The sequence below is a fragment of the Stegodyphus dumicola genome, chromosome 4 (assembly GCF_044657685.1).
Source record: "Stegodyphus dumicola isolate Sdum_Otavi_A_Nest chromosome 4, ASM4465768v1".
Lineage (NCBI taxonomy): Eukaryota > Metazoa > Arthropoda > Arachnida > Araneae > Eresidae > Stegodyphus > Stegodyphus dumicola.
Window position 1 is genome coordinate 94,874,435 of NC_140771.1, and position 66,688 is coordinate 94,941,122.

A 66,688-nucleotide genomic window follows, 5' to 3' on the forward strand; every position below is an offset into this window, starting at 1 on the left:
CATTTTTTTCTTGGATCGAGCTCCACTTGTATTGGAATATACTGAAAACCGACTCAAACACCCGTTTTCAGCATATTCCAATACAAAATTGGCATTCCACAAAATAAAAAAAAGACATAATTTTTTTCTTGGATCGAGCTCCACTTGTATTGGAATATACTGAAAACCGACTCAAACACCCGTTTTCAGTATATTCCAATACAAAATTGGCAGTCCACAAAATAAAAAAAAGACATCATTTTTTCCTTGGATCGAGCTCTATTTGTATTGGAATATACTGAAAACCAACGTGAACACCCGTTTTCAGTATATTCCAATACAAAATTGGCAGTCCACAAAATAAAAAAAAAGACATCATTTTTTTCTTGGATCGAGCTCCACTTGTATTGAAATATACTGAAAACCGACTCAAACACCCGTTTTCAGTATATTCCAATACAAATTGGCAGTCCACAAAATAAAAAAAAGACATCATTTCTTTCTTGGATCGAGGTCTATTTGTATTGAAATATACTGAAAACCGACTTAAACACCCGTTTTCAGTATATTCCAATACAAAATTGGCAGTCCACAAAATAAAAAAAAAAGATATCATTTCTTTCTTGGATCGAGCTCTATTTGTATTGAAATATACTGAAAACCGACTCAAACACCCGTTTTCAGTATATTCCAATACAAAATTGGCAGTCCACAAAATAAAAAAAAGACATCATTTCTTTCTTGGATCGAGCTCTATTTGTATTGAAATATACTGAAAACCGACTCAAACACCCGTTTTCAGTATATTCCAATACAAAATTGGCAGTCCACAAAATAAAAAAAAAGACATCATTTCTTTCTTGGATCGAGCTCTATTTGTATTCAAATATACTGAAAACCGACTCAAACACCCGTTTTCAGTATATTCCAATACAAATTGGCAGTCCACAAAATAAAAAAAAAGACATCATTTCTTTCTTGGATCGAGCTCCATTTGTATAGAAATAGCCTAGAAATCAGTTCGAACGCCCGTTTTCAGTATATTGTAATACAAATGAAATGACATGAAAAATGCAAAAAGAGGAAAAGTAGCCTACCTTGACGGAAATTCTATTCCAAAAGGGCAAAACTTGTATCCAGGTGGGCCCCTAGCACGGCCGGAACTCAAGCGAAACTCGATAGGTTGAAATTGATCCATTAAATAACATTCGTAAAAAACAGTAAGGTTTTATTCACATCTAAAACTCAAGCGAAACTCGATAGGTTGAAATCGATCCATTAAATAACATTCTTAAAAAACAGTAAAGTTTTATTCTATTCCAAAAGGGGAAAACTTGTATCCAGGTGGGCCCACAGCACGGCCGGAACTCAATCGAAACTCGATAGGTTGAAATCGATCCATTAAATAACATTCTTAAAAAAAAAGTAAAGTTTTATTCACATCGAGTCGGCTGGGAAAAGTTTCTGAAAAATAAATTACCCCCCTTTTTAGTCTGAAAATTTGAAAATTGATGTCTTCAGTTTTTGAAAAATTGACGACATCAATTTTCAGACTAAAAGGGGGGGTATATTTTTTTTTTCTGCCAGAGAAATTTTTCTCCGGCTCTCAGAAATTTTTCCGCACTCGACTGGATGAATAAAACATCCCCGTTTCTTTAAGAATGGGCTCACTGTTAACTATTTCAGCATTCGACGTTTCGCGTCCAATAATAACTGCCGGGTGTTCGAGAATGCAGATGCACCTACTAGATTTTCTACAGAGAAGCTTGACTGGATGGAGAGAGTGGATAACGTTTTCCAAGATTCTCGACTTTGGACCGTCAAGAGGTAATGGATCTTTTTGTTTTTTTTCTTTTAAGAAAATTTATGGATAGATTCATTTCTTTTTGAATGGACCTAGAAAAATAGGACAAAGTTCTTTTCCAAGATTGGATGAGAGAGGGACCCAAAAAAAATGGGTCTCGGAAGGAATCGAATGCATTTGCACTCATTCCTTCCAAGACCCATTTTTTTTTTTGGTCTCCTGATTCGTCTCTCTCTCTCTTCTCAGTCCATTTCCATAAATATAGGGAAAGCGGAGAACCTTTCCCTACTTATTTCTAAAAATCTTTTCTTTATTTTTTTTCTCCTGAGTTTATGTATATATCAATTCAAATACTTTTGAGAACGGTCATCCCAATTCTCTGTCGTCTTTTCGGTTTCATCGTCCCAACACTTAGTGGACATAGTCAGTCGATTTTGGAGCATGGGTCGTCCGTTCATTGTCCCAACATTCAGTGGACATAGTCTCAATAGATTTTGGAGCATGAGTCGTCTGTTCATTGTCCCAACACTCAGTGGACATAGTCTTAGTGGATTTTGGATCATGAGTCGTCCGTTCATTGTCCCTACACTCAGTGGATATTGTCTTTGGATACTCTGAAGATATTTTGGGGGTCTCACGAGATTCTTTGGAAGGTTCGTCCCAACAGGCTGCTGGATCGTAATGGGGAATATTTTCAGGTATGTCTCCCCAACCCTCCGTCTTCCTCGAGTAATTGGAGGAAGTTGACGAAGTAGAAGAGCCCATCAAGTTTAAAGGCGTATGCTCATCCGGATGTTCCATCACTTGGAAACAGGACAGATTATCCCATTTCTGGATGAGGTTATCGTACGCTTTTGGGGACGGATCCTTCTCTAACTGATCGTAGGCCTTATCAAAAGCTTGCAGAGGATTGTCTGCTTCCTCCTGAATCCTCTCCTCTTTCTCCGTTCTGTCTGGATAGACGTGATTGATATGAAAATCTCCTTCCGTAATATGCCATCGATAGTTGCGCACTTTGTTTTCGGCACAATGGAAATGTTTCATCCTTTGATGATGTAGGGCACATTTTTCCCGATACTTCCAAATGATTCCATCTGGCACATAAATTTCCGTCACGGGTTTTTGATAATCCAAGGCTTTAGCAAAGAATTTAGCTTTCTGGCATCCCACCACATAAATCGTGGAGAAGCTATGAGTGAGCAATTGGAGAATGCGTCCTAAATGGTTGTAGGGAATATGACCCTCGTTCCAACGAAGTCCGTGCCGGTTTCTCGTCAGCCAGGCATTCGTCTTTTGGTTTTTTTCATTCAGTTGGTGGAAGGGGTGAGGAGGAGCAAACGTCAACGATCCCACGGTCAAAAAATCTTTTGTCGCATAGCCCAATTCTTTTAAAACGTAGGTAAATTCACCCTTCTTGTGGTTGTAAGACTGGAAACCCTCTAGATCGAGCACGATAAAGTTTTCTGAACACGCCATGGCGATGAATACGGTGATGTCTTCCACAAACAGGAGCAAAAAAGAGAATCGAAAAGGTATATATGTATAACAGGGAAGATCTAGAAAGGGAAAAAAAATAATAAAACGTTTTAGAGTCGTCGTCTTGAAAGAGACATTTTTCTTTTCAAAGGGTTAAGAAGTTTCAAAGTTTCAAAGGTCTTTTTAAATGAAGTTATGATTAAACCATATTCATAGGACCAAAGGGACTTACCAGCTCAGTTCACGTCTTCTTCTGTTCTCTGAAGAAATCTCGCTGAGGATACACACTTTTATGCTCGCGCGACATCTGTCGGGATCGAGACCCCATCTAAATGTCAGGGTCATTCCAACCTCTTAAAAGGATAGGAATGAAAGAAACACTTTGATAAAAAATATATTTATGAAAAGATATCTGAGGGTCGTGAGAACATTTTCTCTCCCCACCCCCGCCTATTTCAAAAAAAAAATAAAAAAAGTCTTTCTTGGATCGCGTCAAGATTACAAAACAACTCACAGGACTTGTTTATCTCGATCTTGTCAGGGTCACCGTTTCACATAAGAAGATGGATGGACCCTGAACTTTAGACATGATAAAAATTAACTCTACCCGCCTTTTGTCTGGGAATAGGGTCTCACCGTTTCTAAAAATAGACCAGATCCCATTCTTGGAATTCTATTCTTTAGGAAAGGAGGAGTGATGGTCTATTTTTAGAAAGTGTGAGACAACATTCCCAGACAAAAGGGGGGTAGAGTTAATTTTTATCATGTCTAAGACATGATAAAAATTAACAAAAAGTTTTTTTTTTTTTTTTTTTTTTTTTAAAGGCTGAAAAATTTTTCTGAGAGAGCTGAGAAAGATTTTTCGTCCCAATCTTTTTCGACGATGAAAAGGGAAAAACTACTGATCCGATCTTCCTACGCTTTAGGGAAAAAAATACTTATGAAATATTCATGTGTTGAAATTGACTATTCAAATAAGTGACATTTTGTTTCTCATTGGAACTGTTCAACGGCGAGTCCACTCGTGTCATTCTTTGGGGTAGGGGATGAAAGTACAGCGGTTTGTTGAAATCGATGATAGTTTCCTCTTTAGTCGGCGGAACTGTAAATCTATCCCGTCTTAACTCTTCTAATCTCTTTGAAAGTCTTTCCACTTGCTCTGCTAAGGTTTCCTCGGTACTCATGATCTCTCTTAGTTTAGGGAAGTCTTGACGTATTGGCTAGAGAACAGAGGGTCTTTTTCTCTCTATACATATATCATGTGGGAGCATGTGATTTATAAATCCTTGTGAAATCTTTCTACGTCTTGTGTAACTTGGAAGATTCGTCTTGTGTAACTTGGAAAATTCTTCTTCTTCTCGTCGATTGGGCTGGAGTTATGGAAAAGAAATGGGATTGGAAAGAAATCAACATATTACAAAAAAAAAGGAACTTTATTTTTTCTATTTTTTTTTCTCTAGGGATTTACATACCATTTCATTCATGAATATTCAAGGGTTCTCTCCAAGCCCAAATTTTAGAAGAGGACCACAAACAGTACACTTGAGGATCCTCTTTCAGGTCTAGGTGAGATAAGGGTTGAGACCAATATTCTTGGGTCTCTAAAGCATCCCAACTTAGACATTTATTATTATTATTAGAAAGTTCATCCTCCTCCTCCTCCTTCTCATCGTCGCACGAGTTCTACTGGGGAGATTCTTCCGCCTCCTCTTCGACAGCTTTGCTTTCGGAGGGGTAACAATGTAATTTCCGGAAAACGTAACTACCCTCCATCAAATGGTATCGAAAATTTCTCACCTTGTTCTCGGCACAATGAATCATCTTTTGGAAATATTGGTGTCGCGTGCATTTCGACTTGTTCCGCCACTCGGTTTTCCCTGGGATGTAAAACTCGTAAACTGATCGCTGGCAGAGCTTGCTGAAAAATTCGGCTTTATCGTATCCATTGACGTAGATCACCTCCACATTTTCGGTCAGTATTTTCAGGATCGTAGGAAGATGCTCGTAGGAAAGACGACCCTCGGTCCATTGAAGGCCGTGTCGGTTATTTGTAGTCTGGTTGACCACAGCTTGATTGCGGGACGATAAGTCATCGTAATAGACAGGAGGGAGAAAAATCATGGATCCGCATAAGGTTAAATCGCAAGTGATGTAGCCCAGTTCTTTCAAGATGAAACATATATCTCCCGTCTTTGGATCATAACAGTGAAAGTATTCCATGTCCAGAACAATGTAGGAATCTTTGAGAGGTTTGGCACTCAAAATGTCCATCTTCTTCAATTGAGGAAAAAAAGAAAACAAAATTCTCTCTCTCTCTCGCTGTGTGTCCTGAAGGAAAAAATGGATAGCGTTCTCTCGCCGTCTCCTCTTTTATATATATAGAGAGAGAAGGTTGCACGTGACAGGTCGTATGAATTCTGGGAAAGGTCACATTCGTATATATATTTGTTTTTTGAATAATATCGTGCGTATCTCAATACACATCCATCATAATAATAATAAAGGTCACCTTGGAAAGAAAAAGAAATAAAAAACGTGGAACTCGTGCTCGACTTTGAAGGTTTCTACGATTCTCAAGGAGCCTTTATTGTGAAAGAATTGGCTTACGTCACATTGGACGGTACTTCTCGAGGGGTATTTGTTTTTAAACCCCCGTTTCCATGGCAAATGCTCACCGAGAAAAAAAACGAACAGCTGTGTGGGCAAGTGATTATTATCACGGCTTGTCGTGGTACGAAGGAGAAATTCCGTACAGTTATTTTCCATGGGTGTTAACGATGTTGACGGAACCTTTTTCCATGATTTGGGTGCGAGGAGAAATGAAACGGCGGTTTTTAGAGAAATGGTTGCAAAGATCCATTTATTACATTTCGGGATCGACGCAAGAGATTCTCAAATACAATGGGATCGAACACATGAATTGTCCTAACCATACAAAAGGTTTTTTCCATTGCGCTCTACAAAAAGCAGTTCGGTATCATTATTATTTAAAGACACAGAGAAGAAATTCGCAAGGTCGATCCTGCACAATTCAATCTTGACAGAACTCATTAAAAAAATACATATATCACGTTACTTCTTCAACAGCACAGATGGTTCTGAAGCGAAACTTGGAATTTTGAAATAATAGATCAGGGAGAAATCATTCTTAAAAACAAATGGTAAAGTCTCGAATCGGCTGGGAGAAAAAAAAATTTCTCAGAGGTGAGATAAAAATTCTCTAATGAAAAAAAAAAAAAAAAAAAAAAAAAAACTTTTGGTTAATTTTTATCATGTCTTTAGACATGATAAAAATTAATGACCCTCCCTTTTTGTCTGGGAAGGATGTCTCACCCTTTCTAAAAATAGATCATGACTCATCCTTTCTCTAATGGCAATCATTCCATGAATGAATCACGATTTGTTTTTCAAAAGAGTGAGACAACATTCCCAGACGAAAAGGAAAGAGGGTCGTTAATTTTTATCATGCCTAAGACATGATAAAAATTAACAAAAAGTTTTTTTTTTTTTTTTTTTTTGAGTTGGAGAATTTTTCTCAGCTCTGAAAATTTTTTTCCAGCCGACTCGAAACTTTACCATTTATATTTACGAATAGTCTTTGGATTATTTATTTATTTTCTTTTAAAAGAAAAATTCTGAGCTAGACCTATCTATTGGCTTAACATTCTGGTCGTAGAATCAGTCTAGAATCTCATTTTTTTTCGAGGCTAATGCACGGGTTCTCCAATCAAAAGGGTTACTATAAAGGGATTGGTTTGAATGCATTTATCTGCAAATGTTGTAGGATTCTGTTGTTGAGAAGGGGGTATATTATTATTATTATTATTATGATGATGATGATGATTGTGGCAGATTCGTTTTCTACATGGAAGTCTAATTTCCTCCGAAGACCTTTTCTGGGGATCGTCGATAGATGGTTTTTCAATAGGAATCGTTTCCCTCGGATCCTCAAGAGATAGAGGGGGGTCCTGTCTTGAGACATGAAGCGGTCTCTCCTCCTCCTTCTCCTCGAGAAGTCTTGAGAAAGGGAGAGGATTTTCGGTTCCCTTATTCTCGAGGGGTCTTGACAAATTGAGAGGTCCCTCCTCTTCGAAAGAGAGAGAAGTTTTGGTTCCCTTATCCTCGAGGGGTTTTGACAAATCGAGAGGTCCCTCATTTTCGAGGGGTCTTGATAAATGGAGAGGTTTTTCATCTTCGATGGGTCTTGAGAAAGGGAGAGGTTTTTCATCTTCGAGGAGGTTTGACAATGGGAGAGATCTCTCCTTCTCGAGGGGTCTCTCTTCCTCAAGGGGTTTTGAGGAAGGGAGAGGTTTTTCATCCTCGACGGGTTTTGACAAACGGAGAGGAATCTGAACAGGCTTCTCCTCATCCCCATCATTATCGAGGAGGATGAGGATAGGCTTTTGGAAAGGTTTTTTCTTTTTCTTCTGAACAGGCTCCTCTTGATGCTCGGGGAGAGGGATGGGGTAGTTGTTCCACCATTCTATTTTTTCTTGCTCGAGGATTTTTTCAAAAGTCGTGGCCTCTCTATGATGAGACGAACGAGGAGAGTCCTCGATAAGAATATAATAGGTATTCTTCCCAGTCTTCTCGATCGAGAGAGGTTCGTGCAAACATTTGTGCAACCATTCACTAAAATGAACGAGAATTCCTTTTGTCTTCTCAAGACGATCCATAATCCTATTCATTTGCGAGACGGTTAGAAAGTGGGACGTGTAAAAATATTTGGCTCGTTTCATTAACAAAATTTGTGCATCCAAAGGTGGAATGTCACGAGCCATCAACACGTTTTCGTCGGATAAAAATTCGTCCCGCATCTTTTGATAACTCCCCACGGTATAATAACCCGCACATTTTGAAAAATCGGAGGCTTTCAGGTAAACGACTCCTTGGATGATATAAAAGGAAAGATCAACATATTTATATTTGAAAGGAATACACGTAGTGAGCTGGGGATGCCTCCTCATGATCCACTTGGACAAAAGTACGACTTTGGGGCTCTCCCCTTTTATTTATAGAGAGAAAGAGAGTGTGACCTTCCCTTCCCTCCTCCTGCTCCTCTCTCCCTGCTTCCTCTATCTCTGGACGTCCTTGGATTGGAAAGGGTGACTTTGAAAAAAAAAAGAAGGTCATGGTTGGATAATTTTTTGTTTATTAAATTATTACTTTCACTTCCTCATTCCCACACACATTCATCTTTTTAAGAAAAGAAAAAGAGGTCATGGAGATAAGATTTCTTGGAAAGAAGAGAGAGAGAAACAATAAAAAAAAACAAAAAACAAAAAAAAAACAAATAAAACGGACGTCATAGAGCCTCTATGTGTGTCTGTGTGTGTCTATATAGATATATAAAAAGACGAGAGTACTGGGCGAGATCATTTCTTTTCCATTGGGAGCCATGTCGCTATTAGACGTTTTTCCAACTCAACGGATTTCGAACGGGGAGGATTTGAAGACGCTAAAGCAAATCTCCAACTTGAAAATTTTTTTGGCGTGTCATTGTGCGACATTTATTCCGCATTTACCACCTCATCAAGCGATCGTTTCTTTCAACCAAGATGTCGAATCCTCCAACCTGCTCGTTCAGAATATATACAGAAATTTATTCGAATCGCAACAAACGAAAGAGGAATCTCCCTTCTCTTGGAATCGGATGGATCTAATTTTGAGACGGCCCATTCAAACAGACCGGCGATATACAGATCCGCGCACGAGTTTTCGGTGGAAGAATATTTTTATCACGAAACGATATTTTACGTTTGGAGTGAGAACGACGGCTGAGGACGAAGTTCATATTGTTCAAACCACAGCCGCTCCTCTCGCCTATTACGAATCATCGTCCCCCAATCTGAAGGAAAGAAGTTTTAAAGTCAGCGACAGGATGAAATATAAGAAATATATTCTAAGACCTTTTCAAAACTATGTCGTTCCCCCGAAAACGCAATATCTCATCGTCACAACCCAGAAGAGTCTCCTTCTCGTCGATCGGTGCTCGTACTCGCTTTGGAAACAATTGAAAGAGGGGATTTCTTTCCAATCGCCGATGATGTTTCAAGAAAAAGAAGAAGAAAACCCCCCGCCACCTTTACCCATCCCTTCCTTAGATGATAAGAGGAGCTGGACCAAACCGTCGTCATGGCCCGAAACAAAATCGACCCGGCAACGGAATGAAATTAAAGTCATCACAATTGAAGATGAGGAGGAAGAAAAAAAATTACCTCTTAAAAAACGGTCGACTTACCGGAACCTACCTGGCGTGCAAGATCCGCTTCAGAATCCAGAAGCTTCTTCTTCTTCTTCTTCCCCGACTTGTTCAAACAGGCAACCTCTTTCGGACTCTTCACAGACAGAACCTCTTCCAGTATCCTCTTCTTCTTCTTCTTCTCCTCCAACCTGTCCCGACATCGTAGAGGTAGAATGTCAGACGGGTCCACAAGCTTCAAAAAGTCCCGACATCGTAGAGGTAGAATGTCAGCCGGGTCCACAAGTTCCAACAGGTCCAGAAATCATGGAGGCAGTATCACAGCCGGGTTCACAAGTTCCAACGGGTCCAGAAATCATGGAGGTAGAATTTCAGCCGGGTAAACAAGTTCCAACGGGTCCAGAAATCATGGAGGTAGAATCGCAGCCGGGTCCAGACATCCTAGATCCCTCCACTCATCCCAAAGGGACTTCAAGTGTTTCAAGACAGCCTTGTGAGGATCCAGCCCTTCCCGTATGGAATGATTATATGGACTTACAAAATTTGGTGCAACAGGAAGGAGAAGAAAATAATCATACGGATGGGTGGGTCAAAGACTGTTTAGATCATTTAACCTCGAATGAAATTGAACTGTTATGGAATTGCATTTCTGAAATCACATCGGAAATGGGATAAAAACCAAAACAAAAAAAAAAAACAATTTTTTTAATAACAAATGGGAAAAGGGTCACGATGTCAATTAAAAAAATATTATATAGAGTCCAATCTTGGTGGTTCACTTCAGTTTTCCAGCATGAGGTGATCCACGTTTCACGAAATATGGATCCCATTCCAAGAGAGATTGTTTAGAACCTTCACTTCAGTTCTTTTTTTTTTCCTACCAAGAGGAGAGGGTCCCCAAAGGGCTACCCATGTCCAAAGAGAGAAAGTGTTGAGCGTTCATTTCAGATTTTTTTTTCAAGTTTAGGGGAGGGAGGTCTCAAAATGACACCCCCCATTTTCAAAGAGAGATGGTGTAGAGCGTTCATTTCTGTTTTTTCCAAAGTTAGGGAGTTTTCAAATGGCTACCCATTTCAGAGAGAGAGAGAGAAATGCGTAGAGCGTTCATTTCAGTTTTCCAACATTAGAAGGTCCCAAAATACCTTCTGAATTCAAAGAGAGATCGTGTAGAGCGTTCATTTCCAGTTCTTCAAGATCAGAAGAAGAGGGTCCGCTTTTCAGAGACAGCGAAGTGCAGACTTCAGTTTTCTCCCTCCCCAAGAATAGAGGGTCCCAAAATGGCTTTCCATTTCAAAGAGAGAGGGAGAGGCGTTCATTTCCATTCTCCAAGATAGGGTCGTCTGCTTTTTCCCAAAATGGCTTCCCAATTCAAAGAGAGAGAGAGAGAGAGAGAAAGGGTGTGTAGAGCGGTCATGTTCATTCTCCAAGATAGGGTCGTCAGCTTTTTCTCAAAATGGCATCTCCCCATTCAAAAAGAGATCGTAACCAATTTTTTCCAGTTTTTTCCAAGATGGGGGGGAGAAGAAAACCTAGGATGGAATAACACGACACACAGAGAGAAAGAGAAAAAAAAACGCCATCTTGTCATTTTCTGATAGGGTACCAGTGTTCGAATACTTTTGTGACCGACTGTACATCATTTTGCGCTACCTCTAAAGGATACAGAGTTCGAACTGCTCTAAGCAAAATTCCATTTCGGGTCTTTACTCTTGCAAGCCGATTTATTCCATCAGGTCCTGGAAGTAGTTCTATGACACGACCAAGTTGCCAAAAAAGTCTTTTATCACTACTACCGATCAAAACAATATCATCTAATTTAATAGTAACTTTCCTTTCAGCTCTTTTATGCGAAACCTTGAGAATTCCCAAATATTCTTTACGAAATCTATTTTTAAATGCTTCTCGTACAGTTTGAATATACTGAAATCTTTTTTGTAAATTACTTGATTTAATACCGTATTTTATATCCCGCAAACTACTAGTTCTAATTTCTTTTCAAAAGTCGGCAGGAGTTAAAGCTTTAAATTCCAGGATCGGAAGGAATTACTGTCAACGGTCGGTCATTAAGAATCGCTTCACAGTCACAGAGTATCGTGTACATATCTTCATAATTTAAACAAGCATGTTTAAGAACTTTTTTAAGGACTTGCTTCATCATTCCGATCAGACGTTCCCACCAACCACCCCACCATGGAGCACCAGGGGGAATAAATTTCCATGTTATCCGCTCATTGGCTGCCTGCCGATTAATTTGTTCAAAATCTATTAATTTAAATGCATTTGAAGCTCCTACAAAATTAGTTCAATTATCACTGTACACAGTTGTGGGTTTACGTCTTCGTGACACGAACCGATGAAAAGCCTGAAGAAACACTTCTGTAGATAGAGAAGTCAGCAACTCCATATGGACCGCTCTATAAACGGCGCATGTAGAAACACAGATCCATGCCTTTTCTTTATTTCTCAACAATAAAGGACCACAAAGGTCTTGCTTGAAATACTCCCGTTGCTTGAAATACTGCTGAATCATTTACTCGCTCTATTGGCGGTGGGGCTGATATGTGGTCAACAGGTGCAGCAGAATATCTCTTGCAAGTAATGCATTTACTCAAAACAGAACGCACCGTTCTTCTGCCAGATAACAACCAAAACCTTTCCCTTAAGTTATTCAGTATATATTGTACACCTGCATGTCCTTTTTTTTATGTTCTTCCATAATTAAATTCCTAACTAATGGATGTTCTCCTGGTAATATTATAGGTGTTCTAAACTCTAACGTGTCATCTCTTCGAAACGCACCAGTTTTAATTCTTAGAATTCCCGCATCATAAAATGGACTAAGAGTTCGTAAGCGTGCGTCTTCTATATCCTGAAACGATTCCGATTGAATCAAGCGAATAACAACCTTTTCTGCAAAATCAATTTCATCAACAGCGAGTTCACCTTTCCTTTTTTTCTTATTTCTGCAATTAAAGAAAAATCGTTGAATCCAACCAACAACTCTAACTGTTTTTCGATAGCTAGAAAATCGCTCACTCAAACTAAACCTTTCAGTAGACACTAGAGTTGAAACCACTGCCTTTTTTTTCTCGCTGGCTATTTCCGCTTCATCAGTTATAAATTCGGCACTCGACCAATTTTCTTGGGATTTTAAAAGCCAGCTCGGACCCTCCCACCATTTTGACCGGAAGAGTTGGCGAACTGAACACCCTCTACTTGGAAGATCTGCAGGTTTAAGGTGACCAGGTATATGCCTCCAATCCTCCACACGTGTCAAAAGCCTTATTTCCTGTACTCTATTTTCTACAAATGTCCCCCATTGTTCTTCCCTTTTTATCCATGCAAGGACAGTAGTTGAATCTGTCCAGAAAAATATACTTCTGGCCTCAAAGTCTTTTAGAACGTCTGCAGCAAGACGAGATGCAATAGTTGCTGCTAACAATTCTAATCTTACAATAGTAGTTTCCTTTTTACCACAAGGGGAAACTGTAGACCTAGCCTGAAGCAACTGGACTTTAACTGATTCAGGTTCTTCTACACGAATAAAAACTACTGCCGCATACGCTGCTTGACTGGCGTCACAAAAAACATGGATTGAACACTGTTTTGGCTGATATCGTATCCACCTTGGAATTTTAATGTTTTTCAAAAGAGAAATGTCTTTTACCCATTTCAAAAATTTACTTTTAATTTCGGTGTTAACTTCTTCATCCCATTTTACTTTTGTTTCCCATGTACGCTGTAATAACATCTTAGGTAATATAAGGACTGGACATGTTATACCGATGGGATCAAATACTTTATGGGCTATTGCCAAAATACTTCTTTTCGTAACTTTCTCGAAACAAAGATTTTGTAAATTAGCAACATTTATTTGAAGAGTATCGCCTTGTCTTTCCCATAACAAACCTAATACATTCGCAATAGATTCTGTTTCTAAACTACAGTCGGTATATTCCCAACCCCGTAATTCAAATTTTCGTTCTGCCATAACATCTGAAGATACTTTCATGAAGCGCTGTAATTCATCTTCACTTCCGACACTTGTTACACAGTTATCAACATAGAAACTATTCATTAATTTAACAATAATGTTGGAAGAATATTTTTCATCTGCATCATTTTTCTCCAAAATTGAATTTAAGTGATATTGAATAACAGCTCCAAGTAAAAATGGACTACTGGTTACACCAAATACGACTCGACAATGACGAAAATGCTTCAAGCCATCTTCACCCTTTATCCAAAGAAATCGGAGGAAGTTTGTCACTAAAATTCAGGCTAATTTGTAGAAAGGCCTTACGAATATCAGAAATCACCCCTATTTTTTCTTGGCGAAATCTATTTAAGATTGTAGGAATAAATGAAATAAGGTTTAATCCCTTTTCAAGACAATCGTTGAGACTCGGAGAACCCTTTACTTTAGACGAAGCGTCAAATACTGGCCGTAACTTCGTAGTACTATGTTCCTTAACAACATGTCTATGTGGCAAATAATGATGGGGTAAATCTAATTCATTTACGGGTACTTCCTCTATTATGCCCTCTTTGAGCCATTCTTGGAATATATTTTCATACTCTTGGCGAAGATTATCTATTTCAAGTTGCCTAATCGTACCGTGCAACCTTTTAAGCGATAACTCAAAATTATCCGACAGGGGAGGGTGCCCTTCCAACCAAGGCAAAGACACTACAAAGCGGTCATCTTCTATTTTTACAGTATCAAGAAAATGTTGCCTGGTAGCCTCATACAATTCCAATTTAGTCTTTTGTTCGGATGGGTCCGTAATACCAAGCGAGTCGAGGGCCCATAAATCAGAAATACAAGCCTCTTTATTCAACATTGATGTAACTAAGAATGTTGAACCTTCACTATTCAACTCCCCGGTTTTTCCCATAACCGTCCATCCTAACTTTGTTTCAATAGCTACAAGACCGTTTGAAATTTGTTTACAATTCCCCGTTAATAATCGTCCTGCAACATCGGCTCCTATTAAAATTTCTATGGGTCCTTCTAAACGATCTGTTAAACTTATTCCACAGTCAGCAAGCTCTTTAAGCCATATTCCTTGTCCAATAGAAGGTATACTATTACAAATAACAGGCTGACTTAACGCATCAAAATTACAACTGTACGAGCCAGACATATTAGATAAATGAATTTTGTAAACTTTATGTTCACACAAACTGGTCATTGTACCGCCAAATAATGCGTGGCTAAGGTATTCCTTTACCGTATACCTGTAACCCATATCTTGAGCTGCGCTTTGCAGAATATACGACCTTTGAGAACCAGTATCAATTATAGCTCGAGCCGAACGAGATTTTTTATCTCCTTTAATTATTACGCTTATTGTTTGCAGCAAAACTTTAGGAGACCTTGAAGAAATGTTGGCGAGTGTTTCAGCCTGATTTGGAGGCTGTTCCGTTGCCCTTGTCTCACTCATTTGTGAATGGCCCTTACATAGAAAAATATGATGCCTTTTGCCGCATGTAAAACAAACTGTTTTTAATCTACACCTCCTGACAGAATGTCCAGATTTCAGACACAGATAACAAGAACGTGTCCTTTGGAACAAAACTTCTCTTTCTGACAACGATAAGTTACGCGCCTGAAAACATTCCGCAGAACCATGATTTATACTGGAACAAAATATGCAGCCTTTTCTAGCTTCATTAGAAGAAGTAAACAGTTCAGCTGCCGTAGGTTTTAACCGAGGTTCTCTTATCTTTAAACCAGAATTTCCTTTCTTATTACCGTGAGCCAATCGATCGAAAACATTGAAAGATTTAGCTGCTAAAGAAATTCTTTCCTCACTTTCAACTTCACCGCGCAAGAAACATAAAAGGCGCTCAAGGTCAGATTCCCTTTCTCTTAACTCGGCGTTTTCGCCGGTTAAACTTTCTGATCCTTTACGCGAAAACCTAAGTCTCTCCCACGTTTTTAAGACTTCATTCGGCAATGCTGATTCTACCAATGGATATAATATCGCGCAATATTTGCCTCTATTTATTCCCAATATCTCCAAGGCTCTTAGATTAGATTCGAGTTCATCGTATAGTTTCCGCAAAGAGTGTGTACCTTGTTTTTGAATAACAAGGGTTAACAAATCACGAATATAAATCTCCGTTAGTAATTCTTTGTTACCAAAACGCGTCTGCAATGCTTCGATTGCGCTCTTGTAACTATCGCTAATTGGCAGAAAGCTTTTAACTATTTCCTCTGCAGGAGAATTCTTCTCCATAGCCTGTGCTAAATAAGCAAATTTATCATTATTATCTAATGTAGGATCTTTATCAATCTTTTGGAACTGCCCCCAAAATCCTAGCCATTTCTTCACGTTGCCGTCAAAGATAGGCAATTTAATCTTCGGATAATGTAACATTTTATTCTGAACAAAGGACGGATCAATTAAAGTTACATTCGGGGTTCCAGAAGTAAGATCTTTTACTTTACTTTCCAGAAGTCTCCACCTATCAAAATATAATTCAGATTCATCTATTTCCTTAATAAGTAAAGTCTCATCTGTAATTTCTTTAAACATTAATTCTCGTATTTTCATTTCAGTATCAAACAAAACTTTAGCTTTCTCGGAAATAACTTTTATTTTAATTAATTTTTCTTCCTGATTAAATTTAGTTTCTTCATTGTCAAATTCATTACAAGCTTTACTGAATAGTCTTCTATTCAGTAAAGCTTTATATTTATATTATATAAAGCTTCTATTCAGTAAAGTATTATATTGAGTTCTTGCTAATTTTAAAGCTTCCATGATTCAAAAAATAAAAAAGTCGCTTACCTTGCAGACAATATCCTTTCGCTTGATGCCAAATGTTGATTTTCCCGATAATAATCCTATGTGTTATATCTGACTTCGAATCTAAAATTTTCTGAAGAACACAAAAACCTTGTCTAAAACTTAAAGGTTTATTTAACTGGAACTTCAACACGGATGAAAACTTAACATCACAAACGAAAACTTAACATCTTGGGTGGAAAACATTCAAAGTGCTTTAAAGTAACAGCTATGCCGGCACGGTGAAGAACACTTTCCCTTAAAAGACAGAATCCATCTAGCCCTTTCGGCGTATATCTCCATTTCGCTGAATTCAGACATCCGCTCCTACGTGTTTTGGACTAAAACGGCCAGGCTGGAACTGGAATAGGACTGGATCAGGACCGGAACAGGACTGGAACAAGACGGGAACCGGAACAGGACTGGATCCGCAACAAGACGGGAACCGGAATAGGGCGGAAACCGGAATCTCTCATCCCCTGGCTTCTCCCCGGGCAGGTCTGTTCTGGCTCGAACTAAAAGGAACTGCGGTGCAACTAAGGAAAGCACCTCATTTTATTGCCGGCGGTTGCCGTTACTACAGGCGACTTATGCAAATATTTAACATTAGGATTAAAACCATTTGAAGACTGCACAGGTAAGCGAATAAAATTATTTTGTTGTTATGGCGAAAACTACTAGAAAACTATGAGACAAGCTATTTCTAAAATAATAAATGTTGTAGAACCTGAAATTAAAAAAGACATTAGGGACAAGAATATTGTAGAAGAAAATGTGTTTTTACTTACTTCTAAACGGTTTGCGTTGAAAGAAATTAATGAAAAAAATACTGGATTGTTTTAAAAGGGAGGAGTCTGAAATTGAGAAAGAATGTAATACTGTGTTAGAGTATGATGAAAAAATGAGTTTATGTATTTTTAAGGCTAAAAAGAAATTTAATTTAAATTCTCACATAGTGAACATTGAAAATGAATCGCCTGGTAATCATACTGCTACCTAAAGGTCGAAAACAAAACTAACAATCGGTTACCTAAAACTTCAATTCCTAAATATTATGGTGATCCTAGTTTATTTTTGGGATATTATAATTCTTTTGAAAATGCTATTGATAATAATAATGAATTAACAAAGGTCGAGAAATTTACGTATCTTAAATCCTTACTCGCAGGACCTGCTTTAAGTTTGGTATCTGGATTTGCACTATCTAATGAAAATTATGACGCTTCTATAAGTTTAAAGAAAGATTTGGACGAACAGATTTGGTTATATCTTCGCACATGAATAAACTCTTGAATCTTGAACCGGTTAGAAGTTCGTCCAATGTGAAAGCACTAAGAACACTTAACGATTCCTGTGAAATCAATATAAGAAGCTTAAATTCATTAGGTATTGTGTCGGAAGCTTATGGGACCCTTTTAGGACCTGTTATTTTAAAGCTTTTACCAGACGTATGAATCTGGAGTTTAATAGGAAAAGAAACTCTAAACTGCAATATAGCCTAACAGAACTTCTCGAATTCATTAGATTGGAAATTGAGAGTCGTGAAGCTTCTAATTTAATAATAAACTAAAAAAAGGGGGGACACAAATTACGGAGTTAAGCAGAATAAAAATAATTACTTAAAAGGGACAAGTGTTCTTACTGCTTCGCCGTTAGCCACAGTGACTAAGCCATATTGTTTCTATTGTAATTAAAATGCACATGATGTAGGAAAATGTGAGGAAACAAATGAGCCAAAAAGAGATATATTAAGAAACCATGGACATTGTTACAGTTTTAAGAGAGGCCATGTATCTTCCAGATGTAAAATGAAACTTCAGCTTTGTGAGTTGTATAATGGTTTAAATTATAATAAGTTATTTTGTAAAAATTAGTTACAGTATCAGATTCTAAGCAGAATGTAGTTGCATCCCTGTCGTTCAACTCTAAGACTGTTTCTGAAACTGCTCATAAAGGTGTATATTTACAAACTTGCACAGTTTACGCTTCAGATACAGATAATACTAGAATCCAAATAGTAAAAATCTTAATTGATGGTGGATCACAGAGGTCATTTATTAGATCTGATTTGGCTAAAGAACTAAAATTAAGGACTTTAAGGAAAGAAAGGTTATATATTTATTCGTTTGGGTATTGGATATACCCAAACGAATAAATATATAACTAATGGAATATAATGTTGTTCAAATTACCCTGAAAAGTATACATTGCCCTAATGACTCAATCACTGTTGAAGCTCTTGTTACAGATACAATTTCTGAAGCGATCATAAAAATTCCCTCCAAAAACATTTTAGAAATATTAAAATCAGAAAATTTAAAATTAGCCGATAATGGTGAAGCATCTGAAATAAAAATATTGTTAGGATCTGATACATGTTGGGAAGTGCAAACAGGCAAAAAGAAAAGAGTAAGTGATAAATTATTTGCGGTACCTTCTATATTTGGTTGGTCCTTGGTTGGATCTTTGGAAGGTGATCAGTCTAATGCCTGTATTTTTACAACTGTTGCTTCTCACTACTTGAAGGAAGATAATAATTCAGTTAATGACTGTTTGCGAATGTTTTGGACTTTGGACCACTTGGGTTTAGAGGAGAAGGAGAATCCTGATGTCATTGAGAATCATTGAGAGTCATTGAGAAATTTGAAAAGGAATTGTATTTTACTAATGGGAGATATGTAGTTCATTTGTTATGAAAATCACATCATGAAAATTTGGGTAATAATTTAGAAAATGCCAAGCGACGTCTAGTATCTTTGGTTAATTAACTGAAAAATGGTGAATGGCTTAGAGCGAATTATGATAGCATAATAAACGAACAGTTAAGAAACGAAATAATTGAAGAGTGCGAAAGTGAAATTTGTGACAGTAGTAAAATGTATTACACGCCGCATTCTCCAGTGGTAAGAAAAAATGCATCAAAATCTAAAGTGCGTATCGTGTTTGACGCATCTTCGAAGTGTAATGAGGTATCTCTGAACAATTTTTTGATGCTTGGCCCAAATTTGAATCCTTCTATTTTGGACTATATATTGCGGTTACGACAATAAAAACAAGCGTTCTCAGCATACATTGAAAGGGCCTTTCTCCAGACTGGAATCTCTGAAATTGATAGAGATGTATTACGGTTTTTATACTTTGATAATAATTACAATTTGAAACATTATAGAATGGCTCGCTTTCCTTTCGATGTGTCATGGAGCCCTTTTTTTTCTGGCGTGCACTATAAAAAAGCATATAAAGAGATTAGAGTTAAAAAATCCAGATATTTTTGAGATGTTGAACTGTTCGATCTACGTAGATGATGTTTTCTATGGGGCAGATTCTGTAGAACAGGCTTTTAAGTCAAGTACTGGAGCCTATTGCGTGCTTAAAGATGCCGGAATGAATTTGTGTCAGTTTAATACAAATTCAGAGAAACTCAAAAAGCTTTGGGATGATTGTGGAATAATGAAATCAGAAAGTGAAATAAATAGCTCCTTAAAAGTATTAGGGCTTAACTGGTGTACGAGTAAAGATGCAATTTCCTTGAACATAGATAACTTGTGCGAAACATTAAATAGTTGTAGAAATACCCCGAAAAGAAATATACTAAAGGTGACTGCTACTGTTTTCGATCCAGTAGGTTTCTTGGCGCCATTTGTATTACGTGCAAAATTGATAATGCAAAAGCTTTGACAGTTGGGTTTAGAATTTGACGACGAAGTTCCAACTGAATGTAAGCAGTTGTGGTTCGAGTGGAGCGGTGAAATCGAAAAATTAAAAAAAAAAAAAAAAAAAAAGAAATTTCTCGAGAATATTTCCCCGGCAAATTGAATCAAAATAAAGACATCGAACTGCATTTATTTTGTGATGCATCTATTAAAGCGTACGGTTCAGTTGCATATTTTAGATCGGTTGAAGAAGGGCAGGTAGCATTCATTATGGCAAAATCTAGAATTGCACCAATAAAACAAAAACTCACACTTCCAAGGTTAGAGCTTGCTAGGAGCATTGACATCGGCAAGACTTGATAAAAATTTAAAAGAGCTGTTTTCAATTCATGAAGAAAATATTTATTTATGGACTGATAGTATGATAGTGGTTCATTGGATTCATAGTGCTCCTGAACGATGGAAAATGTTTGTAAAAAAATCGAGTATCTGAAATACAATCATTAACTTGCCCAAGTAACTGGGGACATTGTAATGGAAAGTCCAATCCAGCGGACATTTTATCTCGAGGATGTTCAGCCGAATATTTGTCTTCAAGATTATGGCAGTCTTAGCCAGACTTGTTAGTTGAATCAGTGAGTGCTTGGCCTAGTAAATTTATTGCGACGACGGAGTTTTCTGATGCTGATAGAGCAGAAAAGTGTATAAATGATACCACAATACTACCGTCTATTGCAGAAAACTCTAATTCTCTGTTGAATCTTGAAAAATATAGTAAATTAATTAGAGCTATTAGAGTGACTGCATGGATATTTAAGATTTATTCATAATCTGAAAAATAAAACTGACAAGAAAACAGGGCCCTTGATTGCAGAACTCTTTGCCGTAGAATTATATTTGATAAAAGGAGTTCAATATGAAGATTTTTCTGATGAAATTAATAGTTTAAAGTCTGGACAGTTAATTTAAAAAAACTCAAACATTTTTAACTGAATCCTTTTCTAAGGGAGGAAAGAGTTTTGATAGTAGGAGGAAGACTACAAAAATCAACTTTAAGTTTTTATGAAAAGCATCCTATAATTATTCCTTCAAAAACTCATTTTACAGATCTTCTGGTATGTGATGCATGTGAACGAGTTCTTCATACAGGTATAGCTAGTACTCTTATGTCCCTCCTTGAAAAGGATTGGACAATTAGGTCCAGACAGAATGTGAAACGTGTTATAAGAAACCGTATACTGTGTCAGCGTTATAACTCGTGACCGATGCGACAAGTCTAGCACCATTACCTAAATTTAGAGTGCTAAGAGTATTAATATTGCGTGATAGTATATTTCTTACTGAAAATGTAATATTAATGCTATTTAAAGTATTGTATATTTAATATTTAAAGAAATGTATATATTAGAAAATTTTAAGGTTGTAAAAATGTATAAGTATATTTAAAATTTAAATATAAGATGAAATGTGAAACAAATACATTTAGAAATAAATGTAAAATAGGGTTAAGTTAATTGATTATTGCACATTATAAAAAGCTACAGCATTAATTTAAGCAGTTTTTAAACAAAGTGAATAAATTTCACACATTCCGCTGCACTTCACTTACGCATCGCTGAAGTTTGAATTATGAATTCATCTCCAAGCTAAACATACATAGATGTTCTTTTATCATGTTGAAAATACGCTTATTGCGCATGTGTGAAGCATAAACCATGCTAGGGCTAGACTCTACTCTCTTTTGGCGGGTGCCGTTGGAGTAGAAATATGATACGCGATGCTCCCTCATTCCTGTGTGCTTAATAAAAATATATTTTTATATCAAATGCTGTTTTATTCAATACATGTCAGATCAACCAATATCACTTTAAACAGCAACCTCCTTCAGGTGTATCATTTGTGATTAAAGCCCATATTTCTTTTTTCAGAATCATTTCAAGTTTGTATTTCCATAGTTGATAGTTGTTGTTTAGTTTCATAATAAAATATTTATTTACGCAGTTAGTAGCCATTTCTGCTTCTGTCCTTCAAATGCGCAGTGCACAACTAGGCTAGTTTTGTTTCGTTTTTTGAAGATCAGTTTATCTTTGCGTTTTTGCATTATTTAGGGCAATTTATGGTAGAGTATCTTTACTGTTTATATTATTATTCTTAATAGCTTATCTCGCTATGTTTTATGCATTTGGTTAAAGTAAAAATGCACTCAGTCTCATAATCAAACGTTGGAGGTTGAAGCGGTTAATTCTGGACGCAAGTTATTTGCGACAAGCAGATAAATAAAACATTCAAATATTATCTTCTTATGCGAAGAGCAACTAGATTTCAGATCCTTTCAATTAAACGAAGATTTCTTTAAAACAATCTAAAAATTACCATTGCCTGAGAAAGAAAAATTTATTAAATTATAATTTTCTGATCTTATTCATTGGAGTTGGTAAATTTAATGGTGATAAAATAATACGATAGCAAGCTATATTGCAGAAATACCGGAGAGAGTTGGAAAATCATAATAGGCTATGAAAAGAGAGGTTAGGGGTACTTAATAGTTGTAAAATCTTACTAAGAAGGAAAAAAGGTTTGCGAACTGCTGCTAGAGAGAGTAGTGCATATGACAAAGTAAGTCCGAAGTCTGCAGTAAGGAAATTGAAGGAGGGGGCGATTAGTTCCCGCCGCCACATTTTGGTGGTAGATTTCTTGTGAAATGTAACTGATTCCTCATTTTTGTTAATTTAGCAGTTTTTATTCCTTAAATAATAATTTATTTTTAACAGCTGAACCTTTAGCTAAAAGAAATAAAAAACAGAGCACATATATTTTTTTCTTTATTATACTACATTTCAAATTTTTAAAAGTAAAGCTATGAAACGTACGGCTAAACGACTGCATAACTACTTCTACTGCGCCTGCTGCATCTCAAAAGCATATCGTATAGTTACCACATAATGTAGAAACGTATTACTACCTACCAAATGTCTGATTATTTATTAGATTTTTTAAAAATTTGTTACATGTTTATATCGAATAGCCATTATAACACTCCTTGAATAAACATTAATTGAATTATTTATTCATTTTTAGTCTAGAGCAGCAGTTATTAACCTTTTAATTAAAGCGTACCATCTAAACAAAAATTGGAAACTTCAGTACCACCAAAGTACTACTACTACCACCACTATTGAACAAAGCTCAGATCGCATAAATTTACGAGTGTTAGAGAAAACCTCAATCAGTAAGTTGGAGTTTTAATTTTTGAATTCAATAGTTTAAAATGCTTTGCTTCTTTGCGTACCACTTATTTTTCTCTTGCGTACCACCGGTTGAGAACACCTGGTTTAGAACTGTGTTCTCCAAAACGGTCGCCGCCAGCCGCACGTGACAAATGAATATTCAAAATGTGACTTCTGGAATCGAAAGCATTGAATTTTAATTTTGATTATCTGAATCCGTAAAAAAATGACAAACAATTTTTATTAACCATATATGAAATTTCTAAGTTCTAAAAATTGCCCTTTTTGAAGGAATTTATTCTGTTTTTAGTTCAGATACTTCTCTTTCGATAATTTTTTTTCTGTTTCTAATAAAAGTCTTTATGTGCACGTAGACTCGTTCCTAAAGAAGTGTATTTGCCACAAACACGTGGAAAACCAGCAGTTCGTGGTGAGAAGGCTCTGTGGCAGAGACAACATAGTCTCCTGCGGCATTTGACAGTTACCCCACCATCTTTCTTAAAAAAAAGGGGGGGGAGAAAGCATGGTCATTGTACTCAGCATAATCAACTTATTATCTTCAGCGAAGAAATCAAGGGGTACAGCGAAATTATGGACCCCTGTGTGGGAAGTATGATGTTAATTGCCTACAGAATAATCCCGCACAGACATGAAATTCACGACAAATCGTATTGATGCTAATCTACTCTTTCATGGTGTAATTTATTAGATTGATGTACTAGTTTTTCTGGTAATTAAGTATATATTTTGATGGGTATTAGAGGAAGAGGTAATATGTAATTACTAAATTTCAGTTAATTTGTGAAAAAAGCTAATTACTGTTTGATCTTCAGCATTATTTCGGTATTTTCATCTTTATTATTAGTGACAATAAATGTAATTTCTAGTATGAACTGTTTTCGTATTAGGTTGAATAACTTGGCCTTAGTTGTATTTGTTACCCTTAGGTGACACTAAACTTGTTAAGTTGACGGATCGAAGATACAGAAAATTTTGAAGTAAGTTACGCAGCATAAACAAATTTATTAAACTGTATTTTAAGTTGCTCCTTACTAAAGAAAAATGTTCAGTGTTTCGAAATCTCTTTTTGAAAATATGGATATGAGCAACTTTGTCACATACAAACAAAATATGAAATGCAAATTACGAAGATAATTTTTTGGAACATTTTTATACTCTTCATAATCACAATCGCATCGATCGAAATATATATATATATAGAACTAGTTATATAAAAAACTCATTTAGAATTTTTTTGTTCAGATATTTTCTCTAGTAAAACTCGTGCTTTTCAGATTAAAAATAATGACACTTCAGAGTCTCCAGGAATAATATCAATTATATTGCAAATAAATGTATGTCCCATCCTAAGACATCAGAAAATCCGATATATATTTTCTGTGGAAACAGCCTAGTATTTTAATAACAGACACATCTAGGAATCAAATCAGATTGATAGATTGATGGAATACGTGTACCGCGCACTACTAAGAGCACAATACGGTAGAAATCAGGCAAAGAGCCACCTTTGGGAGCCCCAAAGTCATTTGCTTGCTGCTGCCAGTCTCACACTTACCGGAAAGACTAAAAATTTTCTTTTAATCTACCTCTGAACTTCCGACCGTTGTCACCACTACTGCCGACCAGAGACCACAACGAGGTATTGCTATATTAGGCTGAAGTTTTGATTGGTCGCTTTGCTACGCAACAGTACTACGCGGGTTACCCGCCACTGGAGGAAATTACACAGAATAGTGTGTGGGTACCAAGACTTGCACTGAACTACGGACATTACCAGCTAAAGGACTAACGCCACATTGACCTGCAGAAAAATGGGATAAGAGTCTTTCCCTACAAGTCATCGGAAACCGCCAGACTCGTTGTTTTTATCCGCCTGTGCCGTGACTGGCAGGGAGCAAATTCCTGCGAGGACAGCAAACAACTTCCTGGAGGGGGCGGGGAATCAAATCAGATGCAAAACATTACAAACGTGAAAAACAAACATATGAAAATTAATTTGGTATGCAGAACTTTTTGAGCGAATAACCTAATCATTAGGACTTCCTGGAGGACAGCAAACAACTTCCTGGAGGGGACGGGGAATCAAATCAGATGCAAAACATTACAAACGTGAAAAACAAACATATGAAAATTAATTTGGTATGCAGAACTTTTTGAGCGAATAACCTAATCATTAGGACTGCGACTTAGACCTGCTAATACTGCGACTAAGCGGAAAATCGACACTTTTGTCAATATCCTAATTTTTTTTATAAGAAGGTCATATATGAAAGTATTGTGGAGTAGTGGAACCACGAATTCATTAGCTTAAATAAAGGGAGCTTAACTAAGATATTTTTCTCTTCCATAAAAATGAGATTATCATGTCATCACTTCTTCACAAACTATAAATTAACCCAATTTCTTACTGGCCATGGAAATTTCAAAAGTTATCTGAACAAATTTAAGTTGAGCCCCGAGTCTGTCTGCGATTGTAGCCTCGGTGGCGAGGAAAATGTTGAGCATGTGCTTCTTCTATGTCCTAAATATGAGTGTCTTGAAACTAGGACTGAAAAATTTTAATATTAACTGGCCTCCAGAATTTTACCAATTTATTTCTGAGAGAAGTGCCTTTAACAGTTTTTGTCAATTCATTATAAAACTTTATAATCATTCTTAATTTTGTTTCAATTTTCGCTTCTGTTTATTTTTGTGCTGTGTTTCATACTTATTTCTGCAAGCCCCTTGTGGTACATGGGGAACTTCTTGTGTTTCTTTAAAAAAAATAGGACGTGTCGGCTATAGAATCAAGTTGATTAGGTGATTATGTAAACGGTTTTTGGGCATTATCCCAAACGTTAGTCAATGCCTTCTGCTGTTTTTTAAATTATAATGCTTTGAGTAACTTTAAGTCACATTAGCTGTATAAAAGTAAATTTAATGTCCATGTATTTATTCATCAGTAAATGAAAGCTGAATAACAATTATGTGCATTTAAACACTCATAAATATGCGATACTATGGCTTTTAAAAACATACGCTATAATTATATTTACAGAAAATTTTTAAAAAGAAAAATTTTTAAATATGAAAATATGAATTTACTAACGAGATAAATGAGTTTAATAAACGCAGATATACATGCATATACGTATTCCCTGTGTCTTTATATACACTTCATGAAAAGAAACTGTTATTTCCTTCTTGATTATTAAAATTGATGATTCAATTGCATTGATAAAGAAGTTGAAATTCTGCAACGATGTTTTTATTATGCATATCTATACAAAACCTTGTGTTGTTTGAATGAAAACTGGCTTGACTATAAATATATGATACAATCTGAAAAATGAATATGGAAATGGAATATCATTTTTTGTCCCTCATGCAGATTATAAAGGATATTTCTTACATAATGAAATGCTACTAATTTACAATGCGCAAGTTTAAATGTACAATGAGATAGCTTGAGATACATAGTTCCAGAATTACTTTTGTTATTCTTATACTCCAACTAATGTGTCATCCACTTGCATATTCCTTGGCATCCTTATTTTTTTCATTTTGAGCTCGTACCTCTTCCTCTGCAGGCTGTCAAAGTGTGGTTTAGATCTTCTTTGGACTGCCGCGACATGACAACATTTGTGAAACACCATTCCTCTATTTGCTACGCATTGTTCAAAGGTTCGCATAAGCTTAGTACCGTAATTAGGGACGCTGTAACGACCATGAAATCCCATTTTCCTGTTGTGGGCTCTGTTTTGATTTCTGAGTAAGATACGGGCTGCATAAAATTTAGCGAAACAGTGGTAACCTTTATCTCCTGCTAGTTGTCCCAAAGAGCAGCATGTTACGTCTTTGCTTCTGGTCAAACCTAGAGAAAAAGAGAAAAATTGATTTGAATCTGAAATTGGATCTGCAGAGTCATTTCACGTTAATGGAACCATTAGCTACTTTTGATATCTCGTGCAGTTAGCCAAAAACAGAAGATACGGGTCAAGTTCAAATCTTATAAATGTACCCTCAACTAACTGTTGGAAGTTGTGTGGCCAACACATCTACAATAGTCGTGATGGGAAGAGAACGTAATTTATCCGAATTAGAAAAAGGCATAATTATTGGCTCTTAAGCCTTAGAAGGCGCGTGATTTATGAATGTTTCCTGTACAACTCTAGAAAGACATACTGTGAACGGACTAACGGCACAGTGTCAACGAATATCAAACTGTAGAGCTCCAAGAGTCACTGACGGCAGATGGAGTGGCACCTTCGAAAGTTAGTGAAAACCGATTAGAGTAACTGTGTATTACTTCGCTATGCAAATGAACTACGAAGTGTATAGAAATGAGCTCAAGGCAACAGACAGTTCAACGAATATTCTTGCATATGGGACTCCTCAGTCATCAGGTAGTATTAATACAGATGCTCACATGAATACATCAGCGGGAGTGTTTGTAGTTTGGGCAGCCCACAGAAATTGGACCACATTGGAATAGCAAAAGGCTACCTTCGCAAATGAACCCCAGTTTGTGTTCAATCGAGTAGATGTGAGGTGGCTTATCCGGAAACAAATATCGGAACAACTATTTGGAAATATGATTCGGCGAAACATAGGACAGTAGTGGCAACGCCCTTGTTTTGGGATGTTTTTCTGGCACTCGTTGGGTCTCTGATAACTTCTACTTGCAATTGATTTTGATACATTGCTGCATGCTTCCTGATGCAGTATAATCCTTTACGTTGAATATCTTCCGTGATAGAAACGGAATGTTTCAAAAGGATAATGCGATTTCCCATAATAATAAAATATTAGATTGAGGATCATGAGAAAGACTTCTACGCACTTTCTTGGTCATCAATTTCACAAACCTTAACCGTATCAAAAATCTTTGGAGTCATCTTTATAGATGTATTCGGCAAATAGATCCTCTATCCAATATTTATTCCAGCTTTTGGATTCCCTGCAATCTACATGGTTTCAGATTTCCACATTACAATCTTTCAGAACCTTAGTGTACCGTTTCTATAGCTTCTACATGCAGCTAAAGGATGTAAATTACATCATGAGGTGGATAGTTCTAATAATATAACTCGATTGTGCATACAAATATTCTTGTAAACTGAAAATGAATATAGGATATTACTGTTAAATAATTCATTTAGTAAATTGTATTGATGATGCAGAATTATAAGCAACAAATATCTTGAATCTATTTGCTTTGTTACTAAACGGTTTTTATTAGCAGCTTAGATTAGTCAGGGAGAAATTTATAAAACTGAGAGGGGATTAGTTTCAATGATGATTGAGTAACTATATCCCATTTATAGCTGAATATTCACACTTTAATCTACTTCACGCAATGAATTTTTATTTCCTTCTTTTCGATCATTACCTTTGATTCTCTTTCTGCATATAAAATTACATCAGTTGGCTAATAAAAAAGTTATTCAAAGGCGAAAATAATTCCGACCAAAATATATAGTTTTCTATAAAATTCTTTTATTACATGTTATATTTAATTGCTAAAAAATATAGCTCGCATATTACAGCTGCATTACACAACTACTATGAGTGAAATAAATTACGTTTGTCTAACCTTCCATTCAGCAGTACGCTTATCTGTAATTAGAATTTTTTCCATGATTAATCTTTAATTAAACCTTATGCAAGAGAATCAAATTTTAAAATTCATTTAGCAATTCTCAAGGAACTCATAGTAATTCTTGATGAAAAATATGTGTCTACAATGCTTCTTCCAAAAATTTTGCACATCGCGATATCTAAACCGATTTTACTACAGCCATGTTTAGCATACTGTTGAAATTATACTAGGAATTGTTTCCTTTATCTTCTGAAGGCCATTAAAAAGTGACCGAAGGAAAATACGCCCAATCAACATATTTTTATACATAATCAACAAAAAAAAAAAAAAAAAAAAAAAAAAAAAAAAAAAAAAAAAATCTGTAATCTGTGGTTAACGACTGAAAGGAAAACAACAGCGTGTATGGTCAAACATAACCTTTCTTGATTCGATGAATTATCACCTTTATAAGTGTCTGAATAAACTTTTAACAAGACAGACAAGGAAAAAAAGTTGAATGAAAAGTTATTTCTTGGAGCACAGCTAAAATTTAACAAAATTCGCGGCTTGCTGGGGTTTTGTATCTCAAATATTTAAATAAGTACAATACGCAATCTAACTTTCCCCCTGCTAACTAACTCGGCTCCAACTTATGGGAGATTTTAAATTTGCGCTCTAAGAGATACAAAATTCATTCATCAAATCGATAGAGCGGCTAGATGGGAGGCTTGTCGTATCAAGCTATATGTTATACTACGTGGTTGCTCTAATACCCTCCTAAAAGTGAAAATTCGCCCTCTATTCAACCTCAAACTAATTTACCTTCTGATGAAGCCTGACGGAGCAAATAGAAGTACAGAAAACAATAAAAGTGTGAATAATGTATTATCTAAAATGAACCTTATAAGCTTACAAATTCATTGGCTCGAAATGTTCATAATTGTGGATAAAGAATAAATTTTTGTGATCTGTTTGGTACCATACTGAAAACACTTAATTAAACACTAAAATAGTTTACATATATGTAAACTGTTTTCACTTATACTCGCATGGTTGATAATAGATGACGTTGCTACGTAATAAAAATACTTTCAAACGCAAACTACAAAAATACAAACATAAACTACTAGGATAGTTTAAAATGAGATAAAGCCCTTTTTTAATAAGGGTGAATTGAAAATGATTAAATGAGTTTTGAATGCAAAAAAGAACATGTATTTTCTAAAGATTCGTGCATTTGGAACATACTGATACTCAAGCATATTATATTGTTACGGATTTTGTATTTAGTTAGCTATTTTTGATAGAATTGTAATTAAAATTGTTTTATTTCCCCGTAATGCAGCGCGTGACGAGTTTAATGAGAAAGCTACGGCGAAAAAGTAAAAGTACAGAAGGACATGCATTTAATAAATAGATATGTCGTAATTTATATTTAAATTGAAATAATGCAATTGTGTGTTAGCTGTAACTGTAATTCTACTTTTTTGCTCTCCAGAAACCTCGAGAAATTACGAGAAGCTTCTCGTGACTGATTAAAAAGGCCGGAGAAAAACATCTCAGTTCAGTTGCTTACTAAGTGTTTGTTGTTGTTTGTAGCGAATTCGCGGTGAGATCGGATTAGCTTTCTCTGCACTGTGTTCTAGTTAACGTTTTAGTAGTTTGTCTATTGTGTGATATTGTGATATTGTACGAATATCTGTTAGAAAAACATTTCAGCATTTTGTTTTATTCCTTGTGATAAGAATAATTTTTTTAAAAACTTTTCATCGGACTTGTGCATTCAATCTATTACGAACCTGTACGCACGCAACATTATTTAATTTTATATGACTTTTCACCATTTTATCATTTTATACCTCATATTTTTAACTGTCATAAGAAAGCTCTAGGCAGCGTTTTCACTTATGTTATAGTACGTGGTTAGGAGTTAATAAATTAACTCCTAGGAAACTATGGTCCAAAAGTGAATTACAAATATCAAGACCTAAAATCATCTTCGTCGGTGCTAACTGGCAAACTCTGAATTTATATTTCACCAAAAATCGTCATATCTTTCATCATGACATGTATCATACTCTGAAAATTAGATCAATGGTTGTGCCCAGTATCAGTGCTACCTCGGTATACGTCCACTTTGAAATACGTCCAACTTGCTACAAGTCCCATTTGGATGCATAAGGTTTTTAGAAATACGACTCGAGTTCGATAAGTCATCGCATGCAGTCTTTGGAGACAACGCTACGATTGCCCTGGGTTACTATATTGCAAGAATTTCTCTTGTGTGACATCTCTGACTCCTAGTCTGCTCAAAAGCATTTACTCCCTTTTTGTTTTCATTGACCTTGCGACTGCATATGAGCGTCAATACACTCCTGTTGCTACTATTCAGTAAGCAATTTGTTCTATAACTGCGAATTTTCAAGTAATTTTATGTTTTATGGCGTGCAGTTTTTGTAAATTAAAAAGGTTAAGCAATGAAGAAAATTGTTAGGATTACCATGAAAGAAGAGATTGATGAAAAGTCTGAAGATGCACACGTATCTGAGACTTAACTATTACGTACCGTATGGGGCATGTTAAATAGCATATTATAATACTTTTCAACGAAATGCGAAATAAAATTGCATTACAAAGTAAATGTTTATTTAACGTTATTAATTAAATTGCATTACAAAGTAAATGTTTATTTAAGTTACAAATTAAATTTAATGAGTAATGTGAGATGGGTGTTTTTGATAACTTCATGTTTATCTTTATTTTATTTTTAATTTTTATTTATTTTGGTCCGATGGTGTCTACAATTGTGAAAAACAAAGACGCTATTAAATCGGTTAACTTTGGGAGGGCGTAAAATCGATTACTAAAACAAAGGTGGGAGAGGTCAGGGCATGTTAAAAATTTGCTTTTGATCTGGATAGCAGGAAAACATTTATGTTCAATATCATGCGCAGTGCTTCATTTATGTACAATATATTGTCACCCACTGCATTTATATTTTAGTATTAAACAGTGATACAATAACAAAAATAGGATTTCTATATAGGCAAGAATTAATTATTTTTTCTTTATGTCTTATTATGAAATTAATTTCGGTATATGTCCAAGAATCTGGAACGGATTAATGACGTATACCGAGATAAACACTCTCGAACTGTACTTTTAACCTCTTACTCCACAAGAGTTTTGGTTCTCGCATTTCCGCTATATTTATCACTTAAAATTTTTCAGTATTGTAATGCAGTGATTCTCAAACTTCATTTTCTTTACGTCATATTTTTAAAATTAAAAATACTTTCAATTAGATAAATTTAAAATAATTTTACTTGGCTAATTATTTTTCATGCATCTATAATATATTTAATAAGAATAGCATACTATAATACTTTTCAATGATATACGAAATAAAATTGCATTACAAAGTAAATGTTTATTTAATGATAATTTACGAATTACTTTTAATGTTAAATTTGAGATTGGTGTTTTTAGATAACTTCATTTTTATTTTATTTTTATTTTTAATTATTTTTATTCTGTGAAAATACTACTGCTCATTCTAATACTCTCATTTCGTAATCCAGATTTTAAAATCTGGATCTTTTTCTCGTTTTTATGTTGGTCAAAGCCGAAAATTCGAATTCGCACAAATAAGATGTGGAATATTGTAATCATACAAAGCTTTTTTTCGGATAAGTATCTCTAAGACTAATCTAGCACTAAGTAATTGATTTTAAAATTAAATCTGAGTTATTGTGCACCAGAATTAGTTCTTCTACTTTCAAAGTTAATTCATACACCGACTTATCATTTATCACAAATGGATTTCGAACACAATCAAATTTCTTTATTATTAAATTTGGAAAGTAATGAGAACTTTTTTTGCTCTAGTATTGTCAAATTATCGATAACTATTTTATGGATTATTTTACAACACTCTTTTGGAAAACTCAAACTATTCTGAACTACCTTCCTGAGTTTTATTTTTCCATTAGGTAATTTTTACTTCCTTGTACGAAGTATTGTAATTGTCAAAATATATTTCAACGAAAATATACATTTTGACCTCTATCGAATGCAATTTAATGATATTTTGGTGTGACATCTGTACGTAAGGACAAAATAAAGGACTCTTACTCAAAAAGGGTTTCAAAAAGGATTTAAAATGGATTACAGAAGAGATTTTTTTCATGACCTCTGTACGTACGTAAGTGGTATACGTGGACATATGTGTCCCCTTTGTTATTCGGCTTAGTGAGCTCAGTTTCTTTATATGTTTGTAACTTGTGTATCTTTTGCTTTAAAAATGATTGAATTATATTGTTCTTATCTTCTGATTAAGATTTTTATGCCTTTAGTTAACCTCCATGCAATAAGTGTGGAATTATCAACATTTTAAAAGTTTTTAAATTGTGGCTAAGCCTAATTTTTGATTACGATAGCAGCCATGTTTGTTTACATTTGAAACTAAGCAGAATAGTGGATTTGGTGTCAATCTGGAGTAACTAAGCTTCGCAACAACAAAGTAAAGTCTTCTTTTATTATTGTAAATTAAATTATGCTTAATTCATTCTGTAATTATCATTTAAGTTATTAGCTTGTTTTTGCGTAAAAACTGTAATTTTAATTGTGAAAATTGTTTTATTTTTTAAATTGTTTTATCTGTACTTGGTGTTTTATGTTTTTCTAATCTTTCAGTTTTTATGGGAGTATTTTGAATTTTTATGTATTTTTAGATTGCCGCAAAGTGAGACTGAAATAATTAGTAGCGCATGCGCATTAAGTAAGCAGCGCTGATTCGTCTGAGAGGAAAACTGTTTCTTTTTTATTTGTTTACTTTCTTTTATGCATCGTTTAAGATTTATTATAATATTTGAATAGAACTTGTGGTAATTCTTCAGATGATAATTTTTTGTACATTCTGGGTTAAAAAATAAATCAGATGTAACGCTGTTAAGTGAAACTAGCGGCGAAGTGTCCCTATAGTAAATAAATATAGTGAACTTTAAAGAGTGCATTTATTCTATTGTGGTTTATGCGCTATCGACGAAGTAGATTTAATTAAAAATTCATTAACTGTTAATTCAATATGTTTAAATGAAATGCAGGAAAACAGCGAATAATTTAATATTCCGTAACGGAAAGTCATGTGGTGTACACATCAGATTTTCAATTTAGGCACGCGAGATACAACTTTCTCTTTGGACAACCACCTTAAATTCTGCGTAACAAGGATTCGTATTCAGGCTCCATAGCATGGCACAATTGACTAATTAGGCGTTTTTATTAATGATTTTGATTTTCTATAATTAATCATTTTAATAGTACATTGTTCCAGAACTATTTTCAATTCTGATGGTAACTATTTTGTAATCAGCGTTTCCTGATGCAAAAAATAATGGGTAAATAATATATTCAGTCATGTACTGTCACCGTATCATGTAGTCACCGTCTGTGCAGATGCCAATGTACAAATTCTGCAAAATTTTAATTTCTTGTAAATAGGAATACGTTTTCCTGTTGTGAAAACAGATTATTCACGACAACATAAAGATTGATTAATTAAATAATTTTCGTGATGATATAATTAAACACGCGATGAATCATGACATTTGAAAGTCGTGTTTTACAAATAGGAATTTCTGCTTAATTCACCAGTTTTACAGGTTTACGACAAGCAAGTAATATAAATTTTCAGCCAAATTATAAGGTTTTAATTTAAGAGAAATTGATTCAGGCAATTTATAATAAGCTAGCTGAGCTTTTTAATTAATACACTAAATTGCTTTCCAAAAACCTATACGTGTTTGGATCTGATAAATACTGATTTTTGAAAGCAACTTTTGTCTTCTGATGCAAATGAAGAAGGATTAACTAGCAAGTGATATTGTGGCTTGCTGAAAAACATAGCATTTTTGGATAATTCACAACTACATACCACACACTCGGGAATAGTTTAATCATTTTCCGTTGTATATGTAAATCTAGATTTTCAGAATTTGTGAATATACTTGCGATGAACATTGCATTTTTCTGGAAGAGGAGACATCTTTACTTGTACTGGGCTCTTGTTCGTTAAGCTTTATCTCTAAAAGGTGGTTCCTACTAGTTTTTATCTGAGCTAACGGAATCAGTTCTATGTGTTGACTAGCTCCGCTATGCCTGCAGTTCAGATTTTTCAACTTGCTGCCCTATGGGAAATAACTAGTTTTGGAGATGGGTCGGCTACGTTAGTTGTCTGTTAGCTGAGATAAACCCCAGTGTGGGGAACGGCCCTTAACATCATCGTTAACGTCGTTAAGTTTTTCTTTTTCTTATCCATTTGTTCATTTTACAAATTTATTCTAAAATAAAAGTATTTTGTCAAAAAATTAATATATATTATCCATTGGGATATAACATATTACCTTTGAATTCATTTTAATTAAGTTTGACAATACAGTTTGTTTCTATTGCAGATGCCAAAGCGAATATGAAAGCTGAAACCTAATCCTACGCACACATCAAGGGGCGACTACCGTCTGTCTAACACAATATAAGCTCTTGATAGACTGACAGTCTGCAGCTGTTGTCGTAGAAACGAGCTCTAACCCATTTCTCGTAGGAGTGTCTTCAAGAACTGCTTTCCAATTTGCATCTTGGCCTACCTGACGTAGGCCAACTGAGGTAGAGTTATTTGTAGGATTTTGAACATCATTTGGTTTAGGGATAATAAGTATTTGATTAGGTTGATTTGGTTTTGTATTATGCTTTTGCTGGGAGTCTGGTTTCTGAGGTTTATTTGCGAGTACTTCTAAAAAGAGTTTTCTCTGTTCGTGGGGTTATTTGTTCTGGGTTTTGGGAATTTTAAACATCTATGTTATGAGGCCATGTCAGAATTACTGCAACTTACACAAACTGGGTTTTCGATAAATCTTTTTTTTTTTTTTTGGACAAAGTGAAATTTTGTATTCTCCTGCGCATTTCACGCAGCGTGGCATAAGGAAACAGTTTTCTGAGGAGTGGTGCCATTTTGGGCAATTGTGACATTGTGGAATGAGATTTTTGTTTGTGTATCTTTGAACTTGAACGATGAAAAGTGAAATATGTGTGATATCATTGTTTTTCAATGTTAGGTGTAGGAAGGAGCATGTTAGTGGCATAGGCTGGCGGGTGCATATTCATGTCATTTGTACTACCTTGTGTACTGGGTAGCTTATATCTGATAAAATTTTCACTTATTTCTGAGGTGTCAGTATCTATAGGTAATCGGCGAATGACTACTTTGATCGGTTTTTTATGTTGTGCTTTGATAAGATAGTGTTCAATAGAATACGCCTTGAGATATCTGGTGAGTGCTTTTGATCATCTGAAGAGTTGGAAATAGAAATTCACCACTGACTTTGCTAAAGAATTTTGCTGAGGATTGATTAGCGAGTTGCTTTACGTAAATATTTAGTTTAATGTTAGCTGGTGGTTTAACCATTATAGGGGAACTGGCTTTTCTTTTGGTGTTAGAGGTGTTTGTTTCTCGAAAGATTCAGATTGAGTATAGACGTTATTTTCGGTAGCTGAATTATTGTTAGAATTAACTTGGTTTAAGGGGCTAAATTTATTTTTTGTGCTAATAGTATCCTTAGTTATATAATCTTTTTTCCCTATTTTATCTGCGCGAGTGGGTTTAATAAAACTATCATCTTAATTAGTATTATCATCTGAGTAATCAGAAATATCGTGTTTTTATCTTTTTCTAAACGTTAATATTATTATTACTAGAAGGGTTAGGAGGGGGGACGTTAGCACACTGAGATAATAAAATTCTTGCTTACCCGTGAGATATTCCTTTTCTTTCTTGAGGTCCCAAATGTTCTTCACAATAATTTCAGTGTATTTATTAGGAGCAGAGACAGGTCGATTTGCATCTAACTGAAGCTTCATCTCTTTAACATTGTCGATTTTGTTATCGACAATGCCAAAGATTAATTGTTTAGCTAATTGCAAATTAGGAAATTAATTTATTAATTTTAGCTAATTGCAAATTTTAATTTTAGCTTAATTATTAATTTTAGCAGTATTATTAATTTTAGCTAATTGCAAATTATGCTTGCGCACTCCAATCGGAAAAGAAATTTTCCGGAGGAAGAGCATCGCTAATCAACTTACGATCATGGCTCGCCACGAGAGCTAAGATAGAGCAACCTTCATGCACGGAGGCAGAAGGCAGAATATCCATCTTCGTCTCTCTACTATACATTTCGTACTCTAATCTACTATACTATACTTCTTCTCTCTACTATACATACTATTCATTTTGAAGTTTTTTCTCGATGCATAATATTCGCTGATATGACAGGTATAGCTTTGTTTGAGTTAAATACACAACTGTAACAGTCATGCGCATTTCAAATTTGCTGTTTTGGTTTCTTTCGGTGAGTTCAGGATTAAAAGTTCTGCGTTTTGGTTAAAACATCGAGTTCGAGATATGTTGCGACTGGTTCAGCGCTAGGGAGTTAGAACATATTGAATTACTTATCTGGAACTTATGTATGAGTATTCTCAGTGGCGTCTCGCGACGTTAATGTATAAGAAATCATACACCTACCATGTAAGGAAAAAACTTTGCTTTGCATAAAAACGGTTATACTATGTATAAGTACATACAAAATAATTTTTATTGCATCCATTCGTAAAATTTGATGGCATGCTTCAAAAATCTCAAGACGAACTAAAGTGCCGTGGTACAGCAGTTGAGAATCACTGCTGTACCGCGGCACTTTAGTGCGCCTTGAGATTGATTCACTTGAAAATCGCTGCTGTAATGCCTAGTACTAACAAACTGTTTGAATGTAACAAGTTCATACCCATTTTTGAAGCTCGAAACCTTTCAAGCAAAGCAACGATTTGGATTTCGCTGAGTGATATGCATAAAAAACAATATTTCTATTTGCATTATCTTTCCCCTGGCAGAAGAAATGATAAGCATTCACAAAAGTCTTATATTACCTGTTCTGAGGGGTAAATTAAGGTCTATTGCATCTTGCTGTCTATCATCCGATCCGCTACCTTCCAGTTCCTCCATTTCACCTGTTATTTTTGCTTGCTGCTCTTCATCCAAGCTACTTAAGTAATCTGGAAATAAAATGGGCGAAGAAATACTAAATAAGACATGAGTGAAAAAGGCTAGTTTTAAACTTGTGGTCTTATTGAAATTTATTAAATGGTAGGATATCGATATATGCTAAAATCAGTAAAAATTTCTGTATCTCCCGATTTCTGTATCTCGCCTCATCAATGAAATGGCGCTAATTTGGGATAAAAGGTTTTTCTGGATAGTTGATAGTTTTTATTTTCGTCGGCAGAGTTTTTATTCTAGCTGCCAAAATTAAATAAATAATACGGAAAATCGTACAGATTATTAAATGTTAAAACTCATAACATGATTTTATACTTCACAAAAAATAATAAATAACATTTTAAAATTACAGTATTTATTATCGCATGAAAATAAAGAATTTCTTAATATTGTGCCATATTGTCTCGGGGTGTCCGCCGATAACATCGCGGCAAAAACATCGTGGACGAAAACGTCGCGGAGAAAACAACGCAAGGTGAAAACGTCGTGCTACAAAACATCGTGGGAGAAAACATCGCAAAGAGAAAACATCGCAGTTCTAAAACATCGTGGTACAAAACATCGTCGTAGAAAATAAAACGGTTCAAAAACATCGCAGTTTAAAAACATCGTCGTCGAAAATATCGTGGTAAAAATAAAGTATCTACAAATCATCGCATGACGATAACATCGCAGACATGCTTTTTTCAGGTTTTAATAAATGTAAATGGATATTCCCATAATGATTTGTGAGCGCAAGGTGTAAAGAAGGATAAATTTTACTTTCACATATTTTATTAACTAATAAATTTTTGCTGAAAACGTAAGAAGGAAACTTAAGCATAGAAAATTAAATGTAACTTATAGATTATACTTTTCATGAAATATTACCAGTAAAAACTTTATAAAAATGATTTATTAATGGCCTTTGTTAGTTAACTATGTCGGTTTAAAATTCTATTAAGTGCTATAAGTTGCAATAATTTTTTATGCTTAAGTTTCCTTTTTAGTTTCTCAGCAAAAATTTATTAATTAATAAAAAATATGAAAGTAAAAATTATCCTTCTTTCCATCTTGCGCTCACAAATCATTATGGGAATATCCATTTACACTTATTAAAGCATGCCTGAAAAAAGCATGTCTGCGATGTTATCGTCATGCGATGATTTGTAGATACTTTATTTTTTACCACGATATTTTCAACGACGATGTTTTAAACTGCGATGTTTTTGAACCGCTTTATTTTCGACGACGATGTTTTTGTACCACGATGTTTTAGAACTGCGATGTTTTCTCTTTGCGATGTTTTCTCCCACGATGTTTTGTAGCACGACGTTTTCGCCTTGCGTTGTTTTCTCCGCGTCATTTTTGTCTGCGATGTTTTTGCCGCGATGTTTTCGGCTGTAACCTGTCTCGGATGTCTAACTGCTTATAATATTGTCGCGGTGATTTTAAAAAATTCGTTGTGCTTAGAATGAAGCTTCATAACATCATGTACGAGCATAATATGAATATTTCTTGGGATATCTTATGAAAGCCTGGAACTCTGTCAGCTTTCATGTAATATTCTTGCTCTGCGCCTCGTCTTTATCTTCACCTCCTGGCTCCTCATTATCTTCCTCTTTTCCCAATACATATCCGATTGTTTCGTTCTCATCTTGAGAGAGTGTAACAGAGATAGAATTATCTAGTTAGATCCATCCAAGCCTGCACCTTATCTTTATTAACTCTAATCATCTCTGAATCTGGAAGTAAATTCGAGATGTCTGGCACGAGCACTATACGTATTTTACAACCAAAAGAATCTTTGTCACTCGATTCGTCATCTATTGATATGATCATAGGCCACAGTTTACACCAACAGCGAAGTAAAATATATGCTTTATATCCTTCCAGGAAAGGGATAAAGTAAATATAGTATTCTTCAGAGTGAATTGTTTTTGAAAAATCATGGACACTGCTTTCAAAGTTCACACATGGACGCATAAAAAGGGATACTTAATTTTTTATGTCTTGGATAATTCCTTGATTCACTAGTTGGAAAAGGCTTGAAACACCGTGCGGCAGAAACATAACTTAAATGTTCTCAAAATTTAATTCTTCAGACTGTTAGTCCATTATATACTTTTTTTTTATCTCATAAGCTTAAATTTCAGATTTAAATATAGATTTTCAGAAGAACCGCTATTTTCATATTGCTGATAAACTGGGTCCGGTTACAAGGGATTTTCCTACATATCAAATAACATTAATTTTTTCATACAAATACATACTACGTTAATGAAAGAACCTGATTTCTTTTAGATCAAATAAAGCAACAGAGAAGGAAGAAAGTTCATCTTCGTTTCAAAATTTATAAAATTCTTTTTTACGTGAGTAAAATGCGTTTATTTAATATGAAAGCTTTGCTCAGAAACTAGTTTTAAAACTGAATTAATCTAAATTTTGGTAAAGTCTAAAACTAATTCTGTTATTTAAAATCTCCTCTAGGAGCTAACATTAAAATCTAATAACTGTATTTAAGTAATTTTTAAAACTACTTTTAATATTTTAAAACTTATTTAAAAAAAATTTTTTTCCCGAAATTCTGATAAAATTCATGCTGTTTACATTACATTAAGATTACTATAATACTGATGTCCCAAACAAATCTTTTTTAGTAAAGCTGTTACACTAAGTTAAGAGTTTTAGTTTTGTACCGAATGCTTTTAATAATAAATTTAGCATTAGTAGTCTTTTTGAAATTTTATTGATGGGATTAAAACTTAGTTGACTTAGAATTTTTTTATCAAATTGTACACAGTGAACTGCTAATTGCTTAGGAATAAATGCTGAAGAAGCAACGAATAATAAGCAACAGAAATGGGCTTAATCTGAGGAAATTTGCAGAAATCTGGTTTCGAAGGTTAAATAAAATTTTACTTCTCAGATAGAGTGAGCATAACAAAATATATATACATATGTTTGAGAACAACGGAGAGAAATTCGAGAATATTCTAAAAGAAAACGAAGGCGTTGGCGTCATCTGTTAGCCGAAAAGTTAACGAAAAGTGACTAAGAAACCACTTTTTGGGAAAGCTGACGATAAATTGGGATTATCTGCCAGAACTGAAAGACTTTTGTTTGGATGAGAAACGACTGAATCAATCTATTTTACCAACGAAAGACGGGGTTTATTATATATATATATATATATATATATATTATTTCTTGATTAATGATTATGAGCAATAGAAATTCTTTTTTCTTGACATTAAAGTCTCATACTCGCCATGTAGGCAATGTAGGCATACGCTTCTTTTTTTTTTTTTTTTTTTTTTTTTTTTTTTTGTCATTTTCGCTTCCGTAGCTGAGGAAGAAAGATTTGTTTAGCCATCGAAACTATAATCCTCACGCAAAATTTGTTAGATTTATGCTTAGGAGGCAATTCTTGCAAGTTTCCAAAACTTTTAATGTTCAAAGAGTAGATATTTTATCTCTTAACATACTAATAAAAGTAGTTCTTGCTCTTCAGTTCTAAATATTAAATTTGTAAACTAATAATAATGGTTATATGAAATCTATAAATAAAATTAGAAAAGACATGTTTTCCAGAAATGACTTTAATCATTGCTTTGTTAGAGTGTACATTTTTCTAAAAAATACCCTTTTGGAACATTAGAAATGGAATCGTTTTGCAGTATTTCATCTGTTAAGTTACGTTTTTCTCCATTACCGTGATGGGCTCGATGCCAAACGTACGGGCTGTCTCCATGGGTTTTTCGCGATTTTCACCGTGTGTAACGTGTATACGAGCCACTTTCCCTTAAAAAGCCCTCCGCGAATGGATCTTTTCCCATAGGCTGATAGCCCTAGTGTGATTTGCGATAGTCAACTAAACCAAACCAAACCAACCCAACTATCGAACATCATTGCATCGCCTTGGCAAGCCTATAAGGTATTTCTCCCACTTATTAGCGTGTCCTTCGTGGTGTAACGGTAGCACACTGGGCCGGTATCCAGAGGTCCGTGGTTCGATTCCCGGCGAAGGCGGTCGCATATTTTTCATCTTTGCTTGCTTTTAAAAAAATCCTAATGACTACAAGCCTTGCCACTAAAAATAAAGCAAGGTCTTTATCTTCCTCATAGCCTTCCGTTTAATCAGTTCTTAATGTGTTACCATAAACCGAGTCAGTTTTCCTCCGAAACATTTCCGCAAAGACATCTCTTCCCCAAGCAGATACATCTCGTGAACTTTGCAGCACCCATACAGAGAAACAAGCAAACAGAATGTTGCCATTCGGCAAAAAATATTTGAGTTATAATTCGATTTTTGTCAGTTTTAATTGTTCAACATACCGGGCGATTTAAAATCACTAAACGCCTTTTTTAATAATTAAGTTTTTATTTTACATTTTAGTTATATATCCAATTTATTAAAATGCTTGCAATGTTATTAAAATTGCTAAAATGTGTTTTTAAGGCCATATGTTATAGGCTTAATAAAAAATCGCTTAATTTATAAAGTGATTTTGCCTTTTACGAACTTTATTCATTCCTTTCGTTCGATTGCACCAAAAAGCATCCCCATATAAGGTGAATTCCTAGAAACTGTTATGCTGCATTTTATCAAAAATTATCCATCGTCGGATCTTATAAATGCTCGTGACCTTTGGGTGGTTAATGTTTTCTTCCTCACTCGCACATACCAAAAAACGCAAATCCTGACACATGACCCGACAGATTCAACGTGATTAATCGACTATCGCTATCATTCGTCAAGGTTGATGTTATACGACGCTTACATTAACCTTGCCCAAAACAAGACAAAAAGAAATTTTTAAGTGCTTCATTGACAGAGACGGAAAGCAATCAGATTTTCTAAATCCAGTATTTTTAACGGAAATTCGTCAACTGGGAAGTTTTTAGTGCTTTTTATGTTAAAGAATTTAAGCGAATTTAGTTAGTTAATTTTACGTGACAATTATTTTAGGTTTACTAACAGTTAATTTAAACAATTAACAATTTACAATTTCTTTGATTCTCTTCCCATAAATTAACTTTCACCAGAAGGTTATGCAAAAGATATTTGCAGCATTCGCAAGCTGCTCTAGTGCAGAGTTTAAAAGCTAGCGAAAATTAACTGCAACTCATGCAATGTTGAGTGAAGCCTTGCTGTCGTTAACTGCTAGCGCCGATCTGTTTAAGAGTTAGTATTTGTCAGATGTCACGTGGATTCTGTTTCCCATTCATGACTGGAAAGTACCCCATATATAGTATATATCGGATATTATCGGGTTAAAACTTCTTGATTCAGAGACGCAAACATTTATAATTATAAATTTCAATGTAAGTTGTCTTTTTTTCTGCCTTCTAAATTTTACCACAGCAGATAAAAGCATGTAAAATGCAGAGATAGTTTACTTCTTATTTATGACTAGCAAATATTTTTTTTCAAAATGACAGGTATTAAGATAGAGCCTTAAATAACAAATAAGATATTTTATCTTTCCTTTCCGCATACCTTCGTTGTTTAACTGGAAGTACGCTCGACGCGTATTCGGGAGGTCCAGAGTTCGAATTCCGGCGACAGCACTACGGATTTTTACAGTTTCTTAACATAAAAAAAATCAAAATGACGAGGTGAATCTCGAGCTAAAAAGGTGGTGGAAGATAATTAATTAATCACCACTAGGGTTTGGCGATTGAGTTCTCTAATACTCAGTCGCCCTTTAAAAAGGGGAGTATATAGGGTATTTTCCCCTTCCTTTCTGTTTGCCTTCGTGGTGTAACTGGGAGCACGTTCGATACGTTGTCAGAAGGTCCAGAGTTCGAATTCCGGCAACAGTACTGCACGTTGTTCACGTTCCAGCATCACTATAACCTAACGACTCTACAAACCAAGTAATTAAATCAGCTATCTATTGGTAACTATGCATTATGTCTGATTCCTGTTAAAAAGTAAGCTTGTTGCTTGGATATCCTTGAAGAGTTTCTGAAATAAAATGCAAATATGATCAAGTTTCTCTTAAACATCACCTACGCTTTTTCTACAAGGTAGACAGACTTTGCATTACTTTTCCATATAAGATTATATGCCGTAATACCTTTCTTAGACAGATTACCTGTCTTAAGACAAATGATAAAAGGCTAATCAAATTAAAATTTTCCGAATTTATTTCAAAAGGTGGTCTTACTGTAATAATACTTTTGGCTTTGGGATTATCTCAAAAGCATTATTTATGGCGATAATCTAAACAATTTGGCGGAACTGAAAGATGCGATACATCGACATGTCCGAAATATTCCTCCTGATATGCTGAGAGCTGCTGTTGAGAATTCAGTAATACGATTTAACTAGCTTTCAGAAAATGGTGGACGTCACATTGAACATGCTTTGTAATACGTTTAAAAAATGATCAAACACATTTTAAACCGATATCTTCATGTCTTATTACGTTTAACAAACAGCACCATTTTCCCCCTGGTGGTGAGTTTTTGAAGTTTTTTTTTTTTTTTTTTCGAGGAAAATAAATTCCCATGGCCCGCCTATACACGATTACCAAGTTTGATAACATTTGTTCCAGTAGTTTTCCTTTTGTGACCATTTCAAAGTGGAACTTTAATTATAACCTCCCTGGAATATATATATATATATAGATTGATCGTCACCTTTACGACGTCAAGAGTATGAATAATTGTATCAATAAAAACGCTTGCAAACGTTTTGCGTGAGCTTTAATTTGAGGTAAATTGAGTAGCAATACATAATTATCCGGGAACATTCATCTCGCAGAGCGTGCTTTTTAGGAAATAAATTCTATTCTTTTTAAGACATGTGACTGCAGCAGCACCATACCTGATCTTTGTAACAAAGGAATAGGCCCTCTAAAATTTTTAATAGCATTAACGTGGTATAACAAAATAAAATGTTAATTATCAATATTAATGAATTTTTTATAAGGAATAAGTTCTACGACAATTAGCGGGGATGCCTCTTTCGTTGCTCGTGTCATTTGAATTTAAAAATTTTCGTGTAAAATGAAAAAAAAAAAAAATTGCAAAAATGTTCAATTCTTTGAAAGAGACAGAGATAAGGTTCTAGCATAATCCCATTTACAGCATATTAATTTTTTAATCTGTCATTATTTAGCGTAATATGCAATTAAACTGTTCGTCAAAATTAAAAAATAATCTGAGAAAACATGCTTACTGTTTAACGTTACCAATGAGCAACGGTGTAATTATCTAAGCAATTTTGTGCGACTGAATTCAGAATTGGATTTTTGAGCATACATAGATTACCATAAGAATCTATGCGAAGCAAATAGCAAATTATGCGACTGACATTATATTGCGAAAAGGAACCAAACTGAAACTGTGGTATGTAGAGTTGTTTAAAACTGGGGTATGTAGAGTCGTTTAATGCTGTTTCTGACAGTTAGATTATTAGTATTCATTATTTAGTTCATTCAAATTAGCTAATTTATTCAATTCATTCAAATAATCAGCGTTCATTAGCTATGACTCAAGGGATTATTCAAGTGAAGCCAAAAGTGGCGGTTAATTGATAGACTTGGAGAAGAGGTAAACATAAATGCGGGGGCAAGATCTGATCATCCTCCAAGTGTCATATCAAGAACTTAAAGCTGCTTTCTAAGAAATTAATCCGTTAGTAGACAGCTTGGTCCAGGGTAGTCAAGAGCAGCAGCTACATCCAAAGATGCACTACGAGCTCGAAAATGTCAGTGCCAGCTCGAAAATGTAAAGTGGCTAGAAGAGAGTACGTGTAGATATTTATGTTGCTACAGAACTCGAATCAGCCATTTTATTGTTGCGCAGAGTTTTTTCAAGAGTATTTTATATATTTTATAAGAGAAAACCAATGGTTTGTGTCCTTTCTCTTCGTGTTTCAGAGGGGTCTGTTTAGTGTGATATTGTCATCATGTTCAGTGGTGACACGGAATATAAGAAGTGTAGTCCAGATGTAGACTGAAATGTGATTTGAGACGCACTTTTATGTAGAGGGAGTAAGGAACTTTTAACTTGCCTTCTCTTGTTCATGAAGGATCGTTTTTACGGAAACATTTTTATGGTTTAAAGTGCAATCATAAGAAATGGCCTCACCGAGCTGCATATCATCTATGAAGGTTACTGTAACCAGTTGCAGATATGTGAATAAAATCACAAATATGTTGAAAAAATCTTAGAAAAGGCTGTTTAAGGGTGTTATTTGCCCATATGTTTTGCTACGGGATGGCAATGCTCACCTGCATTGAGCATGTCAGGTGTCAGAATGCTTAGAAACAGAATACGGAATACATTTATCGTTTGAATTGCCAGACTTATTCACCATACTTGAACTGATTAATTTTGAGCTTACTCACCATATTTGAACTTATTAAGCATACCTGTCGCATTGTAACACGACAAATGTCTTCGCGGATCCTCCAAAATCTGAAAAGGGCACTTTTAGAAGACTGGCGTGCAGTTCCACAAGAATTTATGAACAGACTAGCGAATTCTATGAAATCAATATGTAAGATTTACCTTTCTAACAGAAGTGACCGTACTCCATTAAGATTTATTACAAAACAGAGGAGATCATGGTTCAAACATTTTAAAATTTCCATAGGTTTGATTTTAAATTGAATATTTTGAAATTAAACATCTAGCAAACAGAATAACTTATGTTAAATAATGCTTTTGTATAAAATGCTATTATTTTCAAACAAGTTTAATTTTGCCAATATTCTTTAATTTTCACGAGCGGTGTGAATACAGTTGAAATTGCACCCGAAGAAAAAGTTGTTTTCAAAACGTTTGCAGAAGCAATTTCGATTTTCATTGGAATTTGGAAAGAATTCGTATTTCAATTTGTTTTATTGATTTCAAATAAATATTACGAGTAAAAAAGTTTTAGTTTTGGCAATTTCTCTAAGTGACAAATATAATTAAACAAAGAATGTGCATTAAACGTTTGCTTTCGGAATGGAATTTCTGCTGCAAAAACTTTTAAGCGTAACATTTTATCCCTCCCCTCCATTAAAGAAATTTTTGAGTAATATAAGATATTTAGAGAAGACAGAGATTGCATCGAATCATGATCTGCTTGCCTATCCACTTCAGCTAACACATCGAACTAATCAAAGATATTTAGTGCTTAAAAATCGTCACTCGCTAGTTAGGGATATTATTTATTGAGCTATCATATCACTTGGATACAGTCAAGCATTTTTGTTAGATTTTTTTAAGGCTTGCAGGCCGTAACTTCTCGAGTTGTTCGAAAAACGATGAACTTTTTTCAATGTACAACAGAGTTTTTAAATGACTCAGGAGATGCTTTTTCAAGGCGATTCTTTCATAAAACATATTTTTATCTACGCTTACCTATGTTCCTGTCACAGAGATCGTTCAGCTGTCAAGAGAATACTCATGAAAGGTGATGGAAAACCGAATCTAGCACGTCAGAGTGAGTCAAAATTCAAGATAATATCAGCTGTTTAGTGGTGGTGTGTACCATAAATTTCTACTAATTGGCCAAATTATTAATAACGAATATTATTTGAGATTTTTGTGCACTGAGTAATTTGAATTCTTTAATTCATACAAAATGGCATGAATTCTGGTGAGGTAACTCATAATTTTGCTTTACAATTATGGACTTGTTCAGAATACTTTTATTGTTTATGAATCATGGCCAAATAATCAATAAATACGGCTCTATAAACTTCGTCTCCTGATATGCAACCGAGAATCTTTTCCACCACGGATAAAATTACCACTTTGAAGTCCTCGTTAAGATTTTGATGCAATATAAGAAAATCCTTTGCAAGGACTGAAAGGTTTCACGGAAACTACTTTTAAATGTACGTAGAGAATAGGAAACAACGTTGGGATAGGAGCAATACAGTCTGAGAAAATTGCTTAACATTTTTATAATAAATACTGAAGACTAAATTGAAATCTCTCGTTTAATAGAATCGTTCCCGACATTTTTTTGAATACATCAGTAACCTTATTTTCCACTGTACTTATTTTGGAGTGTATTTTGAATTTCGTTTTACTAAATATTTCGAATATAGTATTTAAACTGGTGACGAGGAAAGTATTTAAACCTAGGCAAGATAGTTGCCTTGAAAATTGTTCTGTAACTAATTAATTGGGTGAGATCAAACTTTGCGAAAATTACTAGTAATTAACAAGCGTACAAGTTTCTCGAATACGGTGAATTACTAAATGAAATTTTTAATACAGATATATAAAATGTTTCTAGAAATTCTTTTATACTAATTTCAGCAAATTGTATGTCAAGATGGTCATGGATACATGAAAATTTGGTGTCTAAAGAAGTCACATTAAAAATTTCATATTTTAAAAACGTAAACACAGTCTTTACAAATTCTTATTGTGCTATGTGGAAGAATAAAATGGCATGCCAGGGAAAGTGAATTAATAAGAATTTGTCAACGGAGACACATACAAACTTCTTTTTTCCCTTACATTAGATTACAAACTCACTTTTAAATTGACAGTTTACAGTAGGTTCGAAACGGGTTTTAGCTTTGTGTTTTCTTAAAATAATCTTACGGGTTACAAAAATATTTAGTGAAAGGCAGGCTATTTGAATAAAATAGCTAAAGATACAAATTCATGAGATGTGAAAAATATTAATACTACTGAAGATCTGTGTTAGTGATTAAGACTGCTGAATGCTGCTAGTTCGACACAGCTTTAAAACCAGGCGATTGAGTTGGTTGCATAAGTGAGTTTTGTGATTTTTACCATGTGTAATGTAAATATGAGCCAATTTCCTGCTGGAAGTCCTCCCTGAGAGTATTCGTCCTTTTAGGCAGTTAGTTTTCATTTGCTTTGCCGTACTATATGTCTTATCATTTCTATCATACTGCTAAAATGAATTCATTATTAATTTAAATAATTATATTGCATGAGAAAACTATAAAAAAGTTGTAATGAGCAAATTAATATTACAGTATAACACACTGGAAGGTTTATTATTAAAGTTTCATAAAATTGAAAAATGTAAAATCATAAAATTAAAAAAAATATATAATCTAATCTTAATATGCATATTTCATTTTTACATTTTGAAAAAATTTTAAGCTAAGCAATCGAGTTAAACTATGAGTTTAACAGTTAGTCCAGCAGAAATTAAAAGTAAAATTCTTATTCTGGCAGGACATCAAATCCGTTAAGCGAAAGAAAATAAACAATTCTCTGAAGGCTTTAAAAATTAGCTAAAATTGTATATCTAAAAATTAAGAATTGTTACAGAGAAAATCGTTAAAACCTACCATCAAAGTAATTGAATCTAACTTCTGACGAAACCTGTGTCACGCAAATAACAGAGGGCACAATGCATAGCAAAATAACCAGGTAGAAATGCATTTTTTATGCTTTCTGGATTCGGAGATATCCGTTCCCTGCAAATGCCAGTTGCGAAAAGGCACCTTCAGGCATTTTTCATTTTATAAATTTACAGTTAGAGGGCGATAGTAGTCAGTTTCTATCATTACGAAAGATCCATTCAAACATTTATCTAAGATTACAACTCCTCTAGTTGTTTGTGGTGACAGAGACGTTCGTTCGTTAGTCAACGGAGAACATGCGCTGGTTTTCCTTTTCCAACGCGAAAAATAGTGATGAAAATTACGATATATCATTTTAACACTTATTTTATTATTAAAAATGAAAAAAAAAAGATTAAAAATATGTTTTTATATGCTGTATTTTGTTTTCTCCGTTTTTATTTACCACTAATTTATATTTTCAATTAAAAATAAATTTCAAGTTTGAATTTTAAACGTTTTATACTATTCCAAGGGCACATAAAAACGTTTTACCTGTCCAACGTTTTGCTGTTATATTAGCGTGTTTACCCGATAACCTCAGATTGAAATGATAATAATATTATAAAAACTAAGCCTATCAAATTTAGTTCCGATGAAGTGCAATTTCACTTTGCGCTGTCCAGGCTATGTAAAAAGAATAAGATTCATTTTCGTGTTTCAGTTTTTCTTTTTGCTTGTAACATGCATTTTGTTTTGTAGGAAAAGGAAATTTCACAAAAGAAATGGCTGTAGGCTATTTAGAAAAAGCGAAAGTGGGAAATTTTTATTTTAATAAAAAAGGATATGGGCAGTTCTATTTTATAAACAGGTTAAATTCGTTCTTATTTGACTTGATTAAAACAAATAATGTGTTTTGAAAACAAGCTTATTAGCAATAAATTATTCACAGACGAGATTTTTTTCAATGTACTAGAATGGAAAATAAATTATAAAAGCTAATGCAATTCATTTTCCCCTGAAAAGATAATTTTTCTAATTCTCTAACATTCCGGGCAGTTCTCTGACAGCTTGCATTCGACACAATTAGCATTAAGATTATATATTTATTTCGGGTATCACGCTGCCAAAATAAAATCCAATATTTGACCAAAAATCAAAATTTGATAAAAGTGAATAACGTTTATGTATTGTATTCTGTTATAATATTGTGGCACTTTTTCTCAACAGAAACAACAAATTTATAATGTCATGGACTAGAGGTCACAGCGCTTGTGCAGGAAATGAACGCGCTGACCTCTTAGGAAAAGACGCAGCTATCTCCCAAATAGGCACTCCAATCTCTATCCCGTGGACAAAGTCAGCATTGAAATGCAAGCTGAAACAACTTGCAAATGCACAATGGCAACATCAATGGGACCACGGACAACAAGGAAGACGAATATATGAATTCCTCCCTAAAAGTAGATGAAAACATCACTTTTTCATCCTACTTTCTTTTCCAGTACATCTCGGGCCACGGCCCATTTCCACTCTACTACTTCTACAACAGACACAAAGCCTCCTCTGACAGATGTATTTGCGGAAGCAACGGAGACCCAGAGCACTACATCTTCAACTGTCCAATGACGTCTTTTCACCATATCCGTCGCCCAGACAACCCAGGTCTAGAATTCAGGCGATTTCTAATCAAGCACCGAAAAACATTTAGTCAGATAAAGAACATCATCGACTACCTGCACAGACAAGGACTCAATATGTGCCACCCTTAATCTTTAATCCTCTCATTCTGCAATAATTTCAGAGTGCCATTGTTATCTCCACCAAACACACACTTCTAACGTGCCTTCAGTCTTCATTCATATCTGTGCCTTACCTCCATACCATGATATAGTATCTATTTATTATTACGAACTTTATTGTATCTCACCTACCTATGAACATTACCATTACCAAATGTAACAATATGTAGCTATGTATAGCCAAATGTATAACATCTGTATGATTGCATATCACCTTGTTTAATTCTCAATAAATACGGAAAGGCCCCCTGTACTTGTTCCTGTTCTGTCCTGTGGCACTCTTTTTATTCTTTTTGAATTATTTAAGTGCTGAGCTCCATTACTCGATTTAGTGAAAATCTGATGGAAGATCTAATAAAACTGGCTTCTATTCATTACACGGACTTAAAACACTTTTCCTGGTTTGATAAAAGAGAAATGAGCAATTTTCTGCTTAATTTTTGTACGATGATATTGATATAATTTGCCTTAATTTATACAAATGGATACGAATATTAGTGTATAATTTAATTAAGGAGGCAGATATTTCGTTGTGGCACTAAACATAGGTACGATTCCATAAGGAGTAAAAAAGGATGACTCGTTTGTATTTGTAAGGAAACCTGTTTAATGGACAACATATGCCATTGGAACTTTATAGAGCCGAACTCTTCATCATATATTTCAGTACATAACTTGAAAGACAACTCATCCCCAAATTTGAAGATAATAAGTTTTCCTAGCTGTCGTGTGCAACCATCATATCACAAGGCTTCATTTTGTAATATACTCTATATCTACAACTTGCTTATGCATTACTGTCGCTTTGTCTTATATAAACGTAATAATGTCTTGGGGACTACATGGCCGTGCTTTTTCAAGAATGTACTTCAGATGATCTTTTGTTCATGGTCTGCAGTTTCTGAATTTTTTTAAGAATATAGAAGATTCTCGACAGGCAGGTGGTCAACAAACTTGCCATAATACAAGTTTTAGACCTAAATTTAGTGAAACCAATCATCTCTAAAGCGTGTGGTTATACTGTTTAGCGACATCTAACTGCTGCAAATGATATCTTCTCGATAGCGAGCAATGGAAGGCAAGATATATTGTTGCAAAAATGTCTGGTTTGTTATTGAAAATCCCATAATGCGGTATAAAATTACGAATAACTGAATACCCAAACAACTAACTTGCACAGGGCCAAGAATATGGCCTCTTTCTATTTTGTTTCATAGAGGTTTTAGGAAGTCTTTCACCTGGCTGGCGGATGACCTTCCGTTCAAATATTTTCTAACAGGGCTACAAAAGTTGACTCTTTAAACCAAATCATCTTCTGGCTTAAATCCTTCGTTTAGAATAGGTACTTCCTGGCCCAAGCAAATACTGTGTTTTGATGCAAATCACTTATACTTTACTAGCCAAGAAGTAATGGCTGTCGAAAGCTCTGTTCATGTAAAGCGCCATCGGCACTTCTCGCGTAATCATTCAAATGGGTTCGCCCAATCGAAAGAAACGGAGGAAGGTAAGGAAAAGAGGAGCAATAATCTCAGAAGCAAATATTTTCTTCCAGACATGCCTTTTATAGGCTTTATCTTATTCTTTTATTACCCATAGCTTCTCTAATATGGGTCAATTGTTCGCAACTCATCGCAGTGCATGGCTTATGCGTTTGCTCCTGCTCAGTAGCTTGGAGGTACTAGACCAGTATTTTATGACACGGTTACTGAGAAGTTTATTTTCCTTGGTTTTATCAATCGGAAATTAATCCATTTCTTAAAAATAGACAAAATATTTCAGAAGTCTATTAGGTGGCTTTTCCATACATAACTCTGAACAGTATTTCGCACAGATGATCCATTTTGTCTCTTTATTCATGTACGATACTTTCGCGCAACTTTTCTGCGTCTGTAATTCATATTATTGTACTGCCAATTCCAAACTTTGGATAAGTCAGAATTTGCATTTTTATTTATATTACTCCTCGTTTTCTCATTTTAGACTACATTAAACATAAAATAGAATAAAAAGTTTGCCGTGAGCTGGGTTACCGATATTTATTGTCTCCAAATTTTGAGAATTTCCATGCATATATATAGCATTCTTCGATTCAATATATAAGCAGCGCATTTTGAATTTTATAGAGCTATCAAACTCGTTCCTTCCGTAGTTAAGCAGTCACTTTAAAAGGGCTTTATTTCTTTTGATTACATATATCGATACAGTTTTAAATTACTACATAGTTGGCTGAAGTTTATTTTTTAGTGTTAAATGACCACTGTAAGTTGTAACATGTGAAACGATAATAACTATAGCCGATGTAATTTATTTGTGAAATTAGTTCTAAAGTTATACTTAATAATATATCTTAGCGATTATAAATTAAATGCGTAATTTCATGGGAAAAAATTTAATAAAAATCAGAAAACTGAAGGTTATTTATTGGAATTATGCTTATGAATTAGGAGAATTATGCTTTTGACTTTAAACAAATGAGCTCATTCTAAGCAGGCGATTACTTATATCATGTTCAAACATACTTAGTGGTAAATAACGATCCTGGGGATTCGAAAAGTACCTAAGAAGGAAAAATTTGCAGTTATTTTTGGGAAGATAAAAACTTTTTACTAATATTTAAACACTTGAGCAAAACTAGTTATACAGAGCCTCTCAAGAAGATTAAACGGAAATATGTTTGTGATGTTTCTATTGATAAACTAATAAGGTATTTCTCCCGCCTTCTTAGCGAACCTTCGTGGTGAAATAACTGAGGTCTGCACGCTCAGCGCGTAATTGAGAAGTCCGCGGTTCTATTCCTAGCAAAGACGTTGCATATTTTTCATCTTGCCTGCTTCCAAAAAAGATACCTAATGTCTCTACAAAGAGTTATCATGGGTACAGTTAAACATTAATTCCTCTTATTTCCTGGAAGATAAGTCCAAGAATTAATCTTCCCTCCCCCAATCAAGAATTAAAAAAAATATTTTCCCCCATTTTGTTAACACACACGTAAAATAACATGTAATTCTTTCCACTCTCATTACCTTCAACCTTCACATCTTTCACGACAGAATGTTTTCCTCGTGTACTCTCCGAAAATTAGGTATCTAATCAAATGTCTTTGAGGTTTACGAAGATGACAGTCGTTCCTTTTATTTTCTTCTTTGTCGATTTTTAACAGAAGTATTTTCAAAAGTGCGTAAAGGATTATCGTCGAATCCTCAAAACGAAAGGAAAAAAAATAGTTCTGATCTTATTTACAGCATCCATCTAAGAAACGAAATGATAGTTCAGTTCTAGAAAGTGAAAAATTCACCACTTTTGTTCTTTTTTTTCGAACTATTGGAAATAAATTTATAAAGAAGGCAAAGTTTAAATGCTCTACAAATTGGAATTAGATCTAGCTTTTTATTTCACACCATTTATTTATTTGCAAGTTCATTTTATATATTATGTATGTATTTCATATTTCATTGTTATTATTCTGAGGTTGCCACCCTATTCTTTTGCACTGACCCCGCATTCGAGCGACCTCTTAAGTAATACGTTTCTCGGCCAAGGGCGTACGAGACTTTAGGTCGATTCAGTTTTACGTCCGATACGAATGTGATAAAAGGTTTGGGTCTCTTCTTTTCACAAATGACGGTATTAGTGCTGAAGACATTTTTTAATTTAAAATAATCATGGCCATATTCTACGTATCTTTATTTAAGGCATCGTTTGTAGAATATAATACAGTAAAGCAATACAAGCATATATTAGGAATCGTTAACTGAAAAATCAGTAATATTAAATTAAATTATTAAATCTTCAATTTTAAATTAACATAATTTCAGTTGAGTTAAATATTATGTAAATATACCAAAAAAATTAATCAGAATTCCCAAAGGTTAAATTAAAATTAAGTTAAAATCCATTTCAAGTCGAATTTAATACCCCAACTACTTCTGAAAAATTATTACCTAAGGAAAATCCTTTTAGTTCTTTTAAATAAAACTATTGAATCTTAGTATTCTAAACCATAAAGAAGCCAGTGTGAATATACAGTAGATTCCTGAAGTACAACAGAAATTTTAAACTGAGCAATATAAAAACTGCATTACTCGAGTCAGGTGTCAGTGAGTTTTCAATATCAAATATAGCTATTCCATACACAAAGCTTCATTTATTATACCTTGATTAGTGGAGAGACACATCAGTTGAAAATTACAGTCACTTATAATGCAAATACATATACACGAGTTAACATTTTAGAGGAGTAATAGTGAAATTAATGAACATATAGGTAGGTGGCTATTTGTTCATTAATTTAATATAATGACAATGTCGCTTATTTTTTGTATAGTCCAATTTTTTTCTTTCAAATTCGCGTTATTTTTTTCTTAATTTTGGTTTTTACATAGTGCAAACACATGGAAGCTTAGAAATGAAAGTACAATAGCGTATATACTTCAGGGAGGGTCCATGGGCATAGCCAGCAGGGCTCAGGAAGGTATACTTTCCCCTAAACAAATGCACTTCCTGTTATTTTAGCGCTCGGTTTTTAACGAGCAAAATCTGCCAAAAAATATACTGGTCTTCTTATTACTCTGTTGAATTTTTCAGTGCAAAAACCCAAGTACTTCCCACTGAAGAGTGGCCCGCTCTTTGGTTTAATTTGTTCTTTACCCTGCGGCTTCAAAAAAGTATCAGGGGATGAACATTCAGAGGAAACTGGATCGGGGTTCTTAATTGCAAGGATACTGGAAAACGCAAAATTTAGTTTAACCGCGAGAGCCGCGACCATTAGCATAAACATGCATGAGCAATTCGGATCGATAATTCACGAAATAAGGTAGATGGACTCCAATCGTATGTAGCAGGGATATTTTTCATTCTTATTTTGTCTACGCTTATTTTCACTGCGTTCAAATAGCATATACTTAAAGTAGGTAGAAAATTACTTTTAAGTAATATAAGATAATATGCTGGTTGACCAGCATATTATCTTACATAGTTCTCAATAGATAGTTCTACGATAAAATGTAATAAATAACTATCATTGCATAATAACTGATATTATAATTATTTAATATTATATTTTAATGTATAATTTTCATTGTTATATTATCATTACAACGAATTCTAATGTAATAATTATTATAACTGATTATAAAAATGTTAAGATAATAAATAATTATTATAGTTATACTGTAATTATTACACATCTTTTTTATCTTTGAGTTAAAATGTATGTGCATTAATAGATGCTTTCTTAATAATTAGTTATAATAACTACACGATAATAAGTTATTATTATAGTTATTTCATTTATAATAATAAATAATTATTATATTTCTTTTTATTTTTGCACTGAAATCCATATGCATTGTTATACGTATTAAAAAAAAAAAAAAAAAAAGTATTTTAGAAAAAAGTTAGATGAAAGGTCACAATATTGGCAAATGTGAAGTTAGATCAACTGCGATCGGGGAATATACCGTTCAAAAGAGGTGAAAACCTGTTGACCTACTTTTCTAACCAAACAAAGAATACTTCCGCTAAAAAATAAAGCTCCGTTATTTTTAGTGAACTTATTTTTAAAAGCAAGTAATGAATTATACATTGTCAAGTAAAATTCATATATTATGAAAATTAATTGAACATTTTCAGTTTACAGGGTTATGAATGAAAGCGAATCTTCGCGTTTATATCTGCAAATATGAAACAAAGACACGAAAGAGATGTACGACAAGATCACCTGACGAAAAAGGAGGCGAACTCTTACGTGATTCCGTTCATCTTGCTGCACATAATTAACACCTCTTCTGGATGATTCTAAGCGTTTTGGCAGAATGCTATCTAAGGTTGCTTTAGCCACTGTCAAACTATACCTGTTATTGGTGAAGATGCTTGAGAAGGTCATCCAGGTCGGAGAAGGTTTAAACCATAACACTAATGAATTTTTCTTTCTTAAACGTCCATTCTGTAGTTTTTTTTTTTTTTTTTTTTTTTTTTTTTTTTTCATACTGACGACTTTGAATACGTTTCAAGGCACCACAATAACTTCCTTTTTCTGGAAGGCTTTCACCTTCACGTACTTGATCAAATAGGCAGCGTCCCAAATATTGTACACCTCGAACTTGATGAAGGAGGATCCTAGAACTATAATATAGCACATGCGTGAATAGAAAATTTTACGGCACTGAGTCAAGGATTTTCAGGAAAAGCCCTTTTTTGTTTAGTGATGAACAATGTCTTCGTGGCCCGGGAGACTCATTCTCAGTGCTAGATAAAGCTAAAGCACCATCTTCAGCTGCATGTAGCCATTATATTGTTACGAATTTGGTATTTAAAAAGCTAATGTTAGTTCAATTATAAATTAAATGGTTTTATTGCTCGCGCAGTGCAGCGCGTGACGAATATTAAAAGAAAGCTAAGCCGGAAAATTGAAAATAAAAGAGCGCGAGCATTAAATAAATAAATATCTCTTTTAGATTTCGAGAAAGTACTGGAAAATTCTAGCGCGTGATTTTAAAATCTTATAACATCTCAGTTCGTAGTAGTTGCTTAGTTTGTTGTTGTTTAGAAAACTGCTCTTGTTGATTGCAGCGAATTCGCGGATTAGCTTTCTTTAGCTGTTTTGAATTACGTTCTATTGGACATTTGAGTAGTTAAAAGATAACTACTGTGAGATATTGTAATACTGCATCATAATTTGAGAAAATTTAAGCATTTTGTTGTGATAATAATAAATTTTTGTTCATTTTTCATCGGACTTGTGCATTTCTTTCATAACGAACCCGTACGCACGCAACAATTTTTGGTGTCAGAAGTGGGATATTGAATGCCAATAACAAGAGCGATGGAAGAACAATTCAGGCAAATGATGACTGCAATTGCTGCTTTCCAAGAAAAGATGAAAGGAGCCGTCAACTCCGTTAAGGAAGATATAAAAGCTGTACAAGGAAAGATGGAAGCTGGCCAAACATCATTTAAAGAAGAAATTAAAGAGAAAAATGGATACTGGTCAAATATCCGTTAAGGAAGAAATGAAATCCCTTAAAGACGAGATGAAAGCAGGTCAGGACGAAATGAAAAGAGAAATTACCTACGCAATAGAAAATAAATTTGAGGCTATGGAAGGCAGAATGGACGCGGTTGAAATTAAAGTTGGACAAATTGAAGAAAACGTTTCTTCGGTGGAAGCGAAATACGAGCTGCTGACAAGACAAATTACAACATCAACATCGGCTGATCGAGAACCGTGGAGTGATGATGAAGTCAGGAAAGACCAGCTGGAAGACCGCGACATTAAACCCATAATTGATTTAATGGAGTCATCAAACAGAAAACCTACCTGGCAGGACATTTCTATCTGTAGTCCTACAACCAAACAATATTGGGGACTCTGGGATTCACTTCACATTAGAAACGGCGTCTTATACCGGAAATTCGAATCGGATGATGGGACGACGTTCCGATGGCAACTTATACTTCCAAGATCCCGCATTCCTGATGTCCTTAAAGAATTACATAGCAGCCCTACAGGAGGTCACTTTGGAATAAGGAAGACCTTGCAGAGAGTTCGTGAGCGCTTTTACTGGAATAATGCAAAGGATGACGTGCAAAAGTGGTGCCGATCTTGCGATGCCTGTGCAGGTCGGAAAGGACCGAGGAGACGCAGCCGAGGCAAGCTGCAACGTTACGACGTAGGGGCGACTTTTGAACGTATCGCCTTTGACATCCTGGCACCTCTGCCACGAACTGCTGATGGCAACAAATACATACTCGTTGTCATTGATTACTTCACCAAGTGGCCTGAAGCTTATCCTATTCCTGATCAAGAGGCTGTCACAGTAGCTGAGGTAATGATACAGCACTGGATTTCCAGGTTCGGAGTGCCTCTTCAGTTACATTCCGATCAGGGAAGGAATTTTGCCTCGGCAGTAATCAAAGAACTATGCAAACTACTCGGCATTGACAAAACTCAAACGACGCCATTGCATCCCCAGTCGGACGGCATGGTAGAGAGGTTCAATCGAACCATCCTTAATAACCTCTCATTAGTGGTTTCGACACATTAGAAACGGCAGGATCGGGACAAGAAATTACCACTGTTTTTACTGGCTTACCGCAGTGCTGTCCACGAGACTACCGGCTATTCCCCATCACAGATGCTCTTCGGTCGTGACCTTCGTCTGCCTTGTGACCTCTTGTTTGGTCGCCCTCCGGATGCTCCTTCATCGCCTGAGGAATATATTCAAGATCTCCAGGCCCGGTTTGAAGCGATGCACAACTTTGCACGAGAGCGAGTCAACTTGGCGACGGAGAAGATGAAGACCCGCTACGACACTAGAGCTACTGAACATCAGTTCCACGAAGGAGACAAGGTGTGGTTGTGGAATCCGACTCGATGGAAAGGACTCTGTCCAAAATTGCAGTCACCTTGGGATGGTCCGTACACAGTCCTAAACAGGCTGAACGACGTCGTGGTTCGGATCCGTAAGTCTTCGAACTCTAAACCTAAAGTCGTTCATTACGACAGGTTAGCTCGTTACTATGGCCATAGTACATAATGTAAATAATTGTAAATAGTATAAGACAATGGTCCATTTTATTTTTAAATGTGTATTTGATTTGATTTGTATTTAGTATTTAATTTGCATTTAGTATTTGATTTGCATTTGATAGCATTTGATTTGTTTTATTTATTGCATTTATTGTTCATGTTTATTATTGTAATGTAATGCTTATTAATGCATTTATGCCACAGTTGTAAGTTTAGCTTCCTGTCCAGGGATTGTACTGCCCGGGACGTGCAGTCCTTGGGAAGGGGGCAGTGTTGCGAATTTGGTATTTAAAAAGCTAATGTTAGTTCAATTATAAATTAAATGGTTTTATTGCTCGCGCAGTGCAGCGCGTGACGAATATTAAAAGAAAGCTAAGCCGGAAAATTGAAAATACAAGACCGCGTGCATTAAATAAATAAATATCTCTTTTAGATTTCGAGAAAGTACTGGAAAATTCTAGCGCGTGATTTTAAAATCTTATAAAAGGAGGAAAACATCTCAGTTCGTAGTAGTTGCTTAGTTTGTTGTTGTTTAGAAAACTGCTCTTGTTGATTGTAGCGAATTCGCGGATTAGCTTTCTTTAGCTGTTTTGAATTACTTTCTATTGGACATTTGAGTAGTTAAAAGATAACTACTGTGAGATATTGTAATACTGCATCATAATTTGAGAAAATTTAAGCATTTTGTTGTGATAATAATAAATTTTTGTTCATTTTTCATCGGACTTGTGCATTCCTTTCATAACGAACCCGTACGCACGCAACAATATATATTCATGTTTATTCTTAACTTAATTTTGTATATTTCTAAATATTATTATTTGTTTAAAGCACCCTCTTCAGCTGTATCTAGCCCTTATATATATATTCATGTAAATTCCTGCTAACTTAATTTTGTGTAATTTTCTCGCTTCACGTGTAATGTTTAAATTTTTAAACTGATTTTATTTATCCGTCTATATCCACGCTCCGGTCTTACTATTTGTATGCCCAGTTTATGTTTTAATACTGTTATAGTGCTTTCTTCTCCCTTGTACTCTTCCTTCTTGTTCTTGCCCTTCTTTCAGTATTTTCCAATCAAGTCCTAGATGACAAAGCACTAAGCTCTAGTTTTTTTAATCGCTTTTTATTTCATCGACGCTATCCAACAGGCTGACAAGTATCTAACGCGGTGGACCAGCTGTTCTAGCAAAAAGAAAAGGCAAATATATGTGATGGGAAAAAGAAAAGAAAAAGTTACTTTTTCTTACTAAGGCAAATGAAATTGAGAATTATTTTATGATTTTAATTAGAGAAACGTATTGTCGGCCATTAAAGATGTTGATCAATGAGACCTCTAGAACTTTTATTGCATTATTTCGTTAAAAATATTGACATAAGCTATATAGACTAAGAGGAAATGTCTTGGCTAGAATATACAATTTCTAGAAGGTTCTTTGCATTATTTCGGCCAAAATTGCTGAGATAATAGTATTTTTTTGGGGGGGGGAAGGGAAATTTTAAAATTGAGGTTCCAGTTTACAATTTGTTTATTTGAATCGTTATATTTAGTTATCATTATTATTTTGATTACTTATTATTATTTTTAGATTTGTAGTTAGGAACACATTTTTTGAAATAAAGATTCTTACGTTATGACCATAATTTAACAGACTGAAACATGAGTTTGTAATTACTTATACTGAGGTAATAATGAGTCTTGTATAAATATAATTTCAAAATATTTAAAGAAAACAGTTGGTTAATTTAAGTTTAAATATTTTCTTTCAAAATTAATTTTATGAAGTTATTGTTATTATTAATATGAAATATTTTCCGAAAATATTATTTTATTATTTTAATAATAATTATTATGAATTAATTTTACGAAATTGTTATTATAATTACTACTAATAATGTTATTTGACTATACACCTGAATTTAATAAAATCTTAAAATTAGCAAAATTTGATTTTTATTTAAAATTGTATGTAAGTTGCGGAAATAGAGGCCGTAAATTACATACTCAACGGACAGAACCAAACAGGAGAATATTAGGATACTGATACTAGATTGAGAATAACATAATTATGTTTCCACTTTATTTCTTTTGGTTGGACAAAAATTTTGGCTAGTAGATTTATCATTATCTTCGGATAAAATACTTAATTTCCCATTTACCGTTATGTAAATCATGTTTGTTGTCATTATTATCATATAACAGAGATTACCATACCTTACTCGCATATTTTACTCCCTTTTGTGTTTTCCCTTAGCGTTTTAGCGCTAGGTTCTTCAAAATTTAAAAAAAAAAAAAAAAGTATTCGCATAATTTCAATCTTTTTGTTTTACATATGATACTTAGTTTATCTGTAAATAGCATTCTCTCAATTATTTTAATTTTTATCCAGTGTATTTAGTTTACATTTGAACTTTTGTATTAGCATTTCGCCCATTTTTTTTTTCTTTTTGTTATTTGAATTGATATTTCGTTAAGATACCCAGACATGGCAGGTGATCCCGCACTTAAGAAACTTTCCAAAAATGTAATTTTACCTTTCTTCCGTTATTTAAGTTCCAGCTCATTTTAGCTTTATCTACTACTGATATGTTCGGACCTTTCGAAATATGCGGCTTTTGTTCAAGCCCACTCTCCTTCGTTCCTCCAGTGTCTCTCATCGGAACTACAATTAAGACTCATTCCTTTAAAGAGTCTCTGGGACATCTGCTCAATATCTGACAGATATTGTAATAATAATAATAATAATAATAATAAGTTCTCTTATTGGATTGTACGTTTCTTTAAAAAATAATATTGTGTTAGACCAGTATTGAAAAATGGAAGTGCATAACAAATGAAATGTAAACTAATATGTAAACCAGTAAAAGCATAACAAATGAAAGGTCCACGAATACCTTTTACTATAAACGCTTTATCGGGAATTAAATTCAGATAATTTTCGCCTCTCGATTTTTGGACGATAAAATTAGTTGCAAAAATGAAAAAAACTTTTCGAAGAAATACAGTAATTTTGAAGTAACATAGCTCAGAAAGGTACATAAATGGCGTATTACTTTTCTTAGAACAGAAAGAGGAAGTACCCGACTTAAAAAGGAATCTTAAATAATATTACAGAACAGAATTTTATCTTGCATTTTCTTTTCTTTACGTAAATACCATGCTTTATTTTAAACATTTTTTCGGTCTTATTTGCATTTTGCATTTAAAAGAAAAGGTTAAATATTTCACTTGCAATATCTTACCAACTGTTTTTGCCGTTTTATCTTCCGCAAACATCAGGATATCTGCCCTCAAATTTAAAAGGAAAGGATGAAGAACCCCCTTTTTTTGTTTGCAACATTGTGTAACACAACCTTGAAACTAAGCTAACATTTACATCGTCCATTGCGCATTTCCTGTTTAATCAGCTGGAGGCAAATTTCTGATTGTTCCAGCTAAATAAGTTGTTATTTAGATTCTTAAGCTTTCATACATCTGCGATAGAGTAATGGAATATAACTACACAATTGAGCATTATTCAAGATATGTTAAAATCGTTACTTAATTGGAGATCTATGCTGGATCTAATAGTAATTTAAGAAGTTTTACATTTTGTAGTGAACATACACTAATCTTAAAACGCCAGTCTTGCATCTCTTTTCATGAAGAATTTAATTTTCCGTTGGATTTTTTAATAAGGAAAAACATTTGAAGGAAGCTTTGTGGAACAATTCGGCTTTATGAAAAACAAAATTTAATAAAAAATCTTGAATATGTTTATAATTTCTTAGACTAGATAACAATTAATGAATGCAGAGCAAGTATAGATATTTTCATGAACTTGACTCTGTTAGATATTAGAAAATATCAAACCCTCGTGTCAAAGTATTTTTTGAATACTAGGTAAGTTCAACTTTTAAGCTTTTAAGCGCTATTAAATACGTATTTGAGTACAACAAGTCATCCCACACATGTTCGAGAATTTAGGTCTGGTAACGTAAAGTCAAACAAGTTGGCATGGAATAAAGCTTAAAAGCCTTAAAAGCTTCTTCTTTATAATTCAGACAGAATGCTTAGGAGGATCTGTATCCTGTTGAAAGGCGGCGTTATCTCCATGTTTTATGTTGCTCAAAGGTAATTTCAGAATATTCCTCATTGTATTATTGCACTGAATCTATATCCGTAATGAATTTACACAAACATATGTAGCGGATATGTAGCACCTGATCGTAAACATATGTAGCATATGTATATTGAACGTTAAATCTTCATCTTTTCTCTGATTTCTAGGGTATCTATGCATCTTGGTTGTAAGACCGATACGCTAATAAATTAGTCGATACTAAGATACATTAGTATATTAGTCGTTGTAACGACTATCGCATTACAATGACAGACACAAAAAGTCCCCATCTGCGTATTAAGCCAATTTTTGCTATAGTGGCCACATGTTATAACATTCTTGCTCTGTTCACTTATAAAAATACATATTCCTCGATGTTAATTATCTTATCATATCGAATAAGATATTGATAATTTTAAAAATGATGTATGATATTACGCAAAGAACTTAGGTAATTTTCTTAAAACTAAATATATGTAAATAAGTATTAAAATTACTGTACATGATAAAATGTCTTTAATTAGATATTCAAGAAATTAGGATAAACTGCATAAATCTGCATAATCATTAGTCAACTATTCTAATTACAGAAAAAAAATAGCTTTTAATCTTAAGAAAAAGGGCAGAAACTACGAAAAGGACAAAATTAGAAGCAGCATAATTAATTTAATTATCTAATTAAACTTTAAAAGCAGCTAGGGATACGTAGCCCTTAGGAGCATAATTAATCTTTACACTGAACTAAATAACTCCTTTTCGTGTATGGAGAAACATTTTATGTGCTGCAGTAATGAAAGAAAGATTTGTTAAATCTCTTTATTGGGACATCTAATGAATTACAGAGGTTCCTAATGTCCTGTACATTTAATTTTTTCACTCCTTGTCACAGCTTGCCACCAGAAATTGCTTCCACAATGACCCTGAATCTCAAATTGTCAAAATGTGCAGAATCACTAATGACCTTTATCATTCACTACCTGAAACTGCTCGTGTCGCAGGGGACTGCTCTGGAAAAAAAAAGCTAAGGAGCCTCTATTGCCCCTATTGCAGGGAATCATAATAATAATATGCTTCATTTTTCTTTTCGAATTTGCATTAAACTAACATTTGTATAGCTTCGTTTTCGCTCAGTTTTTGACGTTGCCTATGTGGAACCACGCAAAAACGAAGCTGGATTGAAAATTAAAGTTAATGGGCTCCTTATTCTTATACATGTAACTACACAAAACTCTTCTTTTGATTCTGTAAAAACATTATGTATATTTTTTATGGAAGAAAAATACCATTCTTTTGCCATTTTCGTTCTAAATTTAAAATTTGCACATATAAATCTAATCCAATAGAGCATCTAAGGGCCTCAAAAGCCTTGGGTACCTATATATGGCTGCACTCCTTCCATATCCTCATTTACGTCACTGGTTGTAGCCTAATAATGCAGAGCGACCTATTTTCAACATTTAATAACAGTTATTTATTCACCTCAGTTTGCTTCCAAGGGGGCCTTACTGACACTCATGTATTACATACATCTGTGCTGCGCTGTTAATTATTACATACTCTTTCTTGATACATCAAACCTATTTCGGATCGACTGAAAGCGCCTTTCCTGATGCTGGTGCAAAGAAATTGTGTATTTTAGAATAAGAAAGGAGATATAGTCATGTAAAGGTATTTGTTACAATAATTTCAAGAATCTTCAGTCATTATCTTTAGCATTATTATATGGCATATTATTTTTGAGTTTGATTTTCGTACAAAATTTAAATGTACCGAAAAATGGCTGAAGGGAACAACCAAACGTTAAATTTAAAAACTGCGTAGAATTTTACTCTGCATAACAACTTCATAAAAAAAAGTTATTACGTCTAACAAAATTACAATGAAATAAGCAATATCCCTTAATACAAATATTAATTATCCTAATAAATAACTTAACCAACTTCCCTTTGCAAAATCTTAAGAACTCAAATGGTATAAAGGAGGTTAAGAATTTTGTTTCCTAAAAAAATCACTCAAAACTTTTCAATATCTTAAAAACAGTGAAATGAGCAATAAATAACATAAAAGAATACAAAAAACAAAAAATTCTGAAAAGCAAATTATAATTAATGATATTTTATCTTATATTTTCAAGAGAAAAAAGATTTAAATGAAATAAGCGATATCCCTTAATACAAATAATATTATCCTAATAAAAAAATTAACCAACTTTCCGTTGAAGAAAAAAAGATCATGCAAAACTTTTCAATATCTTACAAACAGTGAAATAATTAAAAAATAACACGCAAGCAACTCAAAAACATAAAATTCCGCGCAGAATTTTACCCCGCAGAACAACTTTATCAAGCAAAAATCAATAAAAATGTATTATATATATATATAAAAATGACAATGAAATATACGATGAAAAATTGTTGCCAAAACCCATATTTTTAAAAGAATGAAACTATTCAAAATGATGCGATTTCATCAAAAATCTATCAACAACAGTAAGACAGGAAAATTGTTGCCAAAATCACATTTTTAAAGATGTGAGATAGAGAAGTGTACTCGGAAGCTTCATTTAAATTTTTTTTAAAAAATACAAAATATTATCATTTTTCCAAAATTCTTTTTGTAAAAGCAGTCGCAAGGATGAAAGTTTAACGTGTCCAAAAATCAAAGAAAAATAAGTTGTACATTTTTAAAAATAAACCTTTTTAGAAAAAATCCCGTTGGAAAGGTGTTAAGCTCCATTTGTTAAAGAAATTCGTATTTAATCGATTTGTTGAAACACGAAATTTATTTTAAGTTCGTAAAATAACTAAGTGCTTACGTTTCATGACGATGTGAAAATGGAGTGTGTAGAGTAAAATCGCGCTTTCCTATAGTCCATTATGTCTCAAAACATAAAATAAAATTTTAAAAAAAAATTCGAATTCGAATTTCGAAAAAAATCGCTTTGAGGTGCACTGGCTCTTGTCTAGATGCACCTATGTACCAAATTTCGTAGCCGTGGGTCTATTAGCTTACGCGCAACACGAACAAAAGACACACACACACACAGACAGACAGACTCTTCCTTTTATTATATGTAGAGATAATATATAGCTTTCATGAATATTAAGTTTACGTTATCCATTAATATAGTATTAAAATTATAGTACTGAATTAATCGA

General features: G+C 34.3%; 1 protein-coding gene across 1 annotated transcript; it reads right to left on the reverse strand.

Annotated features, from left to right (window-relative positions):
* Positions 1-26,390: 26,390 nt before the first annotated feature.
* LOC118187945 (uncharacterized) lies at positions 26,391-49,261 on the reverse strand. Its single transcript, XM_035358249.2, has 3 exons — positions 49,102-49,261; positions 37,699-37,824; positions 26,391-27,012 (listed from the first exon to the last, which is right to left on the reverse strand). Exons 1-3 carry the CDS (start codon positions 49,193-49,195, stop codon positions 26,642-26,644), a joined length of 591 nt encoding a protein of 196 aa, XP_035214140.2. The 5' UTR covers positions 49,196-49,261; the 3' UTR covers positions 26,391-26,641.
* Between the last annotated feature and the right edge of the window lie 17,427 nt (positions 49,262-66,688).

Excerpts from the sequence above, each read along its gene's own strand:
- LOC118187945 (XM_035358249.2), bottom strand. The coding sequence starts at position 49,195 with ATGCATTTCTACCTGGTTATTTTGCTATGCATTGTGCCCTCTGTTATT. Across the intron at positions 37,825-49,101 it reads TAGATTCAATTACTTTGATG|ATTACTTAAGTAGCTTGGAT; the intron begins GTAGGTTTTAAC and ends TTTTATTTCCAG. Across the intron at positions 27,013-37,698 it reads TAATTTACCCCTCAGAACAG|GTTTGACCAGAAGCAAAGAC; the intron begins GTAATATAAGAC and ends CTTTTTCTCTAG.